At 40.9% G+C, this 72,089-nt stretch overlaps 4 protein-coding genes and 3 pseudogenes across 4 annotated transcripts; all 7 read left to right on the top strand.

The window, feature by feature from the left end:
• Window positions 1–8,943: 8,943 nt before the first annotated feature.
• Window positions 8,944–10,616, top strand: LOC130140246 (phloretin 4'-O-glucosyltransferase-like). Its single transcript, XM_056319165.1, has one exon. It carries the CDS (start codon window positions 9,033–9,035, stop codon window positions 10,410–10,412), a length of 1,380 nt encoding a protein of 459 aa, XP_056175140.1. The 5' UTR covers window positions 8,944–9,032; the 3' UTR covers window positions 10,413–10,616.
• A 3,021-nt stretch (window positions 10,617–13,637) lies between these two features.
• LOC115683457 (phloretin 4'-O-glucosyltransferase-like) lies at window positions 13,638–15,642 on the top strand (annotated as a pseudogene).
• Window positions 15,643–31,430: 15,788 nt separating this feature from the next.
• LOC115683455 (phloretin 4'-O-glucosyltransferase-like) lies at window positions 31,431–41,160 on the top strand (annotated as a pseudogene).
• Window positions 41,161–44,735: 3,575 nt separating this feature from the next.
• Window positions 44,736–46,228, top strand: LOC130138115 (phloretin 4'-O-glucosyltransferase-like). The gene has a single exon (XM_056311208.1). The coding sequence runs from the start codon at window positions 44,832–44,834 to the stop codon at window positions 46,224–46,226; it is 1,395 nt and encodes a 464-aa protein (XP_056167183.1). The 5' UTR covers window positions 44,736–44,831; the 3' UTR covers window positions 46,227–46,228.
• Window positions 46,229–49,589: 3,361 nt separating this feature from the next.
• LOC115683421 (phloretin 4'-O-glucosyltransferase-like) lies at window positions 49,590–50,992 on the top strand (annotated as a pseudogene).
• Window positions 50,993–53,225: 2,233 nt separating this feature from the next.
• Window positions 53,226–54,755, top strand: LOC115683420 (phloretin 4'-O-glucosyltransferase-like). The gene has a single exon (XM_030607962.2). It carries the CDS (start codon window positions 53,266–53,268, stop codon window positions 54,676–54,678), a length of 1,413 nt encoding a protein of 470 aa, XP_030463822.1. The 5' UTR covers window positions 53,226–53,265; the 3' UTR covers window positions 54,679–54,755.
• A 9,667-nt stretch (window positions 54,756–64,422) lies between these two features.
• Window positions 64,423–66,144, top strand: LOC115683498 (phloretin 4'-O-glucosyltransferase-like). Its single transcript, XM_030608027.2, has one exon. It carries the CDS (start codon window positions 64,562–64,564, stop codon window positions 65,957–65,959), a length of 1,398 nt encoding a protein of 465 aa, XP_030463887.1. The 5' UTR covers window positions 64,423–64,561; the 3' UTR covers window positions 65,960–66,144.
• The last annotated feature ends 5,945 nt before the right edge of the window (window positions 66,145–72,089 follow it).

A 72,089-nucleotide genomic window follows, 5' to 3' on the forward strand; every position in this document is an offset into this window, starting at 1 on the left:
AGGTACGCGAACGGTGGACCAATACACCAACGAATTCAATGAGTTGGTGATTCGCAACAACATTCAAGATCCGGAGGAGATGCTTGTGAGCAAGTACTTGAATGGCCTTCAACTTCATATTCAAGATGCCCTGGAAGTCCTTGACATTTGGGACTTAGGAGATGCACACCAATAAGCACTCAAGGTGGAGCGTTCTCGCTCAAGGAGGCAACAATCCTCTATCATGACCAATCGACCCGCTAGGAGTACCCCCGGCACCACCAAAGTTGCTAAGGCTATGACGCAAACCGCTAGTAAGTTTCCTAATCAGCCTAACATTTTGAAGCAACCAACTACGTCCGATATTCGTTGCTATACTTGTGGTGAGTTGGGTCATCATGCTAGCAATCGCCAAAAGAACAAGAATCGAAAAGCCGGCAAAGCCTTCTTAGTGGATAACGATTCTGATGAGCATGTGGAGGATCCGCTCGAAGAAGAGGTGAATGATGTCGAAGAGTCCGCAGGTGACGAGCAAATAGTGCATGTTGATTCTGGTGAATTTCTGATGGTGAGAAAAATCTTTCTAGTTCCTCGTGATGAGACCGGAGATGGGTGGCTGCGCACCAACATTTTTCATTCCGCTTGCACGATTAAGGGGAAGGTATGTCAATTGATTATTGACTCTGGACGCTGTAAGAATATAATTTCTGAAATGGCAACGAACAAACTAAAGTTGGAGTTAAAGGCGCACCCCACACCTTACAAGATGTCGTGGCTATCGAAAGGCACCGAGATAACCGTTTCCAAACGTTGCCTTGTTAATCTATCCATTGGTTCTGTTTATTTCGACAAGATATGGTGCGATGTTCTACCGATGGATGCTAGTCATGTTATTCTTGGGCGACCATGGCAATTCGATAGGCGGACTACTCATGATGGTTATCGAAATACGTATTCTTTTGAATTTGGAGGGAAGAAGATTATATTAGCACCTGGTAAGGAGCCTTTGAAAACTCCTGTTGTCGAAAAGTCTTCATCTCCTACATTGCTTTCGATAAAGGATATGAAAGGTGCTTTAAAAGGGGTTCGTATTGTATATGTTTTACTTCACAAAGCAGGAGAAGTTGCTTCTTCCATACCTCTTGAAGTTCGACCACTTTTGGAAGAATTCAAGGTTGTTTTCCCGACGGACTTACCTGCAGGTCTCCCTCCTATGAGAGACATTCAGCACCAAATCGATTTGATGCCCGGTGCTTCCTTACCGAATTTGGCTCATTATCGGATGAGTCCGACGGAGCATGAAGAATTGCATCAACAGGTTGTCGAACTCTTGACTAACGGTTTTATCCGAGAAAGCCTTAGTCCATGTGCCGTTCCAGCTCTCTTGGTACCTAAGAAAAATGGTACTTGGAGGATGTGTGTCGATAGTAGGGCGATCAACAAAATCACTGTCAAGTATCGATTCCCTATTCCTCGCCTTGATGACCTCTTGGATCAACTCTCTGGTGCAATCATCTTTTTGAAGCTGGATTTGAAAAGTGGATATCATCAAATCAGAATCAAGCCCGGAGATGAATGGAAGACAGCATTCAAAACGAAATATGGGCTATATGAGTGGCTAGTCATGCCATTCGGATTGTCGAATGCACCATCGACATTCATGAGGTTCATGACCCAAATTCTGAAACCCTTTTTGGGAAAATTTGTTGTGGTCTATTTCGATGATATTCTTATTTTTAGCAAGTCTACTGACGAGCACCTGCAGCATCTTCAAGAAGTACTTCACGTGTTGAGACGGGAGCGCTTGTACGTAGCCCTCGAGAAGTGCTATTTCATGGTACCGCAAATCCTTTTCTTGGGATTTCATATTTCAGCAAACGGCATTTCAGTGGATGATGCCAAGATCAAGGTGATTCAAGAATGGCCGACTCCATCAAATGTGCATGAGGTACGAAGCTTTCATGACCTCGCTTCTTTCTATCGACGATTTATTGCACACTTCAGCACTATTGCGGCCCCACTTACTTCTTGCATGAAGAAAAGAGTCTTTGAGTGGACATGTACAGCTTAGAAAAGTTTTGAGCAGCTCAAAGAAAAATTGAGCACGGCCCCGGCACTCGCATTGTCTAATTTTGATCTTGTTTTTGAAGTACATTGCGATGCATCAGGTACTGGTATTGGAGGAGTTCTGAGTCAAGGAGGTCGACCCATTGCCTTCTTTAGCAAAAAATTGAATAGTGCTAAACTTCGTTATAGCACTTATGATCTGGAGTTCTATGCACTGTTTCGCACACTCGAACATTGGAGGCAATATCTTATTCATCGAGAGTTTGTTTTGTACACTGATCATGAAGCTCTCAAGTATATTTCAGGGCAGTAAAAGCTTAACTCCAGGGGTGCAAAATGGTCTGAATACGTTCAGGAGTTCACTTTCATCATTAAACATAAAGCTGGAGTTCAAAATCAGGCTGCTGATGCTCTTAGTAGAAAGAAGAGCTTACTCCACACAATGCGATCAACAGTTCTTGGATTCAAATCATTCCAAGAGTTGTATCATGAAGATCCTTACTTCTCCAAAATCTTGCCCGAAGCAAAAGAGAAGAAACTTGCTGATTTCACTGAGTTTGATGGGTTTCTTTTCAAAAGGAACCGTTTATTTGTACCTGATTGTTCACTTCGACAAAGGGTGATCGATGAAGTTCATCGCGACAGACATTTTGGGCGTGACAAGACTGTGCAACTTGTTTCGGCCAAGTACTTTTGGCCTCATTTGAAACGAGACATACATCGACATGTGATGAGGTGTTGACGTTGCCAAACCGGAAAAGGGCATGCTACTAATGCTGGTCTTTATTTGCCCTTACCAATCTCTCAAGCACCTTGGGAAGATATCTCTATGGACTTTGTTTGTCACGCCCCGAACTCCATCGAGCACGCGACACACTTCTCTGGTCGAATAATGCGATATCCCAGGGTATTGCCGACCCAATTCCAATTCAACAGAGATTTGTATCAACAGCGGAAACCACAAATACCCGAACAATTATAACTGGGGGTAAACCGGGGAGATTAAACACATCCATTGCTTATCCAAACTTATACAATATTCACAATTTACAAACCACCATATACATAAGCACACCGAACTATAAACCATCGATAACCAAAATGATCGATAACCTGGGTATTCTAGCACCAAAAATGGTACGCTCCAAAAAGCCTATTCCCAATCCCTACACTAACCCCTACGCCCTCTGCTTGGCGTCCACTCAGAATCTGACTCCTCATCACCCGAATCTGAATCCCCCTGAACTGTCGGCTCCTCTGAGGACTCCGGCTCAGCCTCGATCTCAATCGGGTTATTGATATCACCCGATTCCGCGGGCACCTCGTCCTGTTCCTCCTCGGCTGACTCCTCATCAATCTCGTCCTCTGGCACAAATTCAGGGTCAATCCATTGCTCATACGGGGGTATGTGCCCCGGTTCTTCTTCAGGCGCCTCTTCAAGTCCTGCCTCGGGTCCTTCCTCTTCTAGCTCTTCCTCTGGGATCACCTCGAGGTCCACGTCCATTGGATCGTACCCTGCCTGCGATTCATCAGGCTGTGGTTCATGCTTAGCTCCTGAGGGCTCAGGTACTGCAGGCGCCGCCTGTAGTCCTGACTACGCTAGACTAGTTTCCAAACTAGTCATCTCGCCATCCGGAGGAGGTATGGCAGATGGGTCCCAGTCCCCAACTCCATCAAAGGGGACGTCAAATCCACGGACGGGACCAAACTCGTCTATCCCGTCTCGGAAGAACCACACAATGTAGGTATGGGACTGTCAGAGGGGTAGTCCTATGTCCACCCAGACTATTGTCGTATGCTTAACCCAGGTCATATTCTCATCTATAGGATACTCTACAACGTTGTGGTCGGTGTGCATTGGTACTCCAAAACACTCAGGAGGCGGCGACGGCGGAGGATTCATTGCTCAGGCCGGGGTTCTGAAATTGTTGGTTGAAACAACCATGAGAATACATCTCAGCAAGCACACACCCTAAACCCCACCTAGGCTATCACGTACCTCCAGACAATCACAACCACAACCACACTAATCGATCTATCACACAGCAGGCACATAGTCAATACTTACCTGGGCCTTTCCAGCGTGCAACCTGCACGTAATGGTACCGCTTCAGGTTCACTGCGACCATCTCACACTTGCCTCGCCAGTGACCCGCGTAGTAGTACCGCCTCAAGTTCACTGCGACCAACTCAAAACAACACTTCAGGGCCGGCGTAATGGTACCACCTCATGCCGTGTATCTTGCCCACGTAATGGTACCGCCTCAGGCTCAACACCTACTACCTACGACACAACCCGCATAATGGTACCGCCTCAGGTTGGCCGTCCTCTGGTAATACCGGGCATCGTCCCGCGTAATGGTACCGCCTCAGGATGGATAAATATCCCCGCGTAATGGTACCGCCTCAGGGATTTCCGCAATCACACATACCACACTACACACGATTTCTCGCTCATTCACATGCTCAATAGCCACTTGCCAATAAATTGGCCAATCACACGTGGCCCGTGCACACGTCAATTCAACCATATTTCTCATGCTCAATGAGCATCCAACACGGCCAATTGACAATTAAAATCAATTTAGCCCAAGCGTGCATAGAGTGGCTCACATTTCAATCAACCAAAACATAATCCAACAAACACACAAGGCCACAAACGGCCCATAATCACAGCCACATAATAATCACAATTTCAGTATTTTCTCACTCAATTCAAGCCATAACGAACATCACATTCCAGCCACCATACCATGCACCAAACCAACACCATTTATCCTCAAATCGAGCCAAATACTCGTCACTACGAGTCCCAATTTCCAGCATTCAATCCGGCACCATCTCAGCCTCGAAACATCATCATTTCACCATCTAAAATCAGTAATACCAGCCCTCAAACCAGTCCGCTAAATTAACCCCAAAACAGCCCCTAATTTAGCCAAAACCGCGTATAATTAAGTCTGATTCCACCCCTAACCGCGTCTATTGATACCTGACATCCTAGATAGGGTTTAGAGGGCAACTTACACGAACTTTAGACTGACTCGGCTAGAGTGAAAAGGGGCGGTAGGCTGGCGGTTCGGCGGCGGCAAGCGGCGACGGCGGCGAGCGGTGATGGTGAGCTGCTCGGCGGCTTGCTGGACGGCGGGCGGCGATTGGCGGCTTCCTTGCCGTTGTTCACGGCCGCGGAAAAGGGAGAGAGAGAAAGAGAGGGACGGCGGCGTGAGGGTGGGGTCACGGTCCGGCGACTGGACGGCGGTGGCACAGTGGGCAGACGACCGGCAAGCGGCGGCGCGGCAAGGGGGGGCGACCGGTTCGGTGAGGGTGAGGGAGAGGGGGAGTGAGCCGAGAGGTGAGAGAGAGAGAATGAGGAGAGAGAGAGAGAGAGGGAAAATTGGCTTAAATAATCCAAGCCAATAATTGAGGGCCACAAGACCATCTTGCCCATCTCTCATAAATCCAATCGACGGTCCAGATTTGATCTTATCTTAAGATCGACGGTCCGGATCAAATCTTTTTCAAAATATCCAAGGGCAATTTGGGAATTTCTCAAAAAGTCCAAGGGCAAAATTGTCCAAAAATCTCTAATTCTTAGGCTAGGGCGAAATTACCAAAATGCCCTTTCCAAATTACATAGGCCTTAACAAATCTTCAGGGGTAAAATGGTCATTTTCGATTTCTCGCCGAAATTCAGTTTTTCTAAAGGATTCGGACAAATCCGAGGCTACTCGGGCAAATAACAACCTCATCCAAATGCTCTGTCTTGACTTTCTGAATTTCCAATGCCCAACTCAGTCTCTAATTAATGCCGAAGTTCTGAATAACATGACTCACATATCTCGTACTAACGGGTGGTTTTTTAGGGAAATTCGCGTTACTGACCCGTGGCCGATACTGAATCATGCCATGTACAAGTTTACTCAGGTCGTGCCGACCTCGATTGTCACTTAATCGCGAGGATCGATCGCTAGATCCGATGGGCACGATCGTTTAGCATAGGTTTAAGATCGTTCGTCAATTCATTTCATGGTCTAGCGGAATCACCCGCGATCCACTACTATGACAGTGGCAAACTGATCCCTGGCTATCCTTGGATCGGCCTACAATGGCTCAAAATGTCACCTCGGCGATTCTCATGATCGAAAGTCAGTTCACGATCGAGTTCTTTGGGTCGCGCGAATTTAATTCCCTAATTAGCCTTTCCCTAACGATTAGTATTCCCGAAGTGATCAATTCCGGACGAGATCTAACTACAAGCACGTCCATAAACTATTCATTTCATAAATCCCAAGTGGGTCGGATTTCAGAATGTCACATTGTTCTTGGACTACCTCGCACTCTCAGAGGTATGGATTCCATCTTTGTTGTTGTAGATCGATTCTCAAAGATAGCACATTTTATTCCTTGCCGCAAAACTATGGATGCTTCGCGTATTGCTGAATTATTTTTTAAGGAAGTCTATAAATTGCATGGCATTCCAAAGACTATTACTTCTGATCGGGACACAAAGTTTCTCAGTCATTTTTGGCGACAATTGTGGAAGAATGTCGGTACTAAACTGCAATATAGTACTGTGTTTCATCCCCAAACTGATGGGCAAACTGAAGTCGTCAATTGAACCTTGGGAAATCTATTGAGGACACTGATTGATGAAAATCCTCACTCTTGGGAGACGCGATTGTCACATGGCGAATTTGCATATAATTGTGCTGTAAATCGTACCACTGGGTATAGTCCTTTCATGATCATGTATGGACAGCAGCCAAACACTGCTCTTGATCTTGCACCCATTCCTTTTGCTGAAAAGTCGAGTGGCAATGTTGAAGATATTGTTTCTCAGATGAGAGCAATTCATGAATATGTGCGCCAGAGGTTAGAAAGCAAGACAGAGTCGTATAAAAAGGACATTGATAAGCAGCGGCGTGAAGTTATCTTCGAACCAGAAGATTTTGTTTGGGCTTACTTGCCACCAGAGCATCATCCTGTTGGAAGCTATAACAAGCTTAGTGATCGAAAGCTTGGTCCTCTTGAAGTTCTTGAGCGCATCAATCCCAATGCATATCGCTTAAGGCTTCCTTCTCATATGAAAACACATGATGTTTTCAACGTTCGGCATTTAACACCTTATGCTGGTGATTCCTCTGATGATGACATGAATTCGGGGATGAATTCTTTTAAAGAAGGGGAGGATGATGCAAGCCAGATTGATAATGCCGCTCGCATCGAAGATGAGCTCACTCGACCAAGGAGATCAGCCCGCATCCGAGCTCGACAAGTCGCTCGACCAGTCTTGGGGATATCGAAGGGACGCAATTCGAATACCAAGAGTCTCATCCGCGAGTCCATGCCACAATAAAGTCCTTGAATTCCTCTGATGATGACATGAATTCGGGGACAAATTCTTTTAAATAAGGGGAGGATGATGCAGGCCAGATTGATAATGCCGCCCGCATCGAAGACGAGCTCACTCGACCAAGGAGATCAGCCCGCATCCGAGCTCGACAAGTCGCTAGACCAGTCTTGGAGATATCGAAGGGACGCAATTCACAGACCTAGAGTCTCATCCGCGAGTCCATGCCACAATAAAGTCCTTGAATTCCTTTGATGATGACATGAATTCGAGGAAGAATTCTTTAGATAAGGGAAGGATGATGCAGGCCAGATTGATAATGCCGCCCGCATCGAAGACGAGCTCACTCGACCAAGGAGATCAGCCCGCATTCGAGCTCGACAAGTCGCTCGACCAGTCTTGGAGATATCGAAGGGACGCAATTCGAAGACCAAGAGTCTCATCCGCGAGTCCATGCCACAATAAAGTCCTTGTCTTTCCCTATACATTGGAAGCCTAAAAGATACTTTGGGAATGATCAAGAAGACGTTGGGCATTTATCTAGTTTCTAGTTTATAAGTTCTTTAATGTTTTATGCCTTCTAGGGTCTTTAATGCTCTTTAGTCTCTTCATTTGCTTGAGTCTTTTCATTTGTTTTTCTTTGGCTATAAAAGACCATCTACTTTATGTATTCGACAGATGAATTTGATTAATGAAAATTTTGCATCAAGCAATAATCTTGAACCTTGAAGAGTTCATATCCCTGAAAACCTAGAAGAGTTTTCACTCCGTCCTTGAAGAGTCGGAGGTTTTCAAATCTGCATCCTTGAAGAGTTGTAGTCATCGATCCAGAAGAATCGGTGCCCTATCCACTTCCTCGGAGGCCTGGAAGAGCAACCAACGAAGTTCTATCTTTTCCTCTGTTCTGTCCATATACATCCGTCCACTTCCACCCCTATTTCGTCCTTTCTATAGTGCTTATTTGAGAAAACTCAAAACAAAGAAATTGTTAATCCATAAGTCTTTGTTCATTTGGCTTTGGAATCAGGTCATTCTGATCTGTATCGACGAAGTTACATCCATTTTCCCGAGCTTGCGCAGGACTGTAATTACTGTTTGTCCTATTCCACGTGTGCAAGTCACTCTCCCGATCCTAATGTTCGAGTAGCCTACACCAGGCTGCATCAAGAAGCTTCGGTCTGTGTGTTGATTTTCATGGGCAGCCATGTTTGAATTGTAGTTATCGTGATGGCTGACACTATAGAAAAGGAGAAAAATAGTGGTTAGGTCAAGTACGAAATGACATTGGAGTGGTCGCACGTCCCTAACATAAAAGCTTTTGACTTGTTCAATGGAAAAATAATTGAATTTTCAAATATCATGACAAAAGCATTTGAGCACGAAAAATAGGTTAAAGATGAGAATGTGCGCCCTCCAATTACGACTTACGAGCTTCCTCGAGCCAATATTTAATTAATATAATCCATCCAAATCAAATCCGACCCACAGTATTTATCATAATGATATCTTATAATTATCAAACTTTGGCATATATGCCGACGAAAATTATATTCCATGTTGAAGACGAGGCATGTCTTTCTATATAACCTCTTCCATAGCTTCCTCAGTTGCACTTCCCTAGCTAGCTCCTAAAATCATGGCTCCTCCCCGCTTTCTCCTCGTAGCACACCCGCAACGCGGCGCTATGAACCCAGTCCTCCAGCTAGCCGAACGCCTCGCACGGGTCAGCGGCCATGTTACTATCCTTACCACCGTGTACGTCCGCCGCTGCATGATCGATCCGGTTTGCATTGAAGGTGTAACCTTCACCACGTTCTCCGATGGCTATGACGATGGCTGTATGCCAGGGGATGACCTCGAGCGCTTCAGGACCAAGATGAAGCAGCGGGGGTCGGAAGCTCTTAGAGGCCTCATTGATCATAGTTCTGGACGAGGCCTCAAGTTCACATGCGTGCTCCACACGATGTTGTCTTGGGTCGACGATGTTGCTCGTTCCCTTCAAATCAAATCAGTTCTCGTCTGGAATCAACCTGCTACCATGTTCGATATATTCTATTATTACTTCAATGGCTATGAGGATGTGATTAAGAACGTTGCAAGCCAAAGAGGTGATACCACATCGCTCATACGATTGCCCGGCCTACCCCCCCTAACCAACCGCGATGTCCCCTCCTTTCTCCAAATAGAAAACAAGTATGCTTTCGCTTTGCCGCAACTCCAAACCCTATTAGAGAGCCTAAAAGAGGGGGAAAATCCAAAAGTGGTTCTTGTGAACACCTTCGATGCGCTTGAACTCGAGGCATTAAGAGCGATCGGTACACTAAATTTGGTCGGAATAGGGCCCCTTGTCCCGCTCGGTGTCCTAGATTCAGAAAAGTCCTCCGGAAGCGATCGCTTTTTGGGCTCTGAGGATTATGTTGAATGGTTGAACACAAAGGAGGAAGCGTCTGTAATTTATGTAGCCTTTGGAAGCATAGCAACGTTATCGAAGGGGCAAAAGCGAGAAATAGCATGCGGATTGCTAGAGACCGGCCGGCCATTCTTGTTGGTGATGAGAGAGAGTGATGGGGATGATGATGAACTCATTTACAAAGAGGAATTAGACAAGAGAGGAATGATAATCCCATGGTGCTCTCAAATTGAGGTATTGTCGCATCCTTCGATAGGATGTTTCTTCACTCACTGCGGGTGGAACTCGACGCTTGAGAGCTTGGTGTGTGGTGTTCCGATGGTCGCATTCCCTCAATTCGGCGACCAAATGACAAATGCAAAGCTCGTCGAGGATATATGGAGGGTTGGGCTTCGAGTGTCCCAGATTAATGAAGAAGGCATCATCGTTGAGGGAGGGGAAATCAAGAAGTGCTTGGAATTGGTCATGGGAGGTGGAGAGAGAGGTGATGGAATTAAGAGGAATGCAAAGAAGTGGAAGGATTTGGCCATGGAGGCTTCCAAGGAAGGTGGATCTTCGGATAAAAATCTCAAGGCCTTTGTTGAAGAATTCGCTCAAGTAGATTGATTCATGATAAAATGTTACATGTTAGCTTGAATTTATATGTTCCTACTGTTCTTTAAATTTGCTTGATTTTTTTAAAATTGTATCCAGTTGAGTGGCAATATAGTTGATGTATGAATATGGACTCTTATTTCGAGTACTAAAAGAGTAAATGGAAAGAATTTTAAAGGGAAAAAAGCTATAAGAGAAAAAAACTCAAACTATGCCCACTACGACACATTTAACTTAAACTTTTTTTGTAACATTAAAAATCTCAAACTAAGCAACTATGACATATTTACCCTAAAATTTTTCTTTTATCATAAAAAACCCTAAACTTGTACCTATGTGACACATTTACCCTCCATCAATGTTTCGTTAGATGCCTTTTCAACCAAAACAACTTCAGTTTTATTTTACTTAAATTACACGAGAGTCATGTCAACATTGTTTACTTTCTAGTGTCAATATATACAGATTTTTAACGGTTCTCAAAATTGTGATGGAGGATAAATGTGTCACACTTGTACAAATTTGAGATTTTTAGTGTCACAGAAAAAAGTTTAGCAAAAGTGTCATAGTGGGCATTCTTTAAGATTTTTGATGGCTTATGCCCAATTTTAAACAAGCCTTCTTGATAGTTGGTCGTTCATATAGTAGTTGAATTTATTATTCCATTTATAGGCGAATTATCCTATTTTTATACTACTAGTATGAAACGTTATTCACTATATTGAGTGATGTTTTTTTTTTAATTTGAGAAATAGACATCATAGGACTCCATTTCCAAATTGTTCAATAAGATTCCTGAATTATTTTTTTGTGCAATTAGGTCCTTATGTTCTCTTGTTCAAGTTGGTCCTTCTGTTAAAATAAAAACAAAATTGTTGACGTGGACTGACACGCGAGCGTCGCATCATTGCTTAATGGATAAATCACTGTTTAGATGTAAGTTTTAGGTTTTGATAGACAAAATTTTGAAAAAAATTATATGAAAAAGAACAAACCCTAAGCGAGATAGAAAGAGAGAAGACGTGGGGATGTTGCTAGGACAGTGCTGACGAGGGTTGCAAGGCTCTTCCAAGCCGTCGCCGGGGTCAAGGGACCCTAGGCGATGCCTAACAAGTGTCACGGACCCCTGCAACGGCTAAATCTAATTTGAGTTGGGCAATCCAAGTCAAATCTGGTCGAGGTGCACAATCCCGACGAGGGCCAAATCTGGTTGGGGTAGCACAACCCAAGCTAGATCTAGTGTGAGGTCATGCGACCCTGTTAGGTATCACTGAGAGAGTCGAATTAGTTGCTGCCAAGTTCAAGAAGTATGCACCAATTTGATGAGGAGAACTTGAAGTGAAGATCGTGAACAAGAAGGACGAAGCAAGATAACAGCTTGGGATAAAATGCGAGGAGAGTTGAAGCAAAAGTTTCCGCCCAAGCATTGTTGCCAAGACAAGTTAATTCTTGAGACATCACAATCTTCAATGACATGAAATGTTTGAGTTGAGTTGCACGTGTGAGTTGTGTTAGAAAAGTCTCACATTAAGTAATTGGTGTGGTGTGGAGCAGTTAATATATCACAGCTGGCTCATAACTCATAAGCTCAAGCTTTTGAATGAATGTACATTGGGCTCGGACTTGGGCTCCATCTTGGCAATTTCCTCAGTCGGGCTTCTGGTGCATGCTCCCAATTAAATTTGAATATGTTTCCTAGTTGAAATTGGTTTCCTTGTATGAATGGGTCTCCTGTTTTGGAACTAATTTTTTGTATATGCATAAGAAGCGTGACTTCTTGTGAAGTGTATCAAAAAGGTGACTTCTTCATGAATTACACCTAAAGATATTTTAATGTTGAAGCCAATTAAATCTTGTCAATAAGATTTGTGAATTCCTTCATGAGATTGAGAGATTATTTCATGAGAAATTGCTGGGCTAAATACTGTGTGAGTTATTGGGGCTTGAAAAACACTGAAAGTATTTGAGTGACTCGAGTGTGGTTATAATTTATGTTGTATCGCTTGATCTATAGTGTAATTCTTTACTACTCTCCCCATATACGTAGGTCACACCGACCGAACCACGTACATTTGGTGTCCGATCTATTTTCCTGTCCTGTTTATTAGTGTTGGATCGCCTGTTTCCGCAACAATTGGTATCAGAGCTGATGGTGAATTATGGGCTCCCAATCTGTTATGGTATTTGGTAAGTATCTCAAGGAAGGAATCTGATGATCAACGCATCTTCTAGATCGATGTGGTGTGGCAACGCGGTCTCAATGGTAGACTTTATGGTTTGGTGTAGAGAAAGAGACCATGGATAAAGGTGGGCGTTGGATATTCAAGTTGAGATAAGTTGATGCAGACGGATACTTGAATTAAGGGGAGCAAACCTAACACTAAGCTCACACGTCTCATACACCTCACACGCAAGAGGGATATTGTTGAGTTACAAGTGTGAGTTGTGCTAGAACAATCTCAAATTAGATAATTGGTATTGTGTGGAGCAGTTAATTTATTTTAGTTAACTTGTCACTCATTAGCTTAAACTTTTAAGTGAATGTGAGTTCAACTAGATATGTTAACGGGCTCGAAGTTGAGCTCCCTTTTGGCAATCTCTCCGAGTAAATGTATCAAACCTTTGCTTCATGCTCCCATTAGTCTGTTGAAGAATACACTCGGGAATGGCATGGGATGTATGAAGCCAAAAGACCAAACCATAATAATGTTACTTTGGTGGCTTCAAATATGAGATTAGGAACGTATTTCAACTCCAACCTCATGGGATAAGTTCAGAAACTGGACTTAATGTTTTGGCGACAATGCTTGGGGACAACGGGTCCTATATGGCACTTTCTCAGAGAAGCCCCTTCATTACAAGTAGATGGGGACAGAAGTTTAAAGTAGCTATATATTTGGGGCAGGATAGCCATCCCTAATAGATCTCTTTGAGGACAGCGGCTAGAGTCGGTCTCTAAAATGCTCAATGACGAGCTTCACAAAATAGTAGCCGCTTTCATTTAACTGTGAGTACCGGCAACGGCAACGAGTGGCAAAGGGCAGTTCCGACTCCGATGATCGTCAGGGACGGGCCGCTGGATTTTTGTCGAACACTTTTGCCTGCTTTCATCCCTACATAATTTGGAAAGTTAATCACAATTTCAGAACCGTTGATCTCTGCATTGAAATCCATTTCAGAGTACTCTTTGCTCGGTTTCTTAGCGCGGCTCCATATTCGTGGCATTAACTGCCGATGATGGCAGATATGTTGGTACTTGGACTTGGCTATTCTCGACAAATGATCAAGCAGAAGTAGAAATTCAAGGCCTTACGTTACAATGTTAAGTTAATTATCTTCTCTTTATGACATCTTTTTCTTTTCTATGTTGCCTTCTTTTCAGGGGTAGAATCTTCGGTCTGTCTGTTGATTTTCATGGGCAGCCATGTTTGAATTGTAGTTGCGACTAGCAAGTGATGGCTGAGAGTATAGAAAAGGAGAAAAATAGTGGTTAGCTCGAGAACGAAATGACATTTGAGTGGTTCCACGTCCCCAACATAAAAGCTTTTGAGTTGTTCAATGAAAAAATAATTGAATTTTCAAATATCATGAGAAAAGCATTTGACGATGTCGTGCATGAAAAATAGGTTAAAGATGAGATGTGGGCCCTCCAATTACGACTTACGAGCTTCCTCGAGCCAATATTTAATTAATATAATCCAACCAAATCAAATCCGACCCACAGTATTTATCAGTTGCACTTCCCTAGCTACCTGCTAAAATCATGGCTCCTCCCCGCTTTTCTCCTCGTAGCATTCCCGCAACGCGGGGCTATGAACCCTGTCCTCCAGCTAGCTGATCGCCTCGCACGGGTCGGCGGCCGTGTTACTTTCCTCACCATAGTCTACGCCCACCGCTGCATGATCAATCCGGTTTGCCTTGAAGGTGTAACCTTCACCACGTTCTCCGATGGCTATGACAATGGGTATGTGCCAGGGGATGACCTCGAGCGCTTCAGGGCCAAGATGAAGCGGCGGGGGTCGGAAGCTCTTAGAGGCCTCATTGAGCATAGTTCTGGGCAAGGCCTCAGGTTCACATGCGTGCTCCACACGATGTTGTCTTGGGTCGACGATGTTGCTCGTTCCCTTCAAATCAAATCGGTTCTCGTCTGGATTCAACCTGCTACAGTGTTCGATGTATACTACTATTACTTCAACGACGTCCCCTCCTTTCTCCACATAGGAAACAAGTATGCTTTCGCTCTGCCACAAATCCAAACCTTATTAGAGAACCTAAAAGAGGGGTAAAATCCAAAAGTGGTACTTGTGAACACCTTCGATGCGCTCGAACTTGAGGCATTAAGAGCAATCGGCACACTAAATTTGGTCGGAATCGGGCCCCTTGTCCCGCTTGGTGTCCTAGATTCAGAAAAATCCTCCGGAAGCGACGGCTTTCTGGGCTCCGAGGATTATGATGAATGGTTGAACACAAAGGAGGAAGCGTCTGTAATTTATGTAGCCTTTGGAAGCATAGCAAGGTTATCAAAGGCACAAAAGCGAGAAATGGCGCGCGGATTGCTAGAGACTGGTCGGCCATTCTTGTGGGCGATGAGAAAAAGTGACGGAGATGATGATGAACTGTTTTACAAAGAAGAATTAGACAAGAGAGGAGTGACAGTCCCATGGTGCTCTCAAATCGAGGTCTTGTCGCATCCTTCAATAGGATGTTTATTTACTCACTGCGGGTGGAACTCAACGGTCGAGAGCTTGGTGTGCGGAATCCCGATGGTGGCATTCCCACAATTTGCTGACCAGATGACAAATGCAAATCTCGTCGAGAACGTGTGGAAGGTCGGGATTCGAGTGTCCGAGATTAATGAAGAAGGCATTATTGTTGAGGGAGGTGAAATCAAGAAGTGCTTGGAATTGGTCACGGGAGGTGGAGAGAGAGGTGATGAAATTAGAAAGAATGTAAAGAAGTGGAAGGATTTGATCATGGAGGTTTCCAAGGAAGGTGGATCTTCGGACAAAAATCTCAAGGCCTTTGTTGAAGAAATCGCCGAAGTAGATATTGAAGTAACAAATTAAAAGGCAAAAAAATCAGAATGATTGCAATGCAGAATCTTCAACAAATCAGCATGAAAATAGCATATCAAGCGGTATCAACGAGTTGATCATTTGGAGATCTTTTCTGATTTGTCTTTTATTCAATTTCCTTGTAAATCAAATTGTATTATTTGTCTTTAATTTATACCATATTTATAGGTGATGATATCTCTATTTAAACTGTACAACATATCAATGAAATGTAACGCTTCATCAACTCAGTTCTTTATTTTCTTTATGATATCAGAGCTACGAAAGGGCACACTGCTCTTTTCTTGTTAAAACAAATTGATACATTCATGTCAAATTCGAGATTTCCATTTCCTTCAAACATCAATGTGGCAAATTTTGTTACATTGAAGCTCAACGAAAACAAATTTTTACTTTGGAAGACACAGGTATTGTGTCTGATTGAAAGTCAAGACCAACTTGATTTTCTTACCAAAGAGATAGTTGCACCACTGTAGACTTGGACATCGGAAAATGAAACTGAAGTCAACAATCTAAAATATACTTAATGGGTGCGTAGTGACCGCCTCGTAAAGTCTTTGATAGTGGGCAACTCTCAGAAGAGGTTCTCAGACATGCCGTTGGACTTCAAATAGCAGCAGAAGTATGGAAGGCTCTCACTGATCATTTCGATCAAAACTCGGTGACTCATGAACTTGACCTCCTTGGACAACTTCAACACATCAAGAAAGAAAATAAACATTTATCTGTTTATCTTCGTGACTTTAAATTTATTTGTGACCAATTGGATTCCATTGGTACCTGTGTTTAGGGGTGATCGGTTTCCGGTCCGATCCGGCTCCAAGGTGGAACCAGGAATCAAACTGGGAGAACCGGTACCCAAAATTAAGAACCGGGGACCGGACCGAACCATCAGTAAGTCTCGTCCAATGGAACCTGTCATTTAGGGTTTAGTTTTTTTTTTTGGGTCAAACACTTAGGGTTTAGTTCACATTTTACTATTTTTTGTCAATGAAATTCACTTAGGATTTAGTTCATATTTTACGAATTTATGTCAATGAATTTATGTCTATGAAGTTCACTTAGGATTTAGTTTACATTTTACTAATTTTTTTAAACAATTAAAATATATATAGTCAGTCCGGTCCAGTTCCACCTTGGAACCACGAACCGGACCGCCTGGATATCAATTCCACTTTTAGGAACCGGAAACTGGATCGACACTCCCGGGAACCGAACCCAACCGGCCAGTCCAGTCCGGCCGGTCCGTTTTACACACCCCTACCTGTGTCAAATGCTAATAAAGTCTTTAGATTACTTGAAGGACTTAATGATAGCTATGGGTCGCTCAAAACGACTATGTTCGAGCCTCCTATTCTATCTCATGCTGAAGTAGTTGCGCAACTTCAAAGTTATGAATTATGTCGCGACCGACCTCCCGCTTTTTTTTTTAACATGTGCAAAAAGAAGGGGGTTTCGCCCGGTACGTGCTAAGTCTAGGTTCAGGACTTAACTCGGGCTCTCCCAAGCCCATACCGTATCGCGACTTAGGGTTTAAGTATTTAACATGCAAACGGTTTATACCAAGAAGTCGCCACTAATCGATTTGGGTGGGTCGATTAGAAACCCAAATAAGGTGATGGAAGAATCACCCTATTCCTGCGAAATAGAGATTAACTGAGTTCGGGGACTTGGTTACATTAGTTGGATAACTAATGCCCTTTCGGTACCTTTTTACCCTGTTCATTTCTGAAAACATTTGTCAAGCAATTGGGATTGATTTTAGGACCTTTCTCCTAACATGTGAGGTGATCAAGCGAGTGCATAATCATAAACGATCAGCACTCAGGATAGATATGCAGCCTAAGGTTCTAATCCTAACTAAGTCAGATGACATTCAAAACACAACAATTCATGCAATTATATTCTAATTAAGAACATGCATAAAAATAACACAACGGTAATAAAAATAACATGCAAAATACTACCGTGTAACCCTATAGGCTTGTCTAATTTAAACATGGCAATTTATACAATTATAACAACATTGCATAATAATACAACAATAAATTAAAACACTTTGGTATATCACATAATTTAGAAATAAAAAAAAAGAAAATAAAAATTTTGAAATTTTTTTTAAAAAAAAAGTAAATACAGAAGAAGAAAAAAGAAAAAAAATTTTAAAAAAATTTTAATTTTTTTTTTTACATAATATAAAAATAATATAAAAACGGGTCGGCGGATCCGGGTCGGTCAGATCCGACCCGGGTCAACGCACCCGACCCATCGCGTTGGCCCGAGTCGGATCTCAGGATCCGAACCGGGTCAGGGGTCAACCCGGGTCTTGAACCGGATCGGGCTCCTCGCCCGACCCGGATCTCCTTTCACAGACCCGGTTTCTTCCCTTGTTTTACAGCTTCGCTCGGCCGGGCAGAAATCCGGCGATTTGCCAGCTGTTCTGCCTGGCCATTGGTCCCTATCTCCTCAATACTTCAAACTGAAGAGATTGGGGGCGACGGCTCGCCGGACGGCCGACCGGAGTGGTCGCCGGTCAAGCTCCGACCGGGGCTCGTTGAGCCCAAACATCTGTCGGAACTTGGCCGGTCGACCCAGGTCATACTTTGACCTGTTCCGGCTGCCAATGGCCGTCACAAAGTCACTCAAAGGGCTCAAAGGTCACCGGACAGCCTGTACATCGCCGGCCGAGGATCGTCTCAAAAGGACTTCACGTGGGCATTTCGTCGAACACGTAGAGTGCATGACCTAAACAGGGGAGTTTTGACCTATTCCGAGGTTCCAGCATGCTCCGACGACCATGGCTCGCTCCTGAAGGCAACTATGGACTAGGAGGACGATCGGTATGGGCCGGGATTCGGCAAAAGGACACTATAAGTGCCATAACTTGTGTACGGCGCTCACTTTGATGCCATAACTTTTTTTCGGATCATTTTGGTGCCAAGTTGGAGGAAAAACGATCACTTAAGTGTCATAACTTTTTTTTGGATCACTTCAGTGCTAAAATTTTTGAAAAACGATCACTTAAGTGCTAAAATTTTTTAAAAACGATCATTTAAGTGTTAAATTTTTTGAAAAACGATCACTTAAGTGCCAATCTTCGGCGAGACTCCGGCGAGTCACGTCAGCTTCAGAAATTAATAAAAAAAATGCCACGTCAGATTTTCCGGCAAAAAATTGTGTACGGCACCGGAGTTGGCACTTAAGTGATCGTTTTTCAAAATTTTTAGCACTTAAGTGATCGTTTTTCAAAAATTTTAGCACTAAAGTGATCCAAAAAAAAGTTATGGCACTAAAGTGAGCGCCGTACACAAGTTATGGCACTTGTAGTGTTATTTTGCCGCCGGGATTCGCGCCTAACGGCCGGCGCGAATCTCGGCCAACCTGCATACAAAAATAGGGGAAAACAGGGCAGTAGGAACCCGGGGGGAAGCTCACCGGTCGACGGCGCGCCTGGGTGGCTTCCGGCTGCTCGGCGGGCGACGACGAAGCTTCAAGCAGTCCTTGGTTACCTGTAAACGCTCTGGGCTCACTTTTTCTCTCTCGATTTTCTCTCTTTTCTCTCTGTTTTTCTCTCCATTCTCTCTCCATGTGGCCGACCGGGAGGTACTTCCGGGGGTTGCCGGTCGGCTTGCTGGAGACGATGAGGCCGGCTGGGACCTGCAAGACACTCCGAGGCTCCTCTCTCTTCTCTGTTTCTCTCCAATTCTCTCTCAAACTCTCTCTCGTGTTCTGTTCTGGACCGAGAAAGACCGCCCCCCTCTCCCTCCTCTCTCTGGCTTGATAGCCGACGACCACGACGCCACTCTCTGCTCCATAAATGCTCTGCACCGGCCTACCGCTCCTACTGAAGACTTTCGTGGCAATTTTGCGCGGTGGAGCAGGTAATCCGCATTGTCCCAAGCGCGGTCGGGATAGAGGAGAGTAGAGGAGCAGGGGGAGAGAGGGACAACCGGGCCGGAGGGGAAAAAGAAGAAGCGGGTTGGGCCGAGCCTAGCCCGCGTGTGAGGGAAGAGGAAAGGAAAAAAGGGCTGGCTGGGCCCGCGGCAGGGGGGAAAAGAGGGTCGGGTCGAGCCAGCCTTGGCCCGGCCCGATCCGATTTTTTTTAATTAATAATTAATTTTTTAAATTTTTTTTGAAAATTAATTAAGAAAATATGCTCTAATAGGCCTTATTAATGCAAATATGCCTAATGTCTATATGCAATGCAATTAGAAACTAAATAATTTTTTGCTTAGGAATTAAGGACATTAATTCCTAAATTTTTGTGTAATTAATTTTGGGCAATTAAAAATAGATGTCAACGGCTGCCCCTCTTTGAAGGTGAGCTCGTAGAGGTTGAGCTCGCAAAGGTTACATTCAAAAATAAAATGACACCTAAATTTGGCCCATGCATGCTCAATGAATGTTGTTTTTGGTGTCACATCCCGATTTTGGGCATGAGAAGCCGCAGGTAAATTGTATTATCCTCAATTTCAGTCCCTGGAAATGGCTATGGTTTAAGTTTGGTGGTTTTCCAAACGGAACAAATTGTTTTCTCTTGTTTTGGAAAACCCAGTTTCGGATCCTTTGTATCTCTTCATTTTGTTATTTTTGGGACGACTTTTGTGATCCGAATTTAAGAATACTTCCTTCTTGAAAGCTGTTTCAAACATCTTGAAGTTTTACATACTTTAATTTCAGAATTTTTGGAGTTGATATGAGTGGTACGATGGACTGATTTTCGGACCGTGTGAAACTGCCCAGAATGGGTATTTCAGTGATGTTCACACCGTATTTATTTTCTACAAGATTTTCTGGGCCGATTTTGGAAAAGTTTCCTTCATGAAAGTTGTTGAGAACTTCCTTTTCTATAAATTGTATAAATTTGGGAATTTTCTGAGATGATTTGGATTCTGGACAGAGCTTACTTTGAGAAACAAGAATGCTATTCCAGCGAACTGTTTTTAGTCTGTCTTTGAGCTACTAAAAATGGTGTTTTCAGAGAGATTCAGATTTTGTGCTCTCATGAAAAATGTTTGTTAAGGTCTTTTTTATGACATATTCAAATTTGAGAATTTTCGGAGTCCATTTACTATATTTTCAAGTCTGATTTCGTGAACAGTGCAAAGCTGTCCGGTTTTGGCAGAGAACATTGGAATTTCGAATTTAGGCCTTCTAGAGAACAAGTTGTGACTTAGAAGACTCTAGAGAGTCAAGAAGTGGTGAGCAAGTTAGTTTAAGCTTGATAAGCAAGTTGGTCAAAAACTTGAGGAACAAGTTGGACTTGGAAGAGTCTAGAAATGGTCAAAGCTTGAGGAGCAAGCCTTGACTCCTAAGCTTGGTGAGCAAGTTTGGCATGCCTTAATGGCCATGTGAGGTAAGCAATGACCTCATGCCCCAAATGACCTAAGCCATGACCTCATGCTTCACATGACATATGCCATGACCTCATCCAAGCTTTGGCCCCAAGTTTGTCTCTCTATAAATAGAAAGGAGGGCCATTCGGCCAAGAGAGAAAAAGAGAAAGAGAAAACCGAGAGAGAGAAAGTCAAGGGAAAGAAAAGAAAGAGGTCGACACCGTGAGTTGCCGAGATCCCGAGGCCGTGGTCTTTCCCATCCATTTTCTACTCTCTAGTTCTAGTTTCGTTAAGAGTAAATGGATTCCCTAATATCGGGAAAGGATATTGAGATGCGTTGTGACGTGGTTTGCTTGGACCGTTTCTCGGTCGTTTGGTTGATTGTAGTTGGTTCATTTCTCGATTTGATCATGTTTCATGTTTGATGTTGTTTTGAGATAGAACCGAGCATTGGTTTGTAAAGTGTGCACGATGTGGCCATGCGTGATGTTCTCTTGTTTGAACTTTGCTATTGATCTGCCATTGATGCGGGTGCGGTAAGGGCCGACTTATGTTAACGGCGATCGATATATCCTCGCTTGATTTTAGTGTTTTCACTTGCTGAGTCTCCCCGACTCATCCCCCATTTTTCCCTCTCAGGTCCATAGGATGGCCGAACAGACTACGGACGGCATCTCCCCCGGCCCGCGTTGGCAATCACGTGGAGCAACGAGCCGAAGTGCTCACCGCAATAGATGTCAGAGAAGACCGTTCCTATCGCCGAATCATGATGCTTGTGACGATTCGATGAGGGCCTAACGAACTTGGTGCCTCATCCGTGCGTAGGTTCAACGGTGCTTTGGCGGTGCGGGCGGGTCGGCTCCGGGATAAAGCCACGGGTGGGATGTGAGATGGCCAAGTGGACGGGACCGGGGTGGAGGTGAAGAAGCGAGTAGCGAGAAGCCGTAGTGGGTATAGGATAACCCAAGTCAAGTTTTGCCATTTGTAGTCGGCTATGAAATATGTGTTATTTGCCATGGCCCGAAGGGCTTGTTAAAACATGTTTGCATGCATTGGAAACATAAGGTTTGCTCATGAGGCTGTTTGTCTGAATCCCGCTGTTTGTTTTCAATGTGATTGTCCCGAGATATGCTTACGCTTATTGTTAAAGATAATAATGAACGGGACGTCACGTTAATGACCCCCGAGGTCGGGGCGTCACATTTGGCGAGACCGTGAGTCCCATTTTTATGAGATAAGATGATGCGTGCTAAAACAAATAAAAACATACCTGGGGCTACTTACCTTGCCGAAGGGTAGAGTAATTCCAGATAGTTGATATTGTGTGTCGAGGACCCGAACTTGTCTTTGGTCGCCTTGACGGGGGAAATGATTTGTCTAGGACCCGAAGCTATCTTCGGTCGCCTTGACGGGGATTGCTTTTATATAGGACCCGAACCTTTATTCGGTCGCCTTGACTGGGGAAATTGCTTGCTTAGGACCCGAACCTATCTTCGGTCGCCTTGACTGGATTTTGCTTTGACAAAGTACCTGGGGGTCTTCGCCCGAGGATTTGATGATTTGCTTAGTGGGTCCTCGCCAGCAGGTCTTAAAAAGACTCAAACAATGAGCACCTGGGGGTCCTCGCCCGAGGATTTGTTGGTTTGCCTGGTGGGTCCTCGCCAGAAAGTCTTGAAAAGACTCAAACGATGAGCACCTGGGGGTCCTCGCCAGCAAGTTTTGAAAAGACTCAAACGATGAGCACCTGGGGGTCCTCACCCAAGGATTTGATGGTTTGTCTGGTGGGTCCTCACCAGCAAGTCTTGGAAAGACTCAAACGATGAGCACCTGGGGGTCCTCACCCGAGGATTTGATGGTTTGCCTGGTGGGTCCTCGCCAGCAGGTCTTGGAAAGACTCAAACGATGAGCACCTGGAGGTCCTCGCTCAAGGATTTGATGTGAACAGAGGGGGTCAGTCCCATGCTCAGGAGGGGTACCATAACAATCGTAGGTACATGGATTTTTGGAACTGGGCATGGATAGAATATACTTACCTGGACACGTTCCTACCTCTTAAGGGCATGTCTCCTGTCAGACAAGTTTTTTTGTGACAAACACATACGCATTCATTGGAGAAATAGACAACTGAGGCTATTCTAAAATATCATATGAAATATCTTGACCAGCAAGTCAAGATACTTTTCTTTTTCAAAGGAACACCCTGTTTACCTTCTGGGTAGTTTGAAAAGAATTCTGATGAAATACCCAGGATTTCTTACCTGGAGGTTTGATGCATCATCTGCTGAATACCCGACCTTTTTCGAGGCATTTCTTTTGGGATGATAATGAAGGCTTTTCCAGTGCCTGAATTTTTGTGTCCTATCACTGGGGATTAAAACTCTGAGCTGCCAAAGACGATTAGTGCGAACATGCATGCACTCATCAAGGATAGACAAGTTAGGCTATTCCAGGATGTGTATTTGAAAGTTCATGCATGATGATTTTGCAATGTTTGCATCACTAAACATCCACCGAGGGTAATCACCAATCAAGACAATTTTCGCTCGCAAGGTGGACTTTTCGAGATGATGAACGAGAGACCTTCAGTCAAAAAGGACTTTCCACTCACTCTCATTGAAAATGGTTGTTTGTCCCGTCCATTAATGCAGGAACATCGAAAACACTCAATCTGACCATTATCACATCAACAAGGATCTGAGTTTTCTCGCAAGCGGTACGACGCTGCCAATCTAAGAGGTCTTCTTCAGGGTCGTAATGCTGGCTTGGTCAATGGCTTAACAAAGGTGACTATCCAAGTCAAAGCCATGAAAGAAACTATTCTGCAATTATCTCCAGGTTTACAAGTCAAGAACCATGCAAAACAAGATAAAAATAGTCTTGCTCGCACTTCCTCGAGCGTTGTTTATAAACATTTGAAATTCCACGTTAATTCAAGTGCCCTAGTCAGAAGAGACTTCATGAGGGATGTAACGTGGGCTTGGTTTACAGGTTGAGGAACGAAATGATCGTTGGGCTCAAAAATGTGTGTGAGGGTGAGAATTGGTGATCATCTTGGCATTTTCACTAGTCTTTTCTCCACCGTCAGGATCCTTTTGGAAAAACTCCCTGGGTAATCCCGTGCTTTGGCTTCTTGGATAGCTTTTTCTTGAGGAGCTTCTGCATCAAACATTTTCCTGGATACCATTCGATCTCTATCCCAATTGCTTTCTCCAGAATAGGTTCGTCTTCATCTATCATGTAGCAGATCTTTGTCAAGACAAAGTTCCTAAAGTAGGGATTTATATCAAAGAAGATCTCAAGTTTAAACCCTTTGGGGTCGTCTATTCTACACCACTTGATATCTTTGAGATATTTAAGAGTGCCTTCATCATGCTCAGAGATCTCCTCAGCTAAAACTTCATTGTTTTTCATAACAATTACCTAGAAATTGGGGACTCCTTTCTCTTCATTTTTTCATCGTTTTTCTTCTTCTCCCTTTTCTTTTTTTTTTGTTTTTCATTCATGGACATTGGCCTTGCTTTTACCATGCACACTGCTTTTTCATGCCCCTAGTTTTCAATATTTTTTGCTGTTCTTTTGGTATTGTCAGGACTAGCCTAAATAAATTTGAACAGAACAATGTTATTAGGCTCTTGGAGTCTTCATCTTCATTCAGTACTTTGGACCCCGATGCTCAAACTGTAGTGATTTTTGCCTTGCCCCGGTGTGGGGGATGATCACCAACTGGGTTCGTACGAAATGAAATTACCGGCTCAATTGGGCTAACAAGGGATATAAGTGTATGGGATAGAAGAAGAATTACTCTTTGTCATCCTATGGCACTTAAATTATCGTGAGAGTTCATCTGCAATAATAACACTCAAAGATTAATGCAAGTGAGAGGAAGAAAATTTCTATTCATCTTTTCACCTTGTGCGAGCTGTTGCGGCTAATGATCATAGAAAATTTTAAATATTACAAACTCCTCATCCTTCTTGTCTTGCTTAGTTCCTAGGTGAAAATATCACTATTATCAATGACATGTTGGCATTTTGGACAGGCTTTAGTTTGCTGCTCCTCTCTTAACAAAGCTTTCTTAGCCTCGACCGTCCGACCTTCGATGGTGTGCTTGTCTTAGAGAACCTGTCGAGGACCGCCGGATCCATGAAGACGACGAATCCGAAACCACGGGGGCGATGACCGAAAGGGAGGAATGCTCTTCTTGCTCCCTCTGAATTTGAATCCTTCCTGTGATGCCGATTTACCTCAAGCTGCCCCAATGTGGGGTGGTTCTTGACGTGGGTGATTTAAAAGGAACCTCCGAGTGTATGGGCTCAAATGGTTAAGCAAAGGATAAACAGTAGTGTATGGGGTAGAGAAATGAACTGCCTCTTGTTATTTTGGCTACCGTACCTTATGCGAGAAATCCCTTTGCCTTGTAGAAATGAAACATTTTCGCTCATCTTGCAAGGATTTGGTATGTGAGAATGTGTATAGACTAAGGATTGCCTCCCATCATCCTGACACACCTCGTTCAATACATCGGAGCAGTTCGATACCATTCGTCGAATTGTCAAAATTTTCACAGGGAATTGGTGAATTAAACAGGTAAAATTACCATGTGAAATTCTTTTCAAAAGACATGCGATACACTTGGAGAAAGGTTAAGCATTCATTTGCTTTAACATGCCTCATCTTTCTCTGTTTCTTTGTACTCTTATGAAAAAAGTTTTTAGAGAAAGAGATACTTACCTATGCTGCAATAGTAGGATATGCCTGCAAGGTAATAAGGAAGACAATGTTAATGAACGGTTCTTTGAGGGACAGGAATTGGGAACGATACAACATTATCCTTCGTGATTCCCCTCATTTGAGATTAAATTGACAACTCCTTGAGTTTTCTCGGATGTCGATAATTCCCTTCTAACAAAAACATGAGCTTATGTTAGAAATGAGATGATTTAGGGTAAATTGAGAACGATACAATTTACCCTTCTTCCATTTTGCTTTCAAAGCTAGTAGAGTCTTTTCTCCTTTCATGGTTGATCTCGAAGCTCGAATGAAATCCTCTATAATTAAGGGTGCTCCCAATTAGACGGTCCTATTGTCAACGCATGCTGTGTCAATGCGGTCCCGGCAGGTCGGGGAGTTTCTCGGGAATCATATGATTCTTGACATGCATAGGGCATGTGCAATTGCTTGTATGGGGATCTTCGCAGCAAAGCTAATCTCTGCTTTAAAGGTCTTTGACGAACATGGGTGTGACTACCATCGAGACTTCCGTGGTTGCCAGGATCGGCCTTGACGCAATTTTGTCATATGTAAAGTCCTTTCCAGTTAGACTTGTTACCATGAGTGTTCTTTACTCAATTTTGTCCTATGTAAAAGGAAAAGATATGTCATTTATATGCTAAAGTGGATAAACTTTAGGAACGAAATACACCTTTTTTGATGGACTGGGAGATCGCATGCCCCCTAGTCTACTCTTCCAATTAAGCACTTCTTCATCATGTTTCATTCGAGAGGTCCCAACAGTGGTGCTCTATCTGGCTCGCTAGCACGTTAGAGTTTAGCATGTTCCCCAGTTTATTATCTGCAAAAGAAAAGGGATGGAATGTCATTTCCAAAATTTGTTAAGGAATAAGACATACCTTTTTCTTTCAAAAGGGGTAATCTTTTCTTGATCTGCCCCCGACTTTTGTACGAAATGATGTTTCGCTCATCATGGAGTCAAAGAATGCTCAGCATTCTCTTTGACTCTCTGGGGTTGATATCACCCACTAGTAGTAATGAGATTTGCCCCATGTTTCATTTGAAGATTGGTTGATCTTTGCTCGGACTGTCCCTATTGGATTAGTCGGTCTGCGATCATTATTAGGGGCTGATGAGCTCTTCAGTTTGTGTCATTTCCAAATGTCCCCTTTGTAATAACAAATCAAAAAGGAGTATGCTCTGAAACACGAAGTGAGCAAGTTAGAAAAACAAACAGGGCTATGAGCATGCACGCTTTTCCACCATCGTTCTTTTTTTTTTGCCCTTTTGAAAAATGATAAAACATTTGTTTTATTTTCAAAAGCTTAGAAACAAGGACGCATGAGGAAGCCCGGGCCTCAGAACACTTTCCTTTTCGTGGCTGGATATCATCAACGGGCCAGTTTGGTATACTACCTCATGCCCTCAAAACATTATTTATTTACAATACATGGATTTACAACCTCAAAAGAGGGAGAGTTCAAAAAGACATTTCTTTCAGCAGAAATGACAACAAAAACAAAACACAAGGATAGCCCCTTTTCCAGGTATTCATGCACAACAATTCATGCAATTGTATTCTAATTAAGAACATGCATAAAAATAACACAACGGTAATAAAAATAACATGCAAAATACTACCGTGTAACCCTATAGGCTTGTCTAATTTAAACATGGCAATTTATACAATTATAACAACATTGCATAATAATACAACAATAAATTAAAACACTTTGGTATATCACATAATTTTGAAAAGAAAAAAAAGATAAAAAAATTTTGAAAATTTTTTTTAAAAAAAAGTAAATACGAAAGAAGAAAAAATATAAAAAAATTAAATTTTTTTTAAAATTTTAAAAAAAATTTAAATTTTTTTAATAAAATAATATAAAAACGGGTCGGCGGAACCGGGTCGGTCCTATCCGACCCGGGTCAACGGACCCAACCCATTGCATTGACCCGGGTTAGATCTCCGGTTTCGAACCGGGTCAGGGGTCAACTCGGGTCTTGAACCGGATCGGGCTCCTCGCCCGACCCGAATCCCCCTTCACAGACCCGGTTTCTTCCCCTGTTTTACAGCTTTGCTCGGCCGAGCAGAAATCCGGCGATTTGCCGGCTATTCTGCCTGGCCATTGATCCCTATCTCCTCAGTACTTCAAACTGAAGAGATTGGGGGCGACGGCTCACCGGACGGCCGACCGGAGCGGTCGTCGGTCAAGCTCCGACCGGGGCTCGTTGAGCCCAAACGTCGGTTGGAACTTGGCCGGTCGACCCAGGTCATACTTTGACCCGTTCCGGCTTCCGATGGCCGTCACAAAGCCGCTCAAAGGGCTCAAAGGTCACCGGACAGCTTGTACATCGCCGGTCGAGGATCGTCTCAAAAGGACTTCACGTGGGCATTTCGTCGAACACGTAGAGTGCATGACCTAAACAGGGGAGTTTTGACCTATTCCGAGGTTCCAGCATGCTCCGACGATCATGGCTCACTCCTGAAGGCGACTATAGACTAGGAGGACGATCGGTATGGGCCGGGATTCACGCCTAACGGCCGGCGCGAGTCCCGGCCAACCTGCATACAAAAACAGGGGAAAACAGGGTAGTAGGAACCCGGGGGGAAGCTCACCGGTCGACGGCGCGCCTGGGTGGCTTCCGGCTGCTCGGCAGGCGACGACGAAGCTTTAAGCTGTCCTTGGTTACCTGTAAACGCTCTGGGCTCACTTTTTCTCTCTCAGTTTTCTCTCTTTTCTCTCTGTTTTTCTCTCTGTTCTCTCTCCGTGTGGCCGACCGGGGGGTACTTCCGAGGGTTGCCAGTCAGCTTGCTGGAGATGACGAGGCCGGCTGGACCTGCAAGACACTCCGAGGCTCCTCTCTCTTCTCTGTTTCTCTCCAATTCTCTCTCAAACTCTCTCTCTCGTGTTCTATTCTGGACCGAGAAAGACCGCCCCCCTCTCTCTGCTCTCTCTGGCCTAATAGCCGATGACCATGATGCCACTCTCTGCTCCATAAATGCTCTGCACCGGCCTACCGCTCCTACCGAAGACTTTCGTGGCAATTTTGCGCGGTGGAGCGGGTAATCCGCATTGTCCCAGGCGCGGTCGGGACAGAGAAGAGCAGAGGAGCAGGGGGAGAGAGGGACAGCCGGGCCGGAGCGGAAAAAGAAGAAGCGGGCTGGGCCCAGCCCAGCCCGCGCGTGGGGGAAGAGGAAAGGAAAAAGGGGCGGGCTGGGCCCGCGGCAGGGGGAAAAGAAGGTCGGGTCGAGCCAGCCTTGGCTCGGCCCAATCCGATTTTTTTTAATTAATATTTAATTTTTTTAATTTTTTTTTGAAAATTAATTAAGAAAATATGCTGTAATATGCCTTATTAATGCAAATATGCCTAATGTCTATATGCAATGCAATTAGAAACTAAATAATTTTTTGCTTAGGAATTAAGTACATTAATTCCTAAATTTTTGTGTAATTAAAAATAGGTGTCAACAAATTACGAAACAAGCGCACCTCAACCATTCTCCCAATTAGTTCAATGGCGTTTATCTCGCAGCGACGCAAATGGTGGCTACAAAAACAACCCTAGAGGAAGGGGTAGAGGACCCACATTTAATTCTAGAGGTCGTGGCTTTTCTCAAACAAACCAGAATGTTCGGCACTTTTCAGGAAACTACTATACTACTCACTAAATCAAAACCGTTGGTGCATCGCCAAATTCAAACTTAGGAGTGCCGTCTCTCATTTGTCAGATCTGTAAGAAGAAGGGGCATGGTGCATTGAATTGCTGGTATCGTTTCGACAACAGTTATCAGAGTATTAATATACCCCGCGGCCTGGCTGCTCCTCATATCTCAAACTCACAAAATGAAGAATGACATCCGGACACTGGTACTAATACTCATGTGACTGATAATCCAAGTAATCTTGTAAATGTAGCTCCTTACCATGGCCATGATAATGTGATAGTTGGGAATGGTACATCACTGCCGATTACTCATGTTGGGACTAGTCAATTCGGCAATGAGACCGGTCAGTTTTCACTTAATAATGTTCTAGTTGTTCCTCAAATTAAGAAAAATCTATTGTCCATCTCTCAATTGACAAGAGATTATTTTTGTTATTTTGAGTTTGATGCCCCTGGTTTTTCTATCAAGGACTTCAGGACACACGAGGTATTGCTAACGGGAACTAATCATCAAGGATTATATACCAATAAAGACCTGCATTCCATGGCATTCTTTTCCTAGAGAAACAAGGTTGCTGATGAACTTACATGGCATCGCTAATTAGGCCATCCAAATAGTCATATTTTACAACTTTTGCAGTCTAATGATTTGATTTCAATAAATAAATCCACTGGCACTTTATGTACAAGTTGTCAGATTAGTAAAAGTTCAAAATTGCTATTTTCTTATCTAACAATAGAGGAGCAAGTAATGGAGTAATTCATGATAAAATGTTATGCGTTCGCATGAATTGAATATAGCTGGAGAATATATTCATATTGTTCTTTTAATTTGCACGAATCTTTGAAAATTGTACGCAGTTGAGTGGTAATGTAATCGGGTCTAATTTCCTTAGAAATACCAACTTTAAGTAGTGATTCAATTCTGCCCAAACTTTTTGATCTCATAAAAAAAAACACCAACTTTAGCTCGTGTTCCAATTCTGACCTAAACTTTTTTTTCTCATAAAATCCTCTAACTTTAGTTTGGTTCCCAATGTTGGCCCTAACGTTTTGTTGTCACATATAGAAACATAAACTTTCAGTCGGTACCCAAATTTGATCCGTGTCAAGTTTCTATCCAATGATGCTATCAAAGATACAATGTGTTATTTCACATGTACTAGGCAAAAACTTGACGGGGCCAGATTTGGGTACCGACTGAAAGTGCGTACATTTCTATGAGACGAAAAAAAGTTTAGGCAAGAATTGGGTCATGCTTTTTTACGAGATAAAACAAGTTCATACCAGAATATGGACTTGAGTTAAAGTTGATGTTTTTTTACGAGATAAAAAAGTGCAGACTAGAATTGTGGCTCAAACTATAGTGTTTTTTAGGAAAATTGGGCCAATACAATTGATGTATGAATTTGGACTTTTAATCAACAGTTAGTATGATATTGCCCTACACGACCTATATGAATATGGACTTTTTAATCAACAGTTAGCATGATATTGCCCTACACAATATTTTGGTTTTTTCGACTAGTAGGTATGCATTAGGCTTATCACTCGATCTATATGTAATATGTATAATTCGATTACTAAAAATCTCAACAATTATCACTACATTTTTTTTGTCATAAATGTTTGGTATACATATCACGAGTTATTATATCGTCCTATGCCGGTGGAGTCAAATTCCGCCGTTGTACACCATATGTGGGAAACTTCGGGTAATATTGTTATAGTTAGCAAAAAATTAAGACCAAACATCTATTGTATTGTCCTTGTACGTATGAATTGATTATCTAGCTAAAACTTGGATTGAATTCCACCGTTGCACACCATAAATTGGACTTGGCTGCTCTAGACAAATGAACAAGGCTGGAAAATGACCAAGCACAAGTAGAATTTCTAGGCCTAAAGTTAAAAGAAAAGTTAATTAGGGAGCGAATGATAACTATTCTGTTTCATAAATCAATTTTTGGCTAGAAATAGATTTTTCTATTTCTATTTCATGGACGAGTTTCTTTGCCAAAAATACGCGTTTGATAATGACACAAAATTTCTATTTTAGAAATAGAAATTCGTTTGATAACGACACAAAATTTCTTCCTCTCCAGCAACCAGCGGGAGGCGATCGGCATCGGGTGGCGGCGGACGGTGAAGGATAATGGGCGGCAGTGGAGGACTATAGACGATGGCTGGCAACCAACAGCAGGAGGCAGCCGGCGATGGCAAACGGCGGCCAGTGTCAAGTGGCAGCGATTGTGGGGGACGGCAGATGGCAGCTGGTGGCGGAGGACGGTGGTGGGAGGCAGCCGGCATCAGAGGATGACAGACGGTGACTGGTGAGGGCCAGCGGGCGGCGGTGAACGGCAGTGGACAACGACAGCCAATGGTAGGAGGCGGACGGCGTCGAGTGGTGGCGGAAGACAGGGGACGGTAGGTGGCGGTGAATGGCCGCCGGCAGACGGCGGTGGGAGGCGGCCGCCTGTGGAGGACTGCGGCAGACGACAACGGACTGCAGTGGCGAGAGGCAACCGATGGCGACGGCGGGTGGGCAGCCGACTAGTAGCGAGGGCGAGCGATGAAAAAAGTTTTTATTTCTCATTTCTATTCCAAAAATAGAAAAGTAGATTTTTTTAAAAAATTCTGCTTTCTGTTCCAAACCTATTTCTGGAGTAGAAATTTGTTTCAGAAATAGAAAAATGAAATTGTGTTATCAAACGGATTTCTGTTCCAAACCTATTCCCTTAAACAGAAAAATAGAAAAATAGAAAAATAGAGAAACAGAATGATTATCATGCGCGCCCTTAGCTTCTCTTTATTTAACTTAGTTCGGAAATTGTTGATTTTCATGCGCAGTCCCGTTCGAATTTGACTTACAAGTCGGAGGAAAGTATTGGCTAACCCAAGTGCGGAATTTGAATAAATTGTCCGACATAATTTGCACGTCCCTAACCTAAAAGCTTTTAAGTCGTTTAATATAATTTTGATTGAATTTTCCAATATAATGATAAAAGCCTGTGACGAATTTGTACCTGAAAAATAGGTTTTTTTTTGCTAAAATACCTGAAAAATAGGTTGAAGATGAGAATGCTAGTGTCATCGAATTGCGACACAAGTGCCCTCGTCCATCAAACTTACGATGGACATTATTTGTCATAATTAGATAAATTTCAACTTGAATGTTGACTAAAACTGTGTTCTATGTTGAAGATGAGGCATATCTTTCTGTGTAACTTCTTCCACAGTCTCATCATTTGCATTTCCCTAGCTAGCTTCAGAAACATGGCTCCTCCCCCACTTTCTCCTCGTAGCGTCCCCGAACCGCGGTGCTATAAACCCATCCCTCTAGCTACCTGAACGACTCGCATGTGTCGGCAGTCGTGTTACTTTCTTCACCACTGTGTCCGCCCACTGTCGCATGATTGATCCGTTTTTCCTTGAAGGAGTAACCTTTGCCACGTTCTCCGATGCCTACGACGACAGGCGTAAGCCAGGGGATGACACCGAGCACTTCCAGGCCGAGATGAAGCAGAAGGGGTAGGGGCCTCATCGACTATAGTTTTGGATGAGGCCTCAGGGTCACATGCTTGCTCCACAGGATGATTCCTTGGGTCAACGATGTTGCTCGTTCCCTTCAAATCAAATCCGTTATTATTTCGATTCAACCCGCTACCGTGTTCAGCATATACTACTATTGTTTCAATGGCTATGAGGATGTGGTTAAGAACGTTACAAGCCAAAGCCGTGACACTACGTCGCTCATCCAGTTGCCCGGCCTACCACCACTAACCGATCGTGATGTCCCCTCCTTTTTCAACCTTGAAAACAAGTATGCTTTTTTGCTTTCCTGAAATTGCAAAGCCAATTTGAGCAGCTAAAAGAGGGAGGAAATCCAAAAGTAGTACTTGTGAACACCTTTGATATGCTCGAACTCGAGGTATTAGAAGCGATCGGTACATGCATTTGGTCGGAATCAGGCCCCTTGTCCCATTCCGTTTCCTAGATGCGCAAAATCGTAATTCTTCTGAGAAATCTTCCAGAGGCAACCTCTTTCGAGGCTCTGAGGATTCTGCTCAATGGTTGAATTCAAAGGAGGAAGCATTGGTAATTTATGTAGCCTTTGGAAGCCTAGCGATGTTATCGAAGGGGCAAAAGCGAGAAATGGCGTGCAGATTGCTAGAGATTGGCCGGCCATTCTTGTGGGTGATGAGAGAGAGTGATGGGGATGATGAACTCATTGACAAAGAGGAATTAGACAAGAGAGGAATGATAATCCCATGGTGCTCTCAAATTGGGGTATTGTCGCATCCTTCGATAGGATGTTTCTTCACTCACTGTACGTGGAACTCGATGCTCAAGAGCTTGGTGTGTGGTGTTCCGATGGTGGCATTCCCTCAATTCGGCGACCAAATGATGAACGCAAAGCTCGTCGAGGATGTGTGGAAGGTGTTGCGTAAATTCAAATCGGCATTAGCATAAATATTACAAACAATACAGAATTGTAAAGAAACGAAATTGCAATAACAAAGTCGGAATCGATACAAATGAATACCGAGGCCTGTGTTTGACACAGTTTCCTTAAAACAGATTCGTTCCCTCCAGTACGCGATTGAGGTTTCGTGAACGTCTGTCTCCCAGGATACAACGGTTGACAGCGAAGAAGAGATCACGGCACTTCCAAGCTTTCGGCGAACTTGAACAAACTCGAAAATGAACACTACCGAAAAACAGTGCAAATGCAGAGAATTTTTTTTTTAAACAAAGGAAGAATGATTTCGATAAAATAGAACGCAGGGAAGAGCATTTCGGGAATAATAACGGCCGATTAAATCTGTCGTTACAAAATCAATACGAATAACTGACAATTAAATCTGCCATTATAAAATCAATATGAATAACGGACAATTAATTCTGCCGTTATAAAATCAATACGGACGATTAAATCTGCCATTATAAAATCAATACGCATGGAAATAACGGTTGATTAAATCTGCCGCATGTTACGAAATTCATAACAGTTTGAGTTGAAAAAATAAATCAGAAGGAAAAATTGGGCTCGTCGCGAGGCCCACTTTTCGGTCCTACAATCGTGTACGCAGGATGTGCGCTCGCGCCCAAGTTTCAACTTGTCGGGCGTCGGATTTGCACCCCTCCTGCGCCTGCGCGCGAGGCAGAGAGTTTGTGCTATGATAGTTACCACTTCAAATAAGTGTAACTGTATATAAAGCACTCCATAGCCTTCTTTCTTTTCCGATGTGGGAATAGTATTTTTTCACTTCTCACTTCCAACTCAAGGGTGTTCTTTGAGCATCAATTTCTCATTCATTCACCCATCAATTTATCCCATATTTCCAACAATCCCCCACATGAATGAAAATTGTTTTAGTTTTGAATCTGTGATAGTGTTCAACAATTGAAACCTGCATAGGATAGGTAGGTGTTACCCTTTGAACCTTTCCTGTGAAAGTATATTTACTTTACTAGTTGTCCAGTAGACATGATGTCCTTGAACTGTCCAGCTTTCTTATGTAAATGAACCATACACTTCACACAGGAATCATCTAAACGTTTATTCAGTTCTCATAGTTATGTTCGTTTTGGCCATGAACATCAACCTGATTCTGCAAGAGTTTCTAAAGAATTTAGCCCTTAAATAATTCTCCTTTGAAGCGGCCCCACTTCTCTCTCACATAGGTGATTACTTAATTTTGAGTAATTTGTTTACTCCACTTAAGAATCATTAAAGCAAAATGCTATCCTTTCCATTACAATATCACTGTTATTTTATATAGGAATGGTTTTAGGGATAACCCCCACAGTGACATCACTAAGTTTATATAATTAGATTGTCCCTTTGAACCTAGATCTTGGGATCTCCAGTCAACTAGGTTGGGTTTCCTTTATACCAACTTATTCTTTCATGGGCTTCAGTCCCATTCCTCTTGTCGATTTCTCAACTAACTCTCTGTTTAACCCTTTGGTTAGCAGATCCGCAATATTATCCCTTGACTTTACGTAGTCAATAGAGATAATTCATGTTGAGAGTAGTTGTCTAATGGTATTATGTCTACGACGTATATGTCTAGACTTACCATTATACATATTACTCTGTGCTCTTTCAATCGCAGATTGACTATCACAATGTATACTTATTGGTGGCACAGGTTTTTGCCATTTTGGAATATCCTCTAAGAAATGGCGTAGCCATTCAGCCTCTTCACCACATTTATCTAATGCTATAAATTCATATTCCATTGTGGATCTGGCTATAATAGTTTGTTTAGAGGATTTCCAAGATACGGCTGCTCCTGCTAGTGTGAATACATATCCACTAGTAGATTTTGAGTCTTTTATATCAGATATCCAGTTCGCATCACTATATCCTTCCAGAACAACTGGGTATCTAGTATAATGCAGGCCATAATTTCGAGTATATCGTAAGTACCTGAATACTCTCACTATTGTTTTCCAATGGTCAGCACTCGGATTGCTTGTATATCTACTTAATTTACCAACCGTATAGGCAATGTCTGGTCTAGTACAACTCATTAAGTACATTAGACTTCCAACAACTCTAGAGTACTCTACTTGAGAAATACCCTCTCCTCTATTCTTGGAAAGATGAAGACTATTGTCTAATGGTGTTCTAGCAATACCAGAATCATTCATGTTGAATTTTTCAAGAATCTTGTCCACATAGTGTGACTGGTTTAAAATAAGACCTTCTGATGTTCTTGTGATTTTAATTCCTAAAATCATATCAGTAGGTCCCATATCTTTCATGTCAAATCTTGAATTCAACATATACTTGGTAGATTTGATCATTTTATCATCACTACCAACAATTAGTATGTCATCTATGTAAAGACACAAAATGACATAGCCATTTGTTGTCTCTTTAATGTAGACACATTTATCACATTCATTGATCTTAAAACCATTGGTAATCATTGCATTATCAAACTTTTCATGCCACTGCTTTGGTGCTTGTTTTAGGCCATACAACGATTTTACCAATTTACAGACTTTCCATTCTTGTCCTGGAACTATAAAACCCTCAGGTTGTTCCATGTAGATTTCTTCATCCAAATCACCATTTAGGAAAGCTGTTTTTACATCCATTTGATGTACTTCGAGATTTCGCAATGCTGCAATTGCAAGTATCATCCTAATGGAAGTTATTCTCGTCACAGGAGAATAAGTATCGAAGTAATCTAAGCCTTCTCGTTGTTTGTATCCTTTGATCACAAGTCTGGCTTTGTACTTATCAACAGAGCCATCTGCTTTCATTTTCTTTTTAAAAATCCATTTGGACTTTAAAGGCTTACAACCAGGAGGAAGATTCACTAGCTCCCAAGTATGATTCTGCAAAATAGAATCAACTTCACTTTTTATTGCTTCTTTCTATAGAGGTCCCTCAGAGGAATTCACAGCTTCTACATAATTTAATGGTTCCTTTTCTAACAAATAAGTTAGAAAATCATTTCCAAAAGATTTTTCCACTCTTGCTTTTTTGCTACGTCTCGGTTCTAGTTCATGATCTGAGTCATGAATTTCATGGGTCGAGTCGTGACTTTCTTCATTCATAGTTTCATTCTTTCGTTTAGATGAACTTGATCCATTATTGGATTTACAAGGAAATACATTTTCAAAGAATGATGCATTCCTAGATTCCATGATCGTATTCTTGTGTATATCTGAAATTTTTTATTCATGCACAAGAAATCGATATGCATTACTGTTATGTGCATAGCCTATAAAGATACAGTCCACCGTTTTAGGACCTATCTTTGTCTTCTTTGGTGTTGGAACAGCCACTTTTGCAAGACACCCCCACACTCGTAAGTGTTTGTAGGATGGTCTCCTACCTTTCCATAACTCATAAGGGGTTTTATCCTCTTTCTTTCGAGGTACCTTATTTAAAAGGTAATTGCTTGACAATATAGCTTCTCCCCACATATTTTGAGGCAAACCTGAATTTAGTAATATCGCGTTCATCATTTCTTTCAATGTGCGATTTTTACGTTTAGCAACACCATTTGATTGAGGAGAGTAAGGCGCAGTTATTTCATGTATAATTCCGTGTTGTGCACAGAATTCATCAATTGGTACTTCGTACTCACCACTTCTATCACTTCTCAATCTTTTAATTCTCTTATTAAGTTGATTTTCAACTTCATTTTTATAGAGAATAAATTTCTCTAAGGAATCTTTGCTTTTAAGCAAATACACATAACAGTATTTAGTGTTATCATCGATAAAGGTAATAAAATATTTATTACCACCTCTCATTTGTACGAATTTCAAATCGCAAACATCACTATGAATTAATTCAAGGGGTTCGGTGTTTCTTTCAATTGTTTGAAATGATGATCTCGTTAATTTTGCCTCAACACAAATTTCACATTTATGTTTTGAATCAATTTCAAATGAAGGTATATGTTCCAAGTTAATTAATCTACGCAATATATCATAATTAACGTGTCCTAGTCTACCATGCCATAAATTGGAAGACTCAAGCAAATAAACGGAAGACTTATTATCTTTATTGATAATTGTCATTACATTGAGCTTAAATAGCCCATCAGTTACATATCCCTTCCCCACATACATTCCAGATTTAGACAAAATAACTTTATCTGACTCAAATACTATACGAAATCCATGCTTGTTCAACAGAGACCCAGAAACCAGGTTCTTTCGGATTTCTGGCACATAAAGAACATTGTTTAGAGTCAGCTCTTTTCCTGAGGTCATCTTCAGCAACACCTTCCCTTGGCATTCGACAGCAGAAGAGGCAGAGTTTTCCATAAAAACCTTTTCCCCATTAATTGGTTCAAGATTTGTGAACAGGTCCTTATTGGAGCATATGTACCTAGTAACACCAGTGTCAATCCACCATTCCTTCGAATTGGACCCAACTAAGTTTACTTCAGAAACCATTGCAGAAAGGTTTATGTTTGACACGTCTTGAGCGATGCCACTCACCATAATTGTCTCATAATTCTTCTTCTTCGGAAGTCTGCATTCCATAGATCTATGCCCCATTTTACCACAGTTGAAGCCTTTTCCTTGAAACTTGTTCTTGGAAACTCCTCCTTTTGGTCCCAACTTTGGCTTGGCAATCTTCTTGTTCTTGTGGCCTTGCCTAAGCTCCACAACATTTGCCTTAGCTGTAGTAGGATTGAACCCTTTGCGTTCAAATCCTCTATTGTCTTCTTCAATTCGAAGTCTAACAATCAGCTCTTCTAGGTTCATTTCCTTTCGCTTATGCTTGAGATAGTTCTTGAAATCCTTCCACCCATGAGGTAGCTTTTCAATAATAGCAGCCACTTGGAAGGTTTCACTCAAGATCATTCCCTCAGCCAGAATTTCATGCAAAATCACTTGAATTTCTTGCACTTGACTGATCACAGTTTTAAAGTCCACCATCTTATAATCAAGGAATCGACCGACAACAAATTTCTTTGCTCCGGCATCCTCTGTTTTATATTTCCGATCCAAGGCTTCCCATAACTCCTTTGCCGTCGTTTTTGCACAATAGACATTGTACAATGAGTCATGTAAGCCATTCATGACATAGTTCCGACACAGGAAGTCAGAGTGCTTTCATGCTTCAACAGCATTGAAGACTTGCTTATCCGTTTCTCCATTGGATAACTTAGAAGCTTCCTCATTCAAGAATCTCGCAAGATTCAAAGTTGTCAAATAAAACAACATCTTTTGCTGCCACCTTTTGAAGTTCGATCCGTCGAACTTTTCAGGTTTCTCACCATGGTGGACAGAAACCGCAGAAGGAACAGAGGATGAGCCAGGCAGTTGGACAGCTGAGGCATAGGCAGAGTTTTTGGTGATGTCGTTAGTAGCCACATCGACACCATCGTTTCCAGCAGCCACATCCACGACTTCTTTACTAGTAGCCATTTGAATTTGTAAAAGCACGATTCTGTTTTCAGATTGTTGCGTAAATTCAAATCGGCATTAGCATAAATATTACAAACAATACAGAATTGTAAAGAAACGAAATTGCAATAACAAAGTCGGAATCGATACAAATGAATACCGAGGCCTGTGTTTGACACAGTTTCCTTAAAACAGATGCGTTCCTTCCAGTACGCGATTGAGGTTTCATGAACGTCTGTCTTCCAGGATACAACAGTTGACAGCGAAGAAGAGATCACGGCACTTCCAAGCTTTCGGCGAACTTGAACAAACTCGAAAATTAACACTACCGAAAAACAGTGCAAATGCAGAGAATTTTTTTTTTAAAACAAAGGAAGAATGATTTCGATAAAATAGAACGCAGGGGAGAGCATTTCGGGAATAATAACGGCCGATTAAATCTGTCGTTACAAAATCAATACGAATAAGTGGATCAAGGCAGTGGATTGTGAATCCACCATGAGTGGGTTTAATTCCCGTCGTTCGCCAATAAGAAATCGAAAGGATTTTTTTTTAGTGAACGTGTCACGATTAATTAGTAGGAGATGTAAGGATTGATACATAGAAAAACTTTTTATGGGATTGATAATCATATAAAGCAGCAAATATTTTAGCCATTTGCATCAAGCTCAAGCTTCCTTCTTGCATACGTGCTCCTCCGGAAGAACACACTAGAATCACTTAGCCGGAAAAATATGTGGCCATGAAATAGGGATTAATCGACCCATTTGATGTTAAAAAAGATCTTTTGCAGGAAGGTTGGCTAGAGATTTCTTGTAAAAACACTAGCAAAAGGTTTGTGAGTAATCCCTCCCCCTGTTTTCTTTTTTTTTATAGATAAAATAGAATTCAATACAATATAATAAGTAGAAGTATAATAAAGAAAGGAGGAAGGAGAAATAAAAAAGTAGATACCCATAATCCATTTTCTCTTCGGAGAATTCACTAAGGGGTAAAGTAACCTTGTACTGATTGTTCTCTAAATGTAAGTTTTCTTCTTCCGCATGTAGAAAAGGAATAAATAAATCAATTAAATTCCGGGAGGCTTCCTTTTGTGTAATCCGATAAATATCAAAAATACGTAGAAGCCCATTTACTCCGCAATTTAGACAAAAATGGAATTGTGTGACGATATTGAGGATAGTGACGATATTGATCGTGACCTTGATACAGAGCTGGAGCTTTGTCGTTGTAGTAAATAGGGGAGAAAATATCCTCTGTTTTGCCCAAAAAAGATTTTGAATTATCAAAACATTGGAGCGTGAAGTGAAATCACCATTATAAAATCAATACGAATAACGGACGATTCTGCCGTTATAAAATCAATACGGACGATTAAATCTGCCACACGTTACGAAATTCGCAACAGTTTGAGTTGAAAAAATAAATCAGAAGGCAAAATTGGGCTCGTCGCGAGGCCCACTTTTCGGTCCTGCAATCGTGCCCAAGTTTCAACTTGTCGGGCGTCGGATTTGCACCCCCCCTGCGCCTGCACGCGAGGCAGAGAGTTTGTGCTATGATAGTTACCACTTCAAATAAGTGTAACTGTATATAAAGCACTCCATAGCCTTCTTTCTTTTCCGATGTGGGAATAGTGTTTTTTCACTTCCCACTTCCAACTCAAGGGTGTTCTTTGAGCATCAATTTCTCATTCATTCACCCATCAATTTATCCCATATTTCCAACAGAAGGTTGGGCTTTGAGTGTCCTGGATTAATGAAGAAAGGCATCATCGTTGAGGGAGGAGAAATCAAGAAGTGCTTGGAATTGGTCATGGGAGGTGGAGAGAGAGAGGTGATGTAATTAGAAGGAATGCAAAGAAGTGGATCCAAGGAAGGTGGATCTTCGGATAAAAATCTCAAGGCCTTTGTTGAAGAATTCGCTCAAGTAGATAGATTCATGATAAAATGTTACATGTTAGCTTGAATTTATATGTTCCTACTATTCTTTTAATTTGCATGATTTTTTGAAAATTGTATCCAGTTGAGTGGCAATATAGTTGATGTATGAATATGGACTCTTATTTCGAGTACTAAAAGAGTAAATGGAAAGAATTTTAAAGGGAAAAAGCTATAAAAAAAAAACTCAAAATATGCCTACTGCGACACATTTGTTCTGAACTTTTTTCGTCACATTAAAAACCCCAAACTAAGTCAACTATGACATATTTATCATAAACTTTTTCTTGTATCATAAAAAATCCCAAACTTGTACCTATGTGACACATTTACCCTCTGTTGAGGTTTCGTTAGATGACTTTTCAACCAAAACAACGTCAGTTTTATTTCACTTAAACCACGTTGGAGTCATGTCAACACTATTTGCTTCTTGGTGTCCATGTAAGCAGATTTTTAACGATTCTCAGAATTATGATGGAAGATAAACGTGTCACACGAATATAAGTTTAAGATTTTTTGTGTCATAGAAAAGTGTCACAGTGGACATTGTTTAAGAATTTTTTATGGCTTATGCCCAACTTAAACAAGCCTTCTTGATAGTTGGCCGTTCTTATAGTAGTTGAATTTATTATTCCATTTATAGGCGAATTATCCTATTTTTATACTACTTGTATGAAACGTTATTCACTATATTGAGTGATTTTTTTTTATTTTGTGAAAAAGGCATCACAGGACTCCAAAATTTTTCCAAATTGTTAAATAAGGGTCCTGAATTATTTTTTTGTGCAATTAGGTCCTTATGTTTTCTTGTTCGAGTTGGTCCTTCTGTTAAAATAAAAACAAAAATGTTGACGTGGACTGACACGTGAGCATCACATCATTGCTGATAGGATAAATCACTATTTAGATGAAATATTTAGGTTTTGATAGAAAAATTTTTGAAAAAATTATATAAAAAGAACAAGCCCTAAGTGAGATAGAAAGAGAGAAGACGTGGGGATGTTGCTAGGGCAGTGCTGACGAGGGTTGCAAAGCTCTTCCCAGCAGTCACCGAGGTTAGGGGACCCTAGGCGATGCCTAATAAGTGTCATGGACCCCTGCGATGGCTAAATCCAAGTTGGGTTGGGCGATCCAAGTCAAATTTAGTTGGGGTGCACAATCCCGACGAGGGCCAAATCTGGTTGGGGTAGCACAACCCAAGCTAGGTCTGGCATGGGGTCATGCAACCCTGTTAGGTATCACTGAGAGAGTCGAATTAGTTGCTGCCAAGTTCAAGAAGTATGCACTAATTTGATGAGGAGAACTTGAAGCGAAGATCGTGAACAAGAAAGACAAAGCAAGATAACAGCTTGGGAAAAAATGCGAGGAGAGTTGAAGCAAAAGTTTCTACCCAAGCATTGTTGCTAAGACAAGTTCTTGGGACATCACAAACTTCAATGACATGAAATGTTTGTGTTGAGTTACACACATAAGTTGTGTTAAAAAAGTCTCACATCGGGTAATTGGTATGATGTGGAGTAGTTAATATATCATAGGTGGCTTATAACTGATGGACTTAAGATTTTGAGTAAATATGAATCGGGCTCGGACTTGGACTCCATCTTGGCAATCTCCTCAATTGGGCTTCTGGAGCGTGCTCCCAATTAAATTTGAATATGTTCCTAGTTGAAATTGGTTTTCTCGTATGAATAGGTTTCCTATTTTGGAACCAATTTATGTATATGCATAAGAAGCATGACTTCTTGTGAAGTGTATCAAAAAGGCGACTTCTTCGTGAATTACATCCCAAGATATTTTAATATTGAAGCCAATAAAATCTTGTCAGTAAGATTTGCGAATTCTTTCATGAGATTGAGAGATTATTTCATGAGAAATAGTGAAGTTAAACACTATGAGAGTTATTGAGGCTTGGAAAACACTGAAAGTTTGTATCGCTTGATTTATAGTAGAATTCTTTGCCTCTCTTCCCATAAACGTAGGTTACACCGACCGAACCACATAAATTTGGTGTCCGATCTATTTTCTTGTTTTGTTTATTACTATTCGATTGCTTGCTTCCGCAATAATTGGTATCAAAGTTGATGGTGGATTGTGGGCCCCCAATCTATTATGGTATTTGGTAAGTATTTCAAGGAAGAAATATGATGATCAATGCAGCTTCTAGGTAGTTGATCGTCATGGTGTGGCAACGCGGTCCCAATGGCAAACTTTATGGTTTGGTATAGAGAAAGAGACCATGGATAAAGATGGGCGTTGGAGATTCAAGTTGAGATAAATTGATACAGAAGGATACATGAATTAAGGGGAGCAAACCTAACACTAAGCTCACACGTCTCACACGCAAGGGGGAGATTGTTGAGTTACCCGTGTGGGTTGTGTTAGAAAAATCCCACTGGATAATTGATATAGTGTGGATCAATTAATATATTCTAGTTAACTTATCACTCATTGCTTAAACGTTTGAGTAAATGTGAGTTCAACTGAATATGTTGATGGACTTGGGCTTGAGCTCCCTCATGGCAATCTCCCTGAGTAAAAGTATCAGGCCTTTGCTTCGTGCTCCCATCAGTCTGTTGAAGAATACACCAGGGAATGGCATGGGATGTATGAAGCCAAAAGACCAAACCATAATAATGTTACTTTGGTAGCTTCAATTATGAGATTAAGAACGTCCTTCAATGCCAACCTTATGGGATAAGTTCAGAAACGGGACTAAATGTTTTGGCGACAATGCTTGGGGACAACGGGTCCTATATGGGACTTTCTCAGAGCAGCCCCTTCATTACAAGTAGATGGGGACAGAAGTTTAAAGTAGCTCTTTGGGGCGGGATAGCCATCCCTAAAAGATCTCTATGAGGACAGCGGCTAGAGTCGATCTCTAAAATGCTCTATGACGAGCTTCACAAAACACTAGCCACTTTCATTTAACTGTGAGTACCGGCGACGACTGGCAATGGGCAGTTCCGACTCCGATGATTGTCAGGGACGGGCCGTTGGATTTTTGTCGACCACTTTTGCCTGCTTTCATCCCTACATAATTTGGAAAGTTAATCACAATTTCAGAACCATTGATCTCTGCATTGAAATCCATTTCAGAGTACTCTTCGCTTGGTTTCTTAGCGCGGCTACATATTCGTGGCATTAACCGCCGATGATGGCGGATATGTTGGTACTTGGACTTGGCTATTCTTGACAAATGATCAAGCAGAAGTAGAAATTCAAGGCCTTACGTTAGAATGTTAAGTTAATTATCTTCTCTTTATGACATCTTTTTCTTTTCCATGTTGCCTTCTTTTCTGGGGTAGAAGCTTCGGTCTATCTGTTGATTTTCATGGGCAGCCATGTTTGAATTGTAGTTGCGACTAGCAAGTGATGGCTGAGACAATAGAAAAGGAGAAAAATAGTGGTTAGGTCAAGTACGAAATGACATTGGAGTGGTCGCACGTCCCTAACATAAAAGCTTTTGAGTTGTCAATGGAAAAATAATTGAATTTTCGAATATCATGACAAAGCATTTGACGATGACGTGCATGAAAAATAGGTTAAAGATGAGATGTGGGTCCTCCAATTACGACTGACGAGCTTCCTCGAGCCAATAAATTAATATAATCCAACCAAATCAAATCTGACCCACTGTATTTATCATAATGATGTCTTACAATTATCAAACTTTGACTTATATGCCGACGAAATTATATTCCATGTTGAAGACGAGGCATGTCTTTCTATATTACTTCTTCCATAGTCTCCTCAGTTGCAGTTCCTTAGCTAGCTCCTAAAATCATGGTTCCTCCCCGCTTTCTCCTCGTAGCATTCCCGCAACGCGGCGCTATGAACCCAGTACTCCAGCTAGCCGAACGCCTCGCACGATTCGGCGGCCGTGTAACTTTCCTCACCACCGTGTACGCCCACCGCTGCATGATCGATCCGGTTTGCCTTGAAGGTGTAACCTTCACCACGTTCTCCGATGGCTATGATGATGGGTATGTGCCGGGGGATGACCTCGAGCGCTTCAGGGCCGAGATGAAGCGGCGGGGGTCGGAAGCTCTTAGAGGCCTCATTGAGCATAGTTCTGGGCAAGGCCTCAGGTTCACATGCGCGCTCCACACGATGTTGTCTTGGGTCGACGATGTTGCTCGTTCCCTTCAAATCAAATCGGTTCTCGTATGGATTCAACCTGCTACCGTGTTCGATATATACTACTATTACTTCAATGGCTATGAGGATGTGATTAAGAACGTTACAAGCCAAAGAGGTGATACCACATCGCTCATACGATTGCCCGGCCTACCCCCCCTAACCAACCGTGACGTCCCCTCCTTTCTCCACATAGAAAACAGGTATGCTTTCGCTCTGCCGCATATCCAAACCCTATTAGAGAACCTCAAAGAGGGGGAAAACCCAAAAGTGGTACTTGTGAACACCTTCGATGCGCTCGAACTTGAGGCATTAAGAATGATTGGTACACTAAATTTGGTCGGAATCGGGCCCCTTGTCCCGCTCGATGTCCTAGATTCAGAAAAATCCTCCGGAAGCGATCGCTTTCTGGGCTCCAAGGATTATGTTGAATGGTTGAACACAAAGGAGGAAGCGTCTGTAATTTATGTAGCCTTTGGAAGCATTGCGAGGTTATCAAAGGTGCAAAAGCGAGAAATGGCGCGCGGATTGCTAGAGACTGGTCGGCCATTCTTGTGGGTGATGAGAAATAGTGATGGAGATGATGATGAACTGTTTTACAAAGAGGAATTAGACAAGAGAGGAGTGATAGTCCCATGGTGCTCTCAAATCGAGGTCTTGTCGCATCCTTCAATAGGATGTTTCTTTACTCACTGCGGGTGGAACTCAACAGTCGAGAGCTTGGTGTGCGGTATCCCGATGGTGGCGTTCCCACAATGGGCTGACCAGATGACAAATGCAAAGCTCGTCGAGAACGTGTGGAAGGTCGGGATTCGAGTGTCCGAGATTAATGAAGAAGGCATTATTGTTGAGGGAGGTGAAATCAAGAAGTGCTTGGAATTGGTCATGGGAGGTGGAGAGAGAGGTGATGAAATTAGAAGGAATGCAAAGAAGTGGAAGGATTTGGCCATGGAGGCTTCCAGGGAAGGTGGATCTTCGGACAAAAATCTCAAGGCCTTTGTTGAAGAAATAGCCGAAGTAGATATTGAAGTAACAAATTAAAAGGCAAAAAAATCAGAATGATTGCAATGTAGAATCTTCTACAAATCCGCATGAAGGCAGTATATCAAACAGAGTATCGACGAGTTGATCATTTAGAGATATTTTCTAATTTGTCTTTTATTCAATTTTCTTTTAAAAATCAAATTGTATTTTTTATCTTTAATTTATACCATATTTCTAAGTGATGATATCTCTATTTATACCGTATAACATATCAATTAAATGTAACGCTTCATCGACTCAGTTCATTATTTTCTTTATGGTATTAGAGCTACACAAGGGCACACTGCTCTTTTCTTGTTAAAAAAAAAATCGATACAATCATGTCAACTCAGAGATTTCCATTTTCTTCAAACATCAATATGACAAATTTTGTTACATTTAAGCTCAACGAAAACAACTTTTACTTTGAAAATACTATACCACTCAGCAAACCAAAATCGTTAGTGCATCGCCAAATTCAAACTTAAGAGTGTCATCTCTCATATGTCAGATCTGTAAGAAGAAGGGGCATGAGGCATTGAATTGTTAGTATCGTTTCGACAACAATTATCAGAGTATTAATATACCCCGCGGCCTAGCTGCTCTTCATATCTCAAACTCACAAGATGAATAATGGCATCCGAACACCGGTGCTAATACTCATATGACTGATAATCCAAGTAATCTTGTGAACGTAGTTCCTTACTATGACCATGATAATGTGATAGTTGGGAATGGTACATCACTGCCAATTGCTCATGTTGGGATTGGTCAATTTGGCAATGAGACCGGTCATTTTCACTTAATAATCTTCATGTTGTTCCTCAAATTAAGAAAAATCTATTATCTGTCTCTCAATTGACAAGAGATTATCCTTGTTATTTTTAGTTTGATGCCTCTGGTTTTTCTATTAAGGACTCTAGGACACACCGGGTATTGCTGACAGGTTAACCTGTAAAAATGGATCATGAACCCTTTTTTAACCCATATATTTAGTAAATTGGTCATAAATGCATCAGTTATATTCAGTAACTGGGTCATAAATGAGTATAAACATAATATGGATGTTAAATGGGTCGTAAATGGGTCATTAATGGGTTTACAACTTATTTAAACTCAACTAATCTCTTTCGCCCTCACTCAATCTCGCCCGCACTCACTTCGTACTTTCATCTCAATTTGGATATAAATTTTCCTAGATTGAGTTAAATATGGAAGTGTTTTAACAATATAGATCGGGTATGGGTTGAGTCGAGTAAGGTATGGGTCATTATATTTGCATTACATGGAAATGAGTCAAAACGGGTTAAATAAATCTATTTGGGTCAAACCATTGTTTACCCGACCCGACTCACCCGTCTGACAGGTCTACTAACGGGAACTAATCATCAAGGATTATCTACCAATAAGGACCCGCATTCCATGGCATTCGTTTCCCAGAGAAACAAGGTTGCTGATGAGCTTATGTGGCATTGCCGATTATACCACCCAAATAGTCGTATTTTACAGCTTTTGATATCTGATGATTTGATTTCAGTAAATAAATCCATTAGCACTTTATGTACAAATTGTCATATTAGTAAAAGTTCAAGATTGCCATTTTCTTTATCTAACAGTAGAGGAACAAGTAATGGAGTAATTCATGATAAAATGTTATGTGTTAGCATGAATTGAATATAGCTAGAGAATAAGTTCCTATCATCCTTTTAATTTGCATGAATCTTTGAAAATTGTACGCAGTTGAGTGGTAATATAATCGGGTCTAATTTCCTAAAATAGTACCAACTTTAAGTAGTGATTCAATTTTGCCCAAACTTTTTTGCTCTCATAAAAAAAACACCAACTTTAGCTCGTGTTCCAATTCCGACCTAAACCTTTTTTATCTCTTAAAAATCGCTAACTTCAGGTTGGTTCCCAATGTTGGCCCTAATGTTTTGTTGTCTCGTAAAAAAACATAAACTTTCAGTCGGTACCCAAATCTGACCCGTGTCAAGTTTCTGTCCAACAATGCCATCAACGATTCAATGTGTTATTTCACGTGTACTCGACAAAAACTTGACTGGGTTAGATTTGGATATTGACTGAAAGTGGGTACATTTTATAAGACAAAAAAAAAAGTTTGGGCAAAAATGAGGTGGTGCTTTTTTACGAGATAAAACAAGCTTAGACCAAAATAGGGATTTTAGTTAAAGTTGGTGTTTTTTTAAGAGACAAAAAAGTGGGGGCTAGAATTGTGGCTCAAACTAAAGTTAATGTTTTTTAGGAAAATTGGGCCAATACAAATGATGTATGAATATGGACTTTCTATTTCGTACACTGAAAATGGAAAAGAAAATAATTTTAAATAAGACTTGTCAATAAGGGTCGTTCTTTTAATACGAAGGCAGCCTCTGGAATTGAATTTTTCTACCTCCACCCTAAGCTATAAAGTCCTTTTCCGTACTTCACGAGTTGTAAATCACGTGAACTAATGTCATCTCAACAATTAATTTTGCCAAACCTTTTAATCAACATTTGGTATGATATTGCCCTACACGACCTATATAGTACAGACAATATTTTGGTTTTTTCGACTAGTAGGTATGCATTAGGCTCATCACTCGATCTATATGTAATATGTATAGTTCGATTTCTAATAATCTCAATAATTATCACGACATTTTTTTTTGTCATAAATGGTTGGTATACATATCGTGATATCGTCCTATGCCGGCGGAGTCGAATTCCACCGTTGTGCAACATATATGGGAAACTTCGGGTAATATTGATGTAGTTAGCAAAAAATTAAGCCAAAACATCTATTGTATTGTCCTTGTACGTATGAATTGATTATCTAGCTATAAATTGGATTGAATTCCACCGTTGTACACCATAAATTGGACTTGGCTGCTCTAGACAAATGAACAAGGCCGGAAAATGACCAAGCACAAGTAGACTTTCAAGGCCTAAAGTTAAAAGCAAAGTTAATTAGCTTCTCTTTATTTAACTTAGATTCGGTGGGAAATTGTTGATTTTCATGCGCAGTCACGTTTGAATTTGACTTACAAGTCGGAGGAAAGTATTGGATTGAGTGGCCTGCATAATTTGCAGGTCCCTAACCTAAAAGCTTTTAAGTCTCTTAATATAATTTTGATTGAATTTTCCAATATAATGACAAAAGCCTTTGACGAATTCGTACCTGAAAAATAGGCTGAAGATGAGAATGCTAGTGTCATCGAATTGCGACACAAGTGCCCTCGTCCATCAAACTTACGATGGACATTATTTGTCATAATTAGATAAATTTCAACTTAAATGTTGACTAAAACTATGTTCTATGTCTTTCTGTTTAACTTCTTCCACAGTCTCATCATTTGCACTTCCCTAGCCAGCTTCAGAACCATGGCTCCTCCCCACTTTCTCCTCGTAGCGTGCCCGAACTGCGGCGCTGTATACCCAGCCCTCCAGCTAGCTGAACGACTCACACGCGTTGGCAGTTGTATTACTTTCTTCACCACCGTGTTTGCCTACTGCCGCATGATTGATCCGGTTTGCCTTGAAGGTGTAACCTTCGCCACGTTCTCCGATGGCTACGACAGCCAGGGGATGACACCGAGCGCTTCCAGGCCGAGATGAAGCAGCGGGGGTCAGAAGCTCTTAGAGGCCTCATCGACTATAGTTCTGCATGAGGCCTCAGGTTCGCATGCGTGCTCCACCCGATGATCCTTGGGTCAACGATATTGCTCGTTCCCTTCAAATCAAATCCTTTCTTGTCTGGATTCAACCTGCGACCGTTTTCAGCATATACTACTATTACTTCAATAGCTATGAGGATGTGATTAAGAACATTACAAGCCAAAGCTTTGACACTACGTCGCTCATCCAGTTGCCCGGCCTACCACCACTAACCGATCGTAATGTCCCCTCCTTTTTCAACCTTGAAAACAAGTATGCTTTTTTGCTCTCCCGAAATTGCAAAGCCAATTTGAACAGCTAAAAGAGGGAGGAAATCCAATAATAGTACTTGTGAACACCTTCAATGCGCTCGAACTTGAGGTATTAAGAGCGATCGGTACATTGCATTTGGTCGAAATCGGGCCCCTTGTCCCGTTCCGTTTACTAGATGCGCAAAATCATAATTCTTCCGATAAATTTTGCAGAGGCAACCTCTTTTGAGGCTCTGAGGAGTACGTTCAATGGTTGAATTCATAGGAGGAAGCGACGGTCATTTATGTAGCCATTGGAAGCCTAGCGATGTTATCGAAGGGGCAAAAGCGAGAAAAGGCATGCGGATTGCTAGAGACAGGCCGACCATTCTTGTGGGTGATAAGAGAGAGTGATGAAGAAGATGATGAACTCGTTTACAAAGAGGAGTTAGACCAGAGAGGAGTGATAGTCCCATAATGCTCTCAAATTGATGTCCTGTTGCATCCTTCGATAGGATGTTTCTTTACTCACTCGGGTGGAACTCGACACTTGAGAGCTTGGTGTTTGGCATTCCAATGGTGGCATTCCCTCAATTTGGCGACCAGATAACGAACTTGAAGCTCGTCGAAGACGTGTGGAAGGTCGGGGTTCGGGTGTCCGAGATTAACGAAGAAGGCATTATCGTTGAGGGTGGAGAAATCAAGAAGGGCTTAAAAGTGGTCATGGGAGGTGGAGAGAGAGGTGATGGAATTAGAAAGCATGCAAAGAAGTGGAAGGATTTAGCCATGGAGTCTTCCAGGGAAGGTGGATCTTCGGGCAAAAATCTCAAGGCCTTTGTTGAAGAATTCGCTAAAGTAAAGGATCAAAAAATGGATTGATTCATGATAAAATGCTATATGTTAGCTTGAATTTATTGTTTGGACCGTTCTTTAAATGTGCATGGATCTTTGAACAAACCTTCTCGATAGGTGGTCGTTCTTTTAGTAATTGAATTTATTATTCCCTAGGTGAATTATTCTATTTTGATACTACTCGTATAAAACGTTATTCACTATGTTGAGTGATGTTTTTTTAATTTAAGAAGAAGGCATCAGAGAGGACTCTGAACTTTTTCAAATTGTTCAAATTGAATTATTTTTTGTGCAATTGAGTTCTTAAAATATATGTTCTTTTATTTGAGTTGGTCTTTCCATTAAATTAAAAAATTAGAAATGCTAACGTGAACTGACACTTAAGCGTCACAGCAATGTTGATCGGATAAATTAGTGTTCAGTGGAGATGCATTTTCTAGATATTGACTAGATAAATTATTGAAAATTTAAAAAAAAAAAAACCTAAGCGAGATGGAAAGAGAAAAGACTTAGAGAGGTCGCAGGGTGGCACTGACGGGGTTCGCGGAGCTCTTGCCAACCGTCGCCGGGATACAGAGCCCAAGCGATGCCTAGCTGGTGTCACGGACCCCCGCGACGGCTAGATCTAGTTTGGGTTGCACAACCCAAGCCGAATCTGGCCTAGGATCGTGCAACCCCGGCCACGCGATATCTGGGGTCATGCGGCCCCACCGGTCGTCGCTGGCAGAGTCAGTTAGTTGCTGCCAAGACGCACAAATTTGGTGAGGAGGACTTTGAAGCGAAGACAAGTTCTTGAAACATCACCATCTTCATCGACATGAAATGTCTGTTGAAGAATCCACCAGGGACTGCCGTGGGATGTTAAGGAGCCAAAAGAGCAAACCATAATACCCTACTTTGGTGGTTTCGAATATGAGATTGTGAACCTCGTTTAACTCCAACTTTATGGGATAAGTGCAAAAATTGGTCCAACGTTTTGGTCATCGGTAAAACTTAATCTCTTATCATTGTAAATTGAGGACTTTTTTTTTTTTGGTCGAAAAAATTGAGGACTTAAGGTATGAAAAAAAGTATCAATCAGGTTTCGAGATCGTGGCTCCCGACGCTTGCATTTTGCTGACAACGAGCTCGAAACCTGATTGAAAAATTTTTAATGCTTTAAGTCTTCAATTGCTCAAATAAAAGTCTCAATCAAGACAACATCTGTGGTCCATGTACGTATGAATTGATTCCATAAAATAATATAGAAGTCATGAACCTCTCGTTCCATCAGAGGTGGACCATATGATAACTCATTTATCTTTGCGTACATATTGGCACTTGGACTTGGCTATTCTTGACAAATGAACAAGGGCCAGAAAATGACCTTCCCTAAACTTAAAATCACAAGTTAATCTGTCGACGTCTATTTTTTGGAAGAAGGTACATGGGGGCAGCCATGTTTGAATTTGACTTGCAAGAGATGATGGAATAAATCGGTTGGTCCGACATAATTTGCACGTCCCTACGTAAGAGCTTTTGAGTTGTTTAATAGAAAACGATTGGATTTTTAAATATCATGACCAAAAGCATGTGACCATGTCGTGCACGAAAAATAGGTTAAAGATGAGAATATCCCTCGCATAACGACATACGAGCAACATCGAGCCAATACTTATACAACATGATCCAACCAAATCAAATCCAACCCATCCACGTAGTTGCCTCATCCATCAAATTTACGATAAACATGATTTATCATAATGAGATCATATAATATGAAACTTCTGTAAGAGTTTTTCTGATGTGGGCTACATTAATTGATATTACCTTTTTACAGGGTTGGTCTAATAAGATTAGATATAAATTTTTTTAATTAGTATAATATGGGGCTGGCTAGTGTGGGCCGAGTAAGGCCCGGCACGTGATGAGAGGGCCTGGCTTAAAACTCTATAAATAAAGCTCAGGTCCCTTCTCTAACCCTAATACACAAATTATCTCACATAAGGGGCAAACGCCAATTGTGAGGGCAGTCTCATCGAGCCAGTGATAAAGAGGGTAATAGAGAAGAAGACTTGTGCTGGGGATCGTCGCTATTTCGCATCAAGAACAATAGATTCCAAATCAAGTGCACAAATTCATTTTACTCTATTATTGTGTTTTAGATTTTAGCTACGGAGATCTTAGGTGTCATTTTATCGCGACAAACAACTGCAACTTAGATGTTGACTAATTTTATGTTGAAGACGAGGCATGTCTTTCCGTATATAACTTCTTTCACGGTCTCATCATTTGCACTTCCCTAGCTAGCTCCTAAAACCATGGCTCCTCCCCACTTTCTCCTCGTAGCGTACCCGAGCCGCGGCTCTATAAACCCGACCCTCCAGCTAGCTGAGCGCCTCACACGCGCCAGCGGTCGCATCACTTTCTTCACCACCGTGTCCGCCCACCGCCACATGATCGATCCGGTTCGCCTTGAAGGTGTAACCTTCGCCACATTCTCCGATGGCTACGACGATGGGTGTGAGCTAGGGGATGACATCGATCACTTCATGGCCGAGCTGAAGCGGCGGGGATCAGAAGCTCTCAGAGGCCTCATTGAGTGTAGTTCTGGACGAGGCCTCAGGTTCACGTGTGTACTCCACACGATGATCCCTTGGGCCGACGACGTTGCTCGTTCCCTTCAGATCCAATCAGTTCTCGTTTGGATTCAACCGGCGACTGTGTTCGGCATATACTACCATTACTTCAATGGCTTTGAGGACGTGATTAAGAATGTTACGAGACAAAGCTGTGATACAACATCACTAATACGATTGCCCGGCCTACCACCACTAACCAACCGCGACCTCCCCTCCTTTTTCAACCTCGAAAACAAGTATGCTTTTGCTCTCCCGCAAATGCAACGCCAAATGGAGCAGCAAAAAGAGGGGACAAATCCAAAAGTAGTACTTATGAACACCTTTGATGCGCTCGAACTCGAGGTATTAAGGGCGGTCGGTACACTGAATTTGGTCGGAATCGGGCCCCTCGTCCCGTTCCAATTCCTAGATGCACAGGATCATAATTCTTCAGATAAATCTTTGAGAGGCGACCACTTTCGGGGCTCCGAGGAGTATGTTCAATGGTTGAATACAAAGAAGGAAGCGTCTGTAATTTACGTAGCCTTTGGAAGCTTAGCGAAGTTCTCGAAGGCGCAAGAGCGAGAAATAGCGTGCGGATTGCTAGAGACCAGCCGGCCATTCTTGTGGGTGATGAGAAAGAGCGATGGAGATGATCACGAACTCATTCACAAAGAGGAATTAGACAAGAGAGGAGTGATAGTCCCATGGTGCTCTCAAATCGAGGTCTTGTCACATCCTTCGATAGGGTGTTTCTTCACTCACTGTGGGTGGAACTCAACACTCGAGAGCTTGGCATGCGGCATTCCGATGGTGGCATTCCCTCAATTTACCGACCAGATGACAAACTCGAAGCTTGTTGAGGCCGTGTGGAAGGTCGGGGTGCGAGTGCCCGAGATTAATAGAGACGACATCGTTGTCGAGGGAGGCAAAATTAAGAAGTGCTTGGAGTTGGTCATGGGTGGTGGAGAGAGAGGCGATGGAATCAGAAGGAATGCAAAGAAGTGGAAGGGTTTGGCCAAGGAGGCTTACAAGGAAGGTGGATCTTCGGACAAAAATCTCAAAGCCTTTGTTGAAGAATTCACTAAAGTACAGGATCAAAAAATGGATTGATTTGTGATAAAATGTTATATGCTAGCTTGAATTTATATGTTCGTACCGTTGTTTAAATGTGCATGAATCTTTGAAAACTGTACCGAGTTGAGTGGCAATATAGTTGATGTACGAATAATGAATATGGACTCTATTTTGTGTACTAAAAGCGAAAATAAAAGAATTTGGCACAAACCTTCTGGATAATTGGTAGTTCTTCTAGTAGTCGATTTCATTATTCCATTTCTAGGTGAATTATTCTATTTTTTGTACAGCTCGTGTTAAACATTATTCACTATATTGAGTGATGTTTTTCTAATGTGAGAAAAAGGCATGTACTCCGAACTTTTTCAAATTGTTCAATAAGGTCCCTGAATTATCTTTTTTTTGCACAATTGGGTCCTGTAAATATATGTTCTATTATTCGAATTGGTTCTTCTGTTAGAATAAAAACAAAAAGATGAGTCCAGTGAGACAATGAATTTATTTTGGGACCTTTTTCACCAATGGGAGAGAAAGCTCGAGAAAACTAGTCTTCGGGTATCTAGGTATGGTTTATGCCATGATCAGTATGGGTGTTCTTGGATTTCTTGTTCGATTGCTAATGTGGACGGACCCGTGTGCGTCATATCAATGTTGACTGGATAAAATAGTATTTAAATGTAATTTTAAGGGAAATTTTATATAAGAGCCTGAAATGAGATCGTTTTCTAAAAAAGGACCCAGAATGAACCATGTCTAAAGCAAGGACCTAAAGTGGTCAGCTTATTCTCAAATAAGAGCCTAAGCATCCGTGTGCTTCTCGCATGTCACTTTTCAAGCCAAGATCGGGACATTTTCGTCCAATAGCTTTTTTTTCTATTCCTGTTTTCTTTTATATGTTGTTCTTCTTCTTCGGCTCAAGGAGAAGATGGGGAAGAGAGAGGAAAAGAGGGTATAATGACAAGGATAAGTGTGATGGTGCCATTACCATTCCCATTCCACTACTGGTTATGGATGAGGCCACAGACATGGGTGAATCTGTGGAGGAGAGGGTGTGACCCAAGCACTGATTGCTCACTGCTTGAAGCTGATTCAGAGCCTCTCTTCTCTTCTCTTTCTCTTCCTTGTCTGGTGGTTATGGGTATTGATTGTTGCGGGGTATATGTTCATTTGTCTATTGTTCTGTTTTCTAGGGAGACCAAGAGGGTCGCCGCCCTCTCCCCGGCTCTGGCGAGGGTTGCCGGCCCTTGCTGAGGCGCCAGCGACCCCGCTGGCCATTGTTGCCGCCCCACCAACAATGGGGCAATGGCCCTATGTGTTTCTTTTTTCTTTTTCTTTTTTTTAAATTTAGCATTTTTTTCTTTTTTGAGTTCATTTTTTTATGGAAAGAAAAAAAAGGAAGAAAAAAAGGAAAAAAATCAAAAAAATTAAAAAACGAAAATGCCTTTACCAGCTAATTAATAAGGTTAAACTCTTCTTTGAAATTCACATAGCCACTTCAAACCCTTACTTGAAATAAAGTTCACTTCATGCTCTTATTTAAAACAATATCCACTTTAAGCCTTTCTTTGAGAAAATGAGGGCACTTCGGGCTCTAATTTGGAATTTTCCCAATAAACAATAAGGAATATATTGTGAAATCATTAATTTCAAATTTTAATCACGTAAGAATTTTTTCAATCTAAAAAAAGGGATAATGACACAAATAGTCCTTGAACTTTGACTTAATATGCAATGTGGTCCATAAACTTTTAATTTGTTCAATATGATTCCTGGATTTTTGGTTCATGTTCAATATTATACTCGAACTTGAATTAATGGAAGGACTATATTAAACATTTTCATATAGTACAGGGACTAAATTGAACATGTATCAAAAGTTCAAGTATGACATTAAACAAATTAAAAGTTCAGGAATCACATTGCACATTTGGTTAAAGTTCAGGGATCATACTAAACAAATTAAAAGTTCAGGGACCACATTGCATATTAGACTAAAGTTTATGGATTGTTTGTTTCATATTCCCTTCTTTTTTTTAACTATTCGTTTAGATTGGGATTGCCCCTGACCCACCTAAAGTTTATTGACAAGTTCCGATAGTCCGAGCTAACTGGGCTTCAAATGTTGAATTCCGAAGAGACCTGCACTGGCTCGAAATTTAAAAGATAATAATTATTAGGACTTACTAACCACGCTTATAAAATTTAAAAGAGGTTAGTAACTTTTTAATTCATTTAGATGTTGGTAAATTCATTACAATGTTGGTCATTTAATAATCATACTCTGTAAAATTTGAAAAAAAAAATAGTAACTTACCAATTAACTTGGACTTTGGTAAATTTCCTAGCAATTTTGGTAATTTACCAATCATACTTTGTAAAATTTGAAAGAATTTAGTAATTCACCAATTTATGGACGTTCGTGAATTCATTACAATATTGATTATGTATAAACCACACTTGTCAAATTCTTTTTAAAAAAAAGTCAGTGACTTGTAAATTTAATTAGACTTTCGTGAATTCAATAAAATGTAGGTAGGTTAATGACCATAGTATAGAATTTAAAAAAAGTCGGCATCTTACTGTGTTGTTTAGATATTGGTAAATTCAAGTATAATCTTCGTAATTTATTAACCACACTTGTAGAATTTAAAAAGTTAGTAACTTACTGATTAATTTTGAAATTAATAAATTCCTTATGATGTTGGTAACTTATTAGCAGATTATCTGAAAAGCAAGTTACGTGTCAATTTTTTTTACCAACTATATTTCATAATTACAAGTAACTCAAGAAATCTCTAACACGGAAAAAATTCCGTTGTTAACCCTATGAATGTTGGAACCAAAAAGAGTAATAACAATTTTGGAAATTTAGAATGAGTGCACAAGTCGGAGGGAGAAATTGTTCTTGGAATGCTTTCGGATGGCTTCAATTTACAACACTTACCCTTACATCCTTATATAATAGCAGAACACCTACATTACAATAAATGACGAAGACAAATATCTCACACACTTACTATCCTAAAAACAAAATGTCAACATCCAAAAAAACACAAACATTAAATGAGCCAAAGACCATGAAATCTTGGCTCTTCTGACAATGTTTAAACTTCATGCTCTTTGACAAAAAACCAAACAAGAGCTCCTCTTTTCCTTATGAAAGCATTTAATGGTGGAGGTTCTACCCAAAGATAGCCGACCATAAATCATGCTGATTTCCCTTTGTCTTTGTTTTTCTTCTTACACCCACCATAACGTGCTCAATCCGACTATCAATTTTATATTATTCAAACGTTGAGACCTTAGAATCTTGACATACAGTAAAATTCAACTATCGAACTCTTGGAGTGGCACTTGGGATTCGCGGCTGGGTTGATTTTTCAAGTTTTTTTAAAAATTCCCTCATTTTTTTCTTACTGGATTTAGGCCATAAACACCATGTAAGCTATCTTTTTTTTTTTACTAATGCGGTATTTATCACGCAACACATGAGCCTATGACTATTTGAAAGACTAAAATAAATGCACAAGTGTCAATAGACAAGGCATGTAGATCAATATTATATCAATCATTAGTTTGGGATTTTTCATGATATTAATCCTAAAAAGTTTAGAACTAAATTTGCAAATTACCAAAAAGTTTAAGAATAAATTGATACAATTGAAATGTTTAGTATTGAATTGGTCGCTGTATAATAGGTTTAGGACTACTTAGACAATTATTCCCATATGATCATATGAAAATGAAATTTACTTCTTTTAAACATGCTATGTTTCTTATATTTTTCACTTATTTTAGCTTCAATTTGAGCTTTTCTTTTTAAACAGATTAAGAAATAGGAAATAAAACGACGTAAATTTGAATAAGTTACGCTTAACATTATTCATCATCTTAAATGGATCAATCCTATGTCCAAAAGAAAAAAAAAACGGATCAATCTTAGGCTTCATTTGTCTCACGTGTAAAAATGAATGATTTGAAAAATATCTTCCCAAAAATGATTATTTGTATCGCTTACAAAAATGAATGAATGAAAAATATTTTCATCATTAATGAAAATGTTTAGTCATAAATTATTGTTGACAATGAAAATATTTTCCATTGATTAATTATTCCAAGCAATATAAGAGATCAGTTTTAGAAGAATATTTTTCAAATCATTAATTTTTCGCGAAACAAATAGAACCGTGTATGGTCAAAACCCAATAGAGGTGGATGGTATAATACCTCATACATCTCTGGTGACAACTATTCTACAGTCGGTTTTCTATCTGCTCGGTTTCTTCGTGCGAGCCAAATATTCATGCCGTTAATTGCTGATTATTGCCATTATGTTGGAACTTTTTTTTTTCGGTCCTATCTCTAACTCTCCTCACTCAATGACTTTTGCTCTACCTCTTGCAAAGCGTAGGAATTGAACCCGGTACCTATGATACTAGCGTCCCCACTATGACATCCTCAAATTCGACCCTATTCTGGATGTAATGAAATGACTATATTCATCGATGCACTATTAGTTAAATCTCACTCTAAATTGATCACTCATGAGAGACTAACCGATAGGGAAAGGCTATTAAGGAAGTGAGTACGCACGACCTGAGAGCACGACCTAAGAACTCGACCATGGATTGACAATTCGACCATAAGGATTGACGAAGGACAATTTTGAGCCACTATAGACCGATCAAAGAACGGTTATAGAATGTTTCACCAATAGTATACAATCAGATCGCGGGTGATTCCGCCTAACCATTTTATGGATTGGGAATGATCCTAAACCAATTCCTAACGATCGTGTATTTCGGAACTAGTGATTGACCCCTCGCAATTACATGACAACCGAGATTATCCATGGCTCAAGAAAGCTTAAACGTGAATTGATATCAAATCAATCACGGGTCGAATACGCGTAACTCCTAAAAGCCGTCCGTTAGTTTGAGATCTACTAAAGTTGCAATCGATCGATTTTGACCATGAATTAGAATCCGAATTTGAGTATATAAACCTTCGAGAATTTCAAGACGAAGCTATTGGACGTCGCCTCGTTAATCCTTTGATTTATTGATTTGCTCGAAATGCTCGGAAAAGGAGTTAATGGGCCGAGAATTGATTGGAGTGCACGAGGAAGTGGGCCTAGCGAAGGCCCATTGGGCCTTACGCCCAACGTGGGCTTCGGCCACTTAGGCCCAAGCTAGTTCAAGTGGGCCCAATGAGGCCCACTTAGCCCAATTTGAGCCCGATAGCATTTTCAAGCCCAATCTTAATCCTTTTGAGCCCAAACTCGATTTATATGAGCCCGTACAAAATTCTAGCCCATATACGCTTATAGTATTTTATACTATACTTTGTGAAATTACTATTTTGCCCTTCGAGCATTAATTGAGAAGTGACAAAAGGGAGAGAAAGTCTTGGCATTTATGTGGGGAAATGATGATCTTGGACTTGAATTTGGCTTGATCAAGAAGCCTTTCTAGAAGAGAAATCTCTCTCTCTCTCTCAAAAATCCGGCCCCCTCCTCCCTCTCTTCTTTCCTTCGGCTAAACCAGCAAGAATAGCCCCTTGGCTAGACATGGCCATGGTTCGGAACCGGCGGTTCCGGTTCGTGGCCATGTATGAACCGGCGGTTCCAGGCCGGTTCCGGTTCCGGCCCGGTTCGGAACCGGCCGAAAAAATGAAAAAAAAAAGAAAAGCCGCTGAGTCCCTGCTGCGGCTTTTTTTTCGAACCTGGCCCGTAGGCCACGGCCGATTCCGGTTCCGAACCGCGGGCACGATCAACAGGCCGGTCCCGGGTTTGACCCAGGCCGGTTCCGAGCCGAAATCGGCCCGTGGCCATGTCTACCCTTGGCTACTGTTTTTGCTGCCATGGAGCCAACCGGCAAGCGCTGTGACAAGCCATGACCGCCCCCTCGCCGAGTGCTGTCCGTCCGAGCTGTTTCCTCGTCGGTTTGCCTTCACCGTGAGCGAAACCATCCCTACAGAATCTGCTATGCTGCGATCCAGCCGTCCATCATCATCCCGTGTCATTTTCGGACCAAGCCATGCATAGCCCTTGCCGCCGCCGTCGCATCCGTGTTGTCAGAATTGCTAACGGGTGAGTTTTCGCCCTAATCCCTTGATTAGTATGTGTTTAGATTAAGTTAATTATGTTTAGTGCTAATTAATTAGGGATTAATCGATAAGCTATCGCGATAAGTAATAAGTGGTAGTGATAAGTTATCAAGAAATGTAATAAGCTATCGGATTATTTTATAATTAATATTTTCTTATTAAATAAATTAATTTTCGGAATTTAAATATTAATATTTTATTAATTTGTTAGTGTAGTTTTTAATAATAATTTGTGATTGTCTTAGGCTTGAATTGTGATGCTTATGTTGGAAATTGCCATATAAATTAGCTGGTACTGCAAAATGAATTGTATTGCTATTGTCAAGGATGGAATTGCGGGCAAATGAATAGTAAACTCGAGGTGTCGGGTTTATATGTCAAATTTTATGAGTTAAATAGGGCGAGGATGTTTAAATATGGGAGCATGCAAAGTTTGGCGGTTTAATTACGTGTACGTGGTCACGTGTGATTTAATTATCACATTTTTGGCATGAAAATTATAGTATCTCGATATGTGAGCACAATCATGTGTGCATTGGTTAAACGAGAGAAATGAATTGGCTTAAGTGATTGCTATGTGTGTATGATCACCTAAAAGTTTCAATTGTGCCCGGTTATATCGGAAGACCGCCAACCTAGGGTTTGGCCGTGGCCGTGACAGGTCATGCCCAATTTGGTAATTGGATGCTATCGCAGGGGGCAGGCTGAGACGAAGTCGTTCGCGAATTGGATTCGGAACGAACCCCTTTTATGGGATGCCATCATTAAGGTTGGGTGAGACGATGATGTGCTCGACGGGGCGGGACGATGCCCGATTATGCCGGAAGACCGCCAATCTGATGCGAATATCACGGGTTGTGCCGTGCCTTGAGTAGCCATAGTAATATGAATACACATGATAAAGTATGGTAGCATTACACTTGATTATGGGATGAAATTGTGAGGCACGGTATGGGACGGGCCAAAGCGGTTTCACCTTATAATCAGGACTTGTGTTGATGCATTATGCATGGAAAAGCTATTGCGTATTCTAATTGCATTATATGCCTATTACATTATGATTGTATATGGAAGTTCGTAACGTGCAGGGTGTGTGTGCCAAGGCAAGGTAAGAATGGTTACGATTGTTTAATGGCACGTTTGCTTATGCTGGACTGGGTGGCCTGCTCGTGTGTATAGTTAAGGTAAAGCAAGGGTAGCTTTGCTATTAATCTGCTATCGATAATATGCTGCATGTTTTAGGTGCATCCGAGATGAGTTGATTTCCTAATCGAGGCTTAGGTCGTTAACTTGCTGAGTTTATCTCATTGTTATTTGTTACCTGTTTTTCAGACCCCCGACCATGAATCGCCCTCCGATGCGTTTTGGCGTGCCCATGGATATGAGCACGATAATAGTAGAGTTCCCAGTGGGATCGGGTAGGGTTCATGAGAAGCATATGTCAATCGTTTGGGTTGACGAGGGGCTTGAGCTATGGCAACCACATGAATTCGTAGCATGGTTCATTAGGGGAGGGGGTAGGCGGTTTGGCCCAATAAGGGGCTTTGATGGACCCCTTAATGGTGGCACTGGAGATGAGGTTTGGGACCCCTTGGATCTCGATCCTCTTGACGGAGCTGTTACCTATCCGGATACCGGTCCAGATGACATGGAGTCCGAAGTGGACAAAGTGGAGTCTAATCCGGATCCTCCTCCAGGTTATGGCCAGTTATGGTGATGGATTTGGATATCTCATCTTTTTTACCGCCCCTTATGATAGTGAAGTTAGGTTAACCCAATCACCAAATCCCTTTTTGTTTATGCGTGGTCTTTTAGGAGGTAGCCTTATAATAGGCTTGTTTATTGTATCTTCTAGGGGTTGACGTTGTATTTATAAAATGGCTTCACTAATTTTCTTCTCAAAGTATTTTCCTTACTATCCCGTTTTATTGATTGTTGTTTGAGTGAATCTAGTCCGCTTCCACATGCGTTTATTCGATGTTATTCGTTTGGGTCAGCGACGCGTCCTGGGACATTGGCATTACACTACCATTGGTAGGATGTTAGCGTGCTCATGGGTCCGGGGCGTGACACCTACCCCCCTAATTCCTTTACCAGTAGGGCAGCATGCCTATTGGCCGTTATGCTAGCACTTGACAAATAACAAGGCCAGAAATTGACCGAGCACAATTACAAATTCAAGGCCTAAACTTAAAGTCATGCCTAAACTAAAAGTCATAAGTTTATTATCTTCTCTTTATTGTTTAATTTTCTTTTTATTTTTGTTGCCTTCTATTTTTGGGTATAAGGTTCGGTCTGTCTGTAATTCTTCCTAATAAAACTAAATATAACTCAAGAGTAGAAATATACGTATTTATATATTCATATGAAAATGAAACTAATTATTTAAATATGCTATTCTTTTTATTTTTTCGCTATTTTTTGTTTCATTTCGCCTTTTATTTAAAATGGATATAGATATAGGAAATAAAACAAAATAAGGATGAATAAGTTATGCTTAATATTATTTATCATTTTAAAAGGGTTGAGTTTATTTTAAATGGATTAATCTTAGCGTACCAATAAGTTACAATTAAATTATGCTTAACTTAAAATGACATAACTACGATCTAGTTCTGTTGAAGGTGGACGATATGATAACCCATTAATCTCTAGTGACAACTATTCCTCGGTCGGAAATTCAAGGCCTAAAGTCAAAATCATAAGTTAATTAGCTTCTCCTTATTATTTGAGTTAATATCACGAAAAACCCTAAACCGGTACACTTGTAACAAATTTATCCAAAACTAATTTTTTGACCACCAAAAACCCCAAACTAGTACACATGTAACAAATTTACTTCAAACTAATTTATTGATCACCAAAAACCTTAAACTAATACACTTGTAAAAAATTTACCCTACATTAGTTTCCGTAGATTAATATCACGAAAAATCACAAATTTGTACATATGCGACGAATAGATGGTAAAATCCCAAGTTGGTACACCCGTCGACTGTCACGTGTCATCCAACTCGGCAATTTGACTGTACAATTTAACGAAAAATAATGGATGATAAATTTGTCATAGGTGTACCAGTTTGGGATTTTTTGTGATCAATCACAAATATACCAGTTTGGGATTTTTTTGTAATATTAATCGTCAATATTTTGTTTCTTTTTTTTGTTGTCTCTTTTAGAAGGTTCCTTTTGCCTGCTTTTTCCTAGTGTAATATCGTTAATTTTCATGTGTAGGCACGTTTGAATTTGACTCGCAAGCGATGACGGAGAGTGCTGAGTAGGATAAAATTTTTGGTTAACTCAAAGTACAGAAAGAAAAAAGTACAGAAGTATTCTGACGAAAACAAAGTGCAGAAGTACATCCAGAGGTCTGACATTATTTGTACGTCCCTCACAAATATTTTAGAGGATACTTGCTAACTATAATAAAGACATTAAGTTGTTCAATGAAATTGATTGTATATGCAAATATTCTCACAAAAGACTTTTCCAAAGTCGTACGTGAAAAATAGGTCAAAGATGGGAAAGTCATGTCATCGAATTACGACATATGAGCTTCCTCGAGCCAATTTTAGTTTGATATAATCCAATCAAACTTGACCCGACCCATCCACATATTTGCCACCTACGCTTAATTGCCCTCGTCCATTACATTTGCGATAGACATTGTTTATCATAATGAGATCATCCAATGCGACGCTTTAACTTAAATGTTGACTAATTCTATGTTGAAGACGAGGCATGTCTTTCTATATAACTTTCTTCCTGGTCTCATCATTTGCACTTCCCTAGCTAGCTAGCTCCTAAAACCATGGCTCCTCCCCACTTTCTCCTTGCAGCGTTCCCGGGCCGTGGCGCTATAAACCCTGCTCTCCATCTAGCCGAGCACCTCACGCGCTTGGGCGGTCATGTTACTTTCTTCACCACCGTGTCTGCCATCCGCCACATGATCGATCCGGTTTGCCTTGAGGCTTACACCTTCACCACATTCTCCGATGGCTATGACGACGGGATTGAGCTCGGGGATGATGTCAATCACTTCATAGCCGAGCTGAAGCGGCGGGGGTTGGATGCTCTTAGAGGCTTCATTGAGTATAGTTCGGGACAAGGCCTCAGGTTCTCGTGTGTACTCAACACGATGATCCCTTGGGCCGATTACGTTGCTCGTTCTCTTCAAATCCCATTGGTTCTCATTTGGATTCAACCGGCGACTGTCTTCGGCGTATACTATCATTACTTCAATGGCTATGGGGATGTGATTAAGAATGTTACAAGCCAAAGTTGTGATACAACATCGCTAATACGATTGCCCGGCCTACCGCCACTAACCAACCATGACCTCGCCTCCTTTTTCAACCTCAAAAACCGGTATGCTTTCGGTCTGCCGCAAATGCAAAGCCAATTTGAGCAGCTAAAAGAGGGGGGAAATCCAAAAGTGGTTCTTGTGAACACCTTTGATGCGCTCGAACTCGAGGTATTAAGGTCGATTAGTACACTGAATTTGGTCGGAATCGGGTCCCTTGTCTCGTTCCGTTTCCTAGATGTGCAAGATCATAATTCTTCTGATAAATCCTCCAAAGATGACCTCTATCGGGGCTCTGAGGATTATGTTCAATGGTTAAATACGAAGGAGGAAGGTTCTGTAATTTATGTAGCCTTTAGAAGCATATCGAAGTTCTCGAAGGCGCAAAAGCGAGAAATGGCTCGCGGATTGCTAGAGACCGGCCGGCCATTCTTGTGGGTGATGAGAAAGAAGGATGGAGATGATGATGAACTCATTTACGAAGAGCAATTAGACGAGAAGGGAGTGATAGTCCCATGGTGCTCTCAAATCGCTGTCTTGTCGCATCCTTCGGTAGGATGTTTCTTCACACACTGCGGATGGAACTCCACGCTCGAGAGCTTGGTGTGCGGTGTTCCGATGGTGGCGTTCCCACAATTTACTGATCAGATGACAAACTCGAAGCTCGTCGAGGACGTGTGGAAGGTCGGGGTTCAACTGTCCGAGATTGATAAAGAAGGCATTATCGTTGAGGGAGGTGAAATCAAGAAGTGCTTGGAATTGGTCATGGGAGGTGGAGAGAGAGGTGATGGAATTAGAAAGAATGCAAAGAAGTGGAAGGATTTGGCCAGGGAGGCTTCCAAGGATGGTGGGTCTTCAGACAAAAATCTCAAGGCCTTTGTTGAAGCATTCACTAAAGTAGATTAATTCACGATAAAATGTTATATGTTAGCTTGAATTTAAATATGGCTTGAGACTATGTATTGAAAATTGTGCCAAGTCGAGCGGTGATATAGATGATGTATGAATATGACTTTCCTTGTACAATGAAAGGGAAAAATAAAAGAATTTAGAACAATTCTTATCGATAATTGGTAGTTCTTTTACTAGTCGAGTTCATTCTTCCAATTATAGGTGCATTATCCTATTTTGATATTGCTCGTATAAAACATTATCACTATATTAAGTGATTTTTTTTAATTTAGAGAAAAGGGTATCGGAGGTCCATGAGTTTTTTCAAATTGTTCAATCAAGATTTTTAACCATTTTTTTGTGTAAGTCTTTTAAAGTATATGTTTTTTTTTTCGAGTTGATCCTTTTGTTAAAATAAAAAAAAACAGAAATAATACATATAAGTGCCACGTCAATGCTAATTTAATAACTTGATGCTAACATCTAATTTTTATGTGTTGACCAAATAAATTATAGAAAAAATTTATATATAAAAAAACAAACCCTAAGAGAGAGAAAGAGACAAGACGATATGTAATTTCGTTCTTGTACCTTTTTATCTTTTAATCTGAATTCTTTAAAGTTAACATATGAGGTCGAAAGCTTTTTTGTGTCCAAGAGAGATGATTTTGTCACGATTCATGACTTGGCTCGAGGAAGGGGAAAGCCAGATGCAATCAAACGCTTTGTGTCATATTGAATGGTCAACAATCAACGACAGAGACATGTTTATTTTAGTCAATGACAAGACCTTAGATATGATGTGAGCGACAAGATTGAGTTATGAGGAAACGTCAATGACGACGCCACACACACGTTATATAAGATTAATACTTCGAAAACTTTAAATCAGTATATTTATGATAAATTTATTTAAAATTAATTTTTTGATCGCAAAAAATTATAAACTAATACACATATGATAAATTTATCCAAAATTAATTTTTAGAACACAAAAAACCCTAAACTGGTACATTTTTGACAAATTTACTCTTTGTTAAATAGAATTAATACCACAAAAAATCACAAACAGATAAATCTGTGATAAACTAATGAGTAAAATCCTAAACTGGTACACCCGTTAACTGTTACGTGTCATTTTACTCAGAAATTTGATGATAAAATTTAACGAAACTAACTGAGGTTAAAATTGTCACAAGTGTATTAGTTTGGAGTTTTTGTTGATAAAAAAAATTAATTTAGGGTAAATTTATCATAAGTGTACAAGTTTGGGGTTTTTCATGGTATTAACCCTATTATATACACGTTTTATCCTTAGGTCTTGAACCATGATTTTTTTTACGGAAAAATTTCAAATAATGGCTTGAAGTGCTCTTCTCATCTTCTCAAATAAGGACTTAAAACGCCATCGTTTTAAAACGATGGACTTAAAACAACATCGTTTTCTCAAATAAAGATTAGAAGTGGATCTTGTTTCAAATAAGCGTATGAAGTAGCCATATAATCTCCAAAAATGGCTTGACCTATTTGATCGAAGGACATTTTCGTCATTTACTTTTTGAATTTTTTCTTTTTTCTTCTTTTCACTACTCTCCGCCGACCAAAGGTTAGGGCTGCCCTCACCCTCGCCCTTGCCAGATCTAGCGTAGGCGAGGGTCGCCCTTGCCCACCCAGCCTAGGTGAGGTCGACCCTCGCCCGATGCCAAGGTTGGCTAGGCCGAGCGAGGGTTGCCCTCGCTAGATCTGGCATAGGTGAAAATCGCCCTCGCCTGAGGCCGGCGGAGGCAATGGCCGGTAAAGGGAAGTGGGAAGAAAAAGAAAAGGAAAGTAAAAAGAATTAAAAATATATATTTAGAATTGTTTTGACTAAAATACTTCTGCTGGAATAGTCACATGTTGATTGGCTGACCAAAAGTCCTTATTTGAGACGATTTGACCACTTCAAGCCCTTATTTGAGGCGATTTGGCCACTTCAGACCCTTATTTGAGAAAATGAGGACATTTTAGTCCCTTATAAAATTTTCCTTTTTTTAATGCAACTTATTGATAACCTACCACTTTTTTTTTATGAAATTACCAATTTTTTTTTAGTTTGCAAGATTCGCAATTTTTGTACTAATGTGCCAACCTTTATTTTCATAATTTACATATGTTTTCAATTTACTAACTTATACACAAAATTACCAACTTAAATTAGAATTATTTCCCACCTTTTTATCCGATTTAATTACTTACATTTTTGAGTTAGTAATCCTAATTTGAATTGCGTATCGACATTTAATTATTCTTTTTTCAAATCCAATCGAGTTTCCAATTTTTATTTGACTTGATTATCAATACATTATATTTACTAATTCGTGTTTCAAAGATTATTAACCTAAATTAGCGTTACTCACCAACATCAAGAGCTCGGTATGCGGCGTTCCGATGGTGGCATTCCCACAGTGGGTTGATTAGATGACAAACGCAAATCTCATCAAGGACGTGTCGAAGGTCAGGGTTCAAGTGTCTGAGATTAATGAAGAAGGCATTATTGTCGAGGGAGGTAAAATCAAGAAGTGCTTGGGGAATTGGTCATGGGAGATGGAGAGAGAGGTGATGGAATTAGAAGGAATGCAAAATAGTGGAAGGATTTGACCATGGAGGCTTCCAAGGAAGGCGAATCTTCAAACAAAAATCTCAAGGCCTTTGTTGAAGAATTCGCTAAAGTAGAGGATCAAAAAATGGATTGATTCATGATAAAATATTATATGTTAACTTGAATTTTTATGTTTGTACCATTGTTTAAATGTGCATGAATCTTTGAAGATTGTACCGAGTTGAGTGGCAATATAGTTGATATATGAATAATGAATATGGACTCTTTTTCGCATACTAAAAGGGAAAATAAAAGAATTTTGAACAAGCCTTCTCAACAGTTGGTCATTCTTCTAGTAGTTGATTTCATTATTCCATATGTAGCTGATGAATTCTATTTTGATGTTGTTCATAGTAGGGGTGAGCATGATCCGGGTTGGTCCAGCACCTAACTCAAGGACCAATCCACACAATGTTGGTCCTCAATTTTTGGGATCGAAAACCGACCCTGTTGAGCCTAGGAGCAAAGACCGGACTGACCTTATGGGTCCAGTCTAGTTCCAAGGTCAACTTGAGACCTATCGATTATTTTTTTTATTTCATTTTTTGCATTCTTTGAAAGGACAAACATACTATTTTAAATTACATATTCATCAACAATGCAACATTGAGCAACCAAACTCTGAACACTAGTATACATCAAACATAAATATAAGATAAGGTAACAACATAAATTTCACACTTGCTTAAAGCAATAAACATAAAAACAAACAAATGAAATACAATTAAATCATAAGAAGTTCAAAATACATAAAATAAACTATGAATTATACAACTTCATATCTTGTTCATTCTTAATTATTTGCTTCAACTTTTGAACACTTGAAAACAAAACAAATAACACACATAATTAATACTTAACAAAGTATCTTTGTCCAGCTGAACTGCACTCGTGAGGCGAGTGAGGCGAGGCTAGAGGCGAGCGAGGTGAGCGGCAAAGCAAGCTAGGCAAGCAAAGATAGGCAAACGGCAAGCCATGCAAGCGGTGAGTGAGGCGGCGAATAGAGCGAGGCAAACAAAGAGGGTTTCTATTTTTTTTTTTGTCGAATTAGGCTTAGTTTCTTTCTACTTTCTAATTTGCAATGCAAACCGAACTGCATAAGAAGGAAACTAGAGTTTAGAGTAGATAAAAACATTTATAATATATAATATATAAGCTTCATTATATATAAATATATATTATATACAGGGTTGGTTCGGGTTGGACCAACCCTAAACTCCCAAGACCGAAGGCCAACCCATACGGTGCAGGGTCTAGGGGTCCCAGGACCAAGACCGACCCAGTCTCCCGGGGAACCGAACGAGGATCGATGCTCACCCCTAGCTCATCCCAAACATTATTTACTATATTGAGTGATGTTTTTCTAATTTGAGAAATAGGCATGACTTGGTACTTATTCAAAATGTTCAATAAGATTTCTAAATTATTTTTTTATGCAATTGGGCCCTTAAAACGTATGTTGTTTTATTCAATGTGTTTCTTACATTAAAATAAAAACATAAATACTGACGTGGACTGACACGTAAGTGTCGTATCAATGCTAACCGGATAAAATAGTATTTAAATGTAATTTTAAAGCAAAATTTTAAATAATGGCATGAAGTGAGACCGTTTTCTCAAAAAAAGATTCAGAGTGAACCTTGGCTCAAACAAAGATCTAAAGTGGTCAACTTTTTCTCAAATAAGAGCTTGAGCTCACAGGTGCCTCTTGCATGTCACTTTTCAAGCCATGATCGAGGCATTTTCCAAAACACCAATCAGCCGAGCAATAAAATACGCAGCCAGCAAGCATAATCTCAATCCAGCGAACATAACTTGTCAAATGCCAACGAATTCATGACCACTCGATTTTACTATATTACTTAACGAACACATGGTGATTAGTTCGAAGAAGAGATCTAAACACAACATCAAAGCAAGTATAATGGTCCAAGTTTATCACAACAGCATCAAAATGAGTGCAGATCGTTATCAAATCCTAAATTTGAAGAATATTTCGCAGAAATCTCAACTGGAATTCTTAGCCTATGCTTTGTACGAAGAATGGCAAAAAAACAGAGCATTGAGAATTAGCCTTGATGAGACGTGATAGCGGTCCCGATCGGCTGTTGAACTGGTGAGAGAAGGTCCTCGATGCATCATCGGTGATGATCTGCGCCGGCGAGAAAGTTTTGAACTAGCTCGGAGTACTTCGCGCACACCAGTTCAGAAACAGGAACAACAATGTCATTACTTGCGGACATAAGAGCAAATGTGCATATGATGATGACGAATGTAGAGAGAGATATAGAGAGAGAATCCATGGTCACGATCATGACGTTGTTGAATGCGATCAGTGAGCTTCCATCGTCGAGAGACTTGCTCTTACTCGATCACTTCGTTGAAAACTTGATTACTCCTCCGCACAGCGACCAGTAGCAACAGAATTCGGAAGACACCAATGAAAATGGAAGAAAACAGAACAGAACAGAAATTCAAAGGCAAAGCAGGAATAAACCGAAATCGTTTCTAGACTTTGATTGAATATAGGACGACCTGGACTTGGTCCAGAGCACTGAAGATGAGCGTGAGAGAAGTTTGACTGGTGGTGATGAGCGTTGGTGCTCTGCTCCGTCACGGCGGAGGCTGTGGTGGCCGGCAAGGGAGATTTGAAGGCGACCGTTGCTGATCGGAGATGGTAGACGATCGATTGATGGTGATGGAGCTTTTGGTGAATTGGACGAGCCGAAGATGAGAGGTCTGGTGTTTACTGAACCGAGCCCAGTTGTACTCAAATTGGTATGGTCTTGCGAATGGGCTGATCAGTAGTGGGCCGAGGCCTTTTGATTTGTTAAAAAAGTTGGCACGTTATTCAAATAAAGATTAGTAAATTTATCTAGGAGCTAGTAATTCAAGACGTTTGGTAAAAAAAAAAACAAGAGAAGGTGATAAGTAAATGATATGTGAGAAAGAGTTAGTAATTTCATAAAATTCTTGATAAATCACTTATAAATCATTGGAAATGACCTGTAATTTTGTACCAGCAATTTTGGTCACTTACCTTTTGTTTCAAAAATTTACCAACATGGAAGAAAATCTAGAATAGTAGAATCGTCATGTATAATTTAAATGAAGCATAGGAAGTACGTTGCATGAAAACTACTCTAGATCAAGGCTCCTGCACAAGTTAAAAATCTAGATCTGGTCGGTTCATGGCTTATAAGGTGTCTATTAAGCCATCAAGTGGCCAAGTCTCTACATCCGAGCCCCAAGATTAAAGAAAACAAAAAGAATGTGTGCGCCAATGGATATACATTTTGTCGTATCTTATATTAATTTACTTCCCAAAACTGTGGTTCTACAATCTGCCAAATCATTATCGGTGGCTTTTCCAAGTTTTTTTTTTGTTTAAGAAAATTGTATTCATTGCTTAAACATCATACATCAAAAGCACATAGACTTCGTAACAAAGTGAATCAAAGCAGGGTAAACAGAATATTGCAATATAAAGCCAAATTTATAAAACAA

Source organism: Syzygium oleosum, unplaced genomic scaffold (genome assembly GCF_021117445.2).
Source record: "Syzygium oleosum isolate NSW1041296 unplaced genomic scaffold, Sole_v2.1 Sole_v2.01, whole genome shotgun sequence".
Lineage (NCBI taxonomy): Eukaryota > Viridiplantae > Streptophyta > Magnoliopsida > Myrtales > Myrtaceae > Syzygium > Syzygium oleosum.

What these genes read in the sequence shown, in the direction of transcription:
- LOC115683498 (XM_030608027.2), top strand. Translation starts at nt 64,562, where the DNA reads ATGGCTCCTCCCCACTTTCTCCTTGCAGCGTTCCCGGGCCGTGGCGCT.
- LOC115683420 (XM_030607962.2), top strand. Translation starts at nt 53,266, where the DNA reads ATGGCTCCTCCCCACTTTCTCCTCGTAGCGTACCCGAGCCGCGGCTCT.
- LOC130140246 (XM_056319165.1), top strand. Translation starts at nt 9,033, where the DNA reads ATGGCTCCTCCCCGCTTTCTCCTCGTAGCACACCCGCAACGCGGCGCT.
- LOC130138115 (XM_056311208.1), top strand. Translation starts at nt 44,832, where the DNA reads ATGGTTCCTCCCCGCTTTCTCCTCGTAGCATTCCCGCAACGCGGCGCT.